This window comes from Schistosoma haematobium, chromosome 3 (assembly GCF_000699445.3).
Source record: "Schistosoma haematobium chromosome 3, whole genome shotgun sequence".
Lineage (NCBI taxonomy): Eukaryota > Metazoa > Platyhelminthes > Trematoda > Strigeidida > Schistosomatidae > Schistosoma > Schistosoma haematobium.
Window position 1 is genome coordinate 36,359,398 of NC_067198.1, and position 72,089 is coordinate 36,431,486.

At 31.9% G+C, this 72,089-nt stretch overlaps 2 protein-coding genes across 2 annotated transcripts; one reads left to right on the forward strand and one right to left on the reverse strand.

Moving 5' to 3' along the window:
- Positions 1–12,109: 12,109 nt before the first annotated feature.
- Positions 12,110–23,521, forward strand: MS3_00010657 (uncharacterized protein; the record flags this gene model as incomplete). Its single annotated transcript, XM_051219049.1, has 6 exons — positions 12,110–12,121; positions 12,794–12,914; positions 15,384–15,643; positions 16,213–16,951; positions 21,273–21,503; positions 23,337–23,521. 6 exons carry the CDS (start codon positions 12,110–12,112, stop codon positions 23,519–23,521), a joined length of 1,548 nt encoding a protein of 515 aa, XP_051069766.1.
- Positions 23,522–30,424: 6,903 nt separating this feature from the next.
- On the reverse strand, positions 30,425–41,353 carry MS3_00005675 (uncharacterized protein). The gene is made up of 4 exons (XM_051213765.1): positions 39,670–41,353; positions 34,340–34,774; positions 32,911–33,102; positions 30,425–31,751 (listed from the first exon to the last, which is right to left on the reverse strand). The coding sequence occupies exons 1-4, from the start codon at positions 41,009–41,011 to the stop codon at positions 30,781–30,783; spliced, it is 2,940 nt and encodes a 979-aa protein (XP_051069767.1). The 5' UTR covers positions 41,012–41,353; the 3' UTR covers positions 30,425–30,780.
- Between the last annotated feature and the right edge of the window lie 30,736 nt (positions 41,354–72,089).

Sequence of the window (72,089 nt, forward strand, 5' to 3'; positions counted from 1 at the left end):
ATCCGCAACCATATTAGCGATCAAATTCAGGACCTCAGGTTTCACAGAGAATGGGAAATGACTTATTCTGATTTATGCAATTACAGAACAAATTGGTCAATAAGATATTCCAAACCACGTACTAATATGAATCGAAATCTGGGGTAGGAACATTATCAAACTAACAAACTGTTTACAATGCTTTTTTTTTATTTAATTGCATTATATCAATGACCTTCACTCATCTAAGATCAAAGTACGTTGGTTTATATCTACTTAACTGACCACTGATGGAGTTTGGCTTATCAGTAAAGCACTAAATGAATATAATTTACCCAGAAAGAATCTTTGACCTGAGCTTAATTTACCAAGTTAAATTCAGAAGGTGAGGGTTTTGGGTTTCGCTTGCGTATGTATCACTTCTTCATATCCATAAACGTCAAATAACAGTTAAGTAACAGTTCTAATTAGTCTTCTACAAAAGATATCGTTTGATTGTGCAATCTATTAGCTGAATCATCTTTTTAATTCTGACAGAAGAGAAGGTATAAGTAGTAATGAAAAAATCAGTACAAAGAAAATGAAACTGTTGAAAATACCCTAACTCAACAAACGCCGACTAAAATGTTAATATATGAAACAATGCTTCGACTAAAATATCTCTATACTTATACTCAGAGAATGAGAGAAGGGGAAGAACAGGAGATCTTCACAAAAGACGCTAAACAATTAAGGGGAAAGAAGAAAATGTTTGCATAAATATCTGTCACTAGTTATTAATCATTAAAGAGGTAGACTTACAAGACTAAAGCTAAATTAGTAAATAAAGTCAGAATTTTGAAGTTTCATGGTTGGATTTATGTCAGTAGTCCTGTTTTTTGCACAGGATTAGATGGATGATGTCATAAACTTCCTGAAATTTCGATATCTAAGTTGTATTGCAATCAAAATACATTGAAATACATCCAATCTATCAGTTTCATCAGTGAAGATCAATTGCTCATGGGGTTAGAGCAAAACAATGAACGGGAATTCTAAAGTACATGAAGACAATAAAGTCCTAGACGACATACATTCACACAGGTAAATGGAACGAACTGACACAACACTTGTGTACTTATATTAGAAATCTCATTTCCATTTGAAATAGGCGCTGATAATTTTATGCAGGATGAAAGTGTAAGCTTCGAAGTTAAATTATCCAGCTCAGAGGATACATAATCATCAAAAGCTGCACGGATACGAGAATATATTTCAGCTTGGTTCTTCACGTATAAGGTGAAAGAGGTTGGCAGTTCTGTCTTTGAACATTGAGTCGGCTTTAATTACTTCACTGATTCACATGTTGATTTTAAAGTACATGAAATTTGTCTAAGTCTACGAAGATTTCTTAGTGTTTGACTCCGTAAACCAGCATAAGCTCTTGCCATCCTTGAAAGGAACCCATAATTTTGTGTACAAAAGAAGTACTTCTTTTCTTTGTCATTACCGTAACCTTAAATAATTATTACTTAATTCCATTTCATTGACTTCAAAATCGGAAATATCCCTCTTCATTTCATTATTCTTCATATTTCCATAAGTTTATCTATAATTGTTTTTAACATCACTTCATTTCATTTAGCTTCTCTAATATCTTCAACTGTTGTGACAAGAAGCATATTAATTATCATGCTCTGTTTACATTATAATCCACTGTTAGCTGATTATTTTTACAGGCCTGGTAATAAATCCTTTGAAATGATATCTTTTCGCTAAATTTCGTGTTTTTATTCAGAAATATTTACTTGTAAGATACTCTTCTCAAATAAGATTAGATTAGAAACTTGGTCATGTTTCCGAAAAATCTAATAAAATCCATCCATGATCGACGACGGAAGACGGTCGTACAATTCATAGGGTGTCAATAATAATAACAGTATAATTGAGCCCCAATACTTTCAACGAAGCAGTCATGAAAGTGGTGGAAATTTAGGGAAAAAGCGCACCAACTCGGAACAGATAAATATTGGATTAGTATTATCAGTGGAAGTAAGATAGGATGATGTTGGGACGTAGTTACTCAAGGTAAACATAACGTGAATGTAACTGACGCTAAGTCCTATCAATTAACTGTATTTTCCTCACGTATATTTGCCAATATGAGATATTGTTTTCAGTGGTTGATTAGCTAAAGTCATTTCAATAAAGTCATTTTTATTCTTACCTCTAAAGAGTTAACCTAACTGAAGGAACCTTAAATTAATATATACTACTATCACATGATGAGTAGTATATAACATTTGTTAAATTTTATTCCCATATTGAATCGTTAATCAGTCATTTGTATGTACACCAATCATCTCCAGTGTCCAATTTTTTAATTAAATTTGATTAGGAGAAAATTTTCACAATACCACCACCACCGAAACAAAAAATATGTCAACGATCGTACATTCACAAAAATGTATGACTGTTGGACACCAAAACAGAGAATTGTTTCGATGACTAGCTCAATCATATACATAAAGAGAGAGGGAAAGAAATACAAAGATGTTGAACAAAAGTATATGTCAAAAAAATGCAATCCACACAACTTGTCAACAAAGTAAAACGAAAAGCATTTAAAGAAAGTATATAGGGAAATATATCTCAGTAACAACCTTAAGAATTGTGGGCGGGAGATTTCATCTTGCTTTTTCTGCTTGAAGTTTACAAAATGAATTAAAAGTCAAGAATACTACCCTTTCATACTTTCGTAGTCATATATATATATATATATATATATATATATATATATATATATATATATATATAAACAATTGTGCAAAGTAAACTACAGTCGTAAATATAGTCGTCAAAACACTGGAACATTGTTGTAGTTTTTGTTTTCAAAATTTCACTTCCATGTGGTGTAATTCATATATGAATGTGAGTATAGAAATTATTTTTATTAATTTCCAAGTTAATGTTTGTGAATTAATTTCCTTAATGGATAGCTTTAATTTGTTTGAATATTATGCTTTTAATTATATCCTTCATTATATCATATTAATGTGTCGCTCAATTTGTGGATTAGTTGAAGTTAGACGTTAATACCATTGGATGCTGGCTCAGTGGTCTAGCGGTTAAGCGCTCGCGTGCGAGACTGATAGGTCCTAGGTTCGGATCCCACGGGGTCGGAATCGTGGGCGCTCACTGCTGAGGAGTCCCATACTAGGGCGAAACGGCCATTCAGTGCTTCCAGGCCTTCCATGGTGGTCTAGCTTCGACTAACTCATGATCTCAACCGCTTATACTATTTACTTATTTAAACACATAAACATTGGTACAAGGAGGCGCTAAAAGTATATGCTTCACATAAATCAAGTGATTTATGGGATACTTCCCGTATGCCCAAACCGAAGCAGGTGATTTTCTTAGGGGGGCACACCCCGAGCCTTCAACTTAAAGGTCTGACGCACAAGGCAGTGGAGCAACGTCAGGATATTCAGTCCTATGGTAGCCGGTGATCAACAATCGGTTCATACGCCATTTGTTTCTTTAGGATTCTGGAGCTAATGTACCCCATTAGTTTGAAATCAGGGATTTTAAACTTCCCCAGGTTAATCCTCTCAATTTTGTACACAACAGCTGAAGCACTGAAATCAGACATCGAAGCAACCACAAGCATGCTTTATCTTCTATTCAAAAAGATTTGGGAGGAGGAACAAGTGCCGATGGACTGGAAAGAAGGACACCTCGTCAAGATTCCAAAGAAAGGAGATCTGAGCAAATGTGAAAACTACAGAGGCATTACACTACTGTCAATACCAGGGAAAGTCTTCAACAGATTGTTGCTGAACCGGATGAAGGATGCAGTAGACGCCTAACTTCGAGATCAACAAGCTGGATTCCGTAAGGATCGGTCGTGCACAGACCAAATTGCAACACTACGGATCATCGTCGAACAATCAGTTGAGTGGAACTCATCACTATACATCAACTTCATCGATTATGAAAAGGCATTCGACAGTGTAGATAGGAGGACATTATGGAAACTTCTTCGACACTACGGAGTTCCTGAGAAGATTGTCAATATTATCCGGAACTCGACGATGGACTACAGTGCAAAGTCGTGCATGGACGACAGCTGACAGATGCATTCCAAGTAAGGACCGGAGGCAGACAAGACTGTCTACCCTCTCCCTTCCTCTTTCTTCTGGTGGTCGACTGGATTATGAAGACCTCAACATCTGAAGGAAAACACGGAATACAATGGACAGCTCAGAACCAATTAGCCGATTTGGACTTCGCAGATGACCTAGCCCTCCTATCACGTACACACGAACAGATGCAGATGAAGACAGCCAGTGTAGCAGCAGTCTCTGCATCAGTAGGCCTCAGCATACACAAAGGGAAAACTAAGGTCCTCAAATTCAAAGCGGAGAACAGCAATCCAATCACACTTGATGGTGAAACTCTGGAAGATGTAGAGTCCTTCACATACCTGGGAAGCATCATCGATGAACAAGGAGGATCCGATGCAGACGTAAAGGCGAGGATCGGCAAAGCAAGGGTCGCATTCCTACAATTGAAGAACATATGGAACTCAAAACAACTTTCAACCAATATCAAAGTGAGAATCTTCAATACGAACGTCAAGGCAGTTCTACTGTATGGAGCTGAAACTTGGAGAACTACAACGACCACAATCAAGAAAGTACAAGTATTTATAAATAGCTGTCTTCGCAAGATACTCAACATCCATTGGCCGGATACCATCAGCAACGGCCTTCAATGGGAGAGAACAAATCAGCTTCCAGCTGAAGAAGAAATTAGGAAAAGACGATGGAAATGGATAGGACATACACTACGCAAATCGTCAAACTGCATCACGAGGCAAGCCCTAACTTGGAATCCTGAAGGGAAGCGAAAAAGAGGAAGGCCAAAGAACACATTGCGTCGGATAATAGAAGCAGATATGAAAACGATAAATTACAACTGGAAGGAGCTGGAAAGGATTGCCCAGGACAGGGTTGGATGGAGAATGCTGGTGAGCGGCCTATGCTCCTTCACGAGGAGTAACAGGCGTAAGTAAGTAAGTAAACCCTCGCCACGAGAAGGCAGTGAGTAGGACTTCCCTGGTAGTGGTTGTATGCACGTGGCCACTTAAGAGCATTTCGAGAGGGAGGGATGACTCTATTCACTTTGGTTGTACCAGGACATTTGGGGGCCTTATTAACTACAATTGAACTAACAATTTTGTTCATGAAACTTGTTTATAAATTTTAAATGAGTCAATTATAACAAAGAAAGAACCATTTGTTAATTTACTGAGCATAATAGATGAACTTTAGATGGAAAAACAACCAAAAAAATACAGTTCACAGACAAAGTTCTCCCTTCAACAATGGAGATCTTCATCATGGACAATAATGGGTTTCCTTTAATATTTAAAAATTAGATTCAAATGATCATGTCAGTCAGTCAGCTACAACGTAGGACCAGGCACATTGACGCATCGGTCCAAGTTGTCATACCTCATTAGCACAACAAGATGAACACCGAATTCATAGAAGTAGTCGCTTCATTGGTATTAATGTATAAAAGAAAGATTGTGTAATAGGATATAGTACAGGAAGAATAAAGGAAGGTATAAAGCTATTTTAATCTCACTGTTTAAGGAAAGACACAGAGTGTATATACCGACACCATGTCACCCACAGTCTCCAACCATTGGTTACAATAGTTACGCGGACCCCAACCAAGTAATCTGTATCTACCGACATGGCTCAGGCCAGAAATCAGTGACTTCAAGGACTTCAATGATCACGTGCACTTAGAATATTCAATCAAAATGATAATAACGACTTAGACTGAATTATATTATCATTAAACGAATCATTAAGAATGAAAACAATAACTATATATCAAATAATGAGTAGTAGTTTCTACTTTCAATCAATATTGATTGGTTATCATCAGTATCAGTGAAAATTGTTTCACCTTATGTAGGTTAAGTGTATGATATTATGAAGAAGAAAAAAACGAAACCACATTGAACCAATGTTATAAGATTGAAGTCAATTCATTCAAAGATGATATGATATATAGTGTGTGTTTAATTAGACTAGAGAATATTGTCTTAATATTACTGTCAAAATGGTTATAATCTGAAATAGGAATTATTATTTTGTTTAAAAATTTTCATAAACATCTTATTAAGTTTTTGTAAGTGACAATAAATACATTATGAACTGATTGAAATTAAACATGTAACCCATTGAATCCTGATTGAATGGTCTAAAGGTTAAACGTTTACATGCGAAACTGAAAATTTTGAATTCGGTCTTTGATGGTGAGGTCATGCATTTGCATTGCTGAGGAATTCCATACTACGATGAAAACAGATGATTAGTACTTTTTGGTTTTCAGTGATTGTTTAGTTAAGATCAGTCCTCGACGAAACACAATTTTTTCTTGTCAGTAGGTGTATTAGATACAGTTATCTGATTTCATAATTCCTATTAATCCATAGAAAACATGAAATTGACCAAAAAGTTCTCTTTTCAGTTAGTTTATTTTTATGCTGTACAGAATCGCTTTGAAGGTTTAGTTCTGTGATGAAATGTGAATAATAACCATGATTAATCATAACAACGTAATAAAATTGTTGAGTGTATTTTTAAGCCGTTAAGTTGTATGCCATTTATCAGTATGGGATTGTGGAGATTGTTGAGTTTTTGATCGGGATCATGAATCCATCAATGTTAGACCATCATAGAAAAACTGAAAGCACTGGATGGCAGTTTCGTCCTAGTATGGGGCTCCATATCAGTGTGCATCCGCATTTCCGCACGTGGGATCCAAACCCAAATCCGGTTTTGCGAGCAAACACTTAGCCTCTAAACCACTGAGCCAGGATCCAACGGTGTTAATGTCTAACTTCAACCAATCCAGGAAATTGCGCGACCATCTTCCATTATTTTAGGTAGATACCTGTCTCTATCCGACACAAATTAACTCCACTGGTCACGGCTTCTCACGAGAACTCTGAGAATTACCTATCGAAGCTAGTCACTAGTGAGTATATGGTAATTATCAATATGGGGTTGTGGAGATGCTTGAGTTTTTGCCATTTGTTATATACATCAAATATATGCAATGATATTAAAATAGTTATCAGTTTCGCAAACTGGCACTTCCCAAACTTTATTAAATAGTGCAAATTGACATGAAACCATTACAAATATAATGTCTGATGAATTTGTTCCACTTACGGAACGCTAAATGGTGTTTTACCTTCGAACAAATGAGCGATTTTTTTAAAATAAAATAATTCATAAGGTGTATCGAAAACTAAACAGAATTACAGTATTTGAAGGACTAGTTAGAAAGTAAACTAACTAATTGTTTCGACTTCATTCTAAACCTTTCATACACATAGTTCCCTTTATCATCTTGAAGAGAGTAAGAATAAATAATTTAGTAGAATAGCATGATTTCGTTCTGTTTTAGTTGGTCTTCGTCAGCTGCTTACAACCTGGGATATTTAAAAATTATAACTTCAATATAGATTTAAACTACTTTCATGAACCAGTCTAATTGAAAATTACTTTGAATACACCTTATAGCATAACATGGGTGTAAACAAATTTGGTAAACTTGATAAAATATTATAAACATATACCTTATGTAAAAGAGGATTCTACATCATTGATTCTATCTAATGTCTAAAGGGCTAAAAACAAGTGGTTACGTAATGAGTAAACGGAGATAATAAGTAATTAAAATAAGATTACTAATCTGAAAAACAGTCGAAACATTAAAAAAAATTCACAATAATGTAATTAATTCAAAGATAGAGTTGAACAAAATTTTATGATGCAATGATGGAATATTTGTCACTAAGGTAAGTAAAGATTAACAACCATCTCCTTTTGAATACATAAATCAGGTTTCTAACACCAGAAAGCAATGGCCTCCGCAAACTTCAGTAGACTAGAGCTTGGTTATTTATAAATCACCTTGGAAGATTGCAAAGTGTTGACTTGACGTCCTGTAACTAAAATATGTTTAGTAATTGGGCTGTTTAAAGTAGTTCTTTCTCTAGTTATAAGACTTTTTGGAACATAATTAAGAAGTCTAGGAGTCAAAAAGAGTTAACAACAGCTCTGTAACAGATATTTTATACTAGTGAGCGTCACAGTGTTAAACGCCGGTCATATACGCCATTTACTATTCAAGCATCCTTTAAATGACAATTCAATATGTCCTATACATTAATAAAAAGATAATGAGATACTAACATAAGAACGAACAATTTTATTGAACAAATCCCACCATTCTGAGTAAAACATTTCTCTGTTGGTAATGAGTATGCGAATCGTTTAATTTGAAATCAAAGTTAACAATGTATCATACCGTAAACTAGAATGATAGCAGAAAGATGAGCTTCATTTGGTGCAGCTACATTCAGTGTACTGCTCAATTTGTTTTCTGTTTCTTCGTGGGCGGTTACTGAGAAAATTTCATGAACATTTAACAGGGCATCGTCTTTTTGTGAGCTGGATAAGCCATTGTTTGCTTATGCTGTTTCGGGAATAATGGGGTTTGAATCCATTACCGGGTATGTTTCTGAAATGGACATTACTTGACCACTGAGCGGATGTTGAATAACTGCTGTTTCGTTTAAATTACTGTTTGTCGAGGATTCATGGAGGCTGCAATCATTTTCCAGCTCTGAGCGCAATTGAGAAATTAATTCATCCACTTCCGTCGCATCTCCAAAGCATGGGTGATTCCACAGCTGTGTGTGTAATTTGACTAAGAACTCCAACTATCGCTCAAATAGCAACTGTAATCGATCGGAAGGGAGAGTCATTTTCTGAATCAGCACCGGTAATGAAAATTACTGTATGACTAATCATTAAAGAGGAAGAATGTATTTGCAAAATCTCAGCAAAAGAATTTGAATTAAATCCAACGTTTCGCCTGGCAATCTGATCCAAGCTTTTTCAAGGAAATGATTATATTTAAAAATCATGTCTAGCAACAAAAATCAAGACACATGTTTCATCCTATTTGAAAACTCACCAATTCGATTCATTTGTACTTTAGTGTTATTGTTTACAATGATACTTAAACCTAATGAGTATTATCTACCAAACTATTAGGTCTTTATAATTACCTACGTACTTCCCTGGAATATAAACATCATGAAAAGTCATAATAAGTAGCTAAAATTTTAGAAAAAGATTTTTACTTTTTCATTAATTAACATTTTCAAAAGTTTTTTCTTCGCCTTATTTTTAACTGGGTTTTATTATTATTTTTTGGTTTGAAAATCTTTTATTACCAACTGTTCAGTTATGTTGTTTTCAATAGATACAACATAAATGTGACATTTTTCATGAAAAAGTAAAGTTTGATGACTAGTTAGTGTGCTATTTCCCCTCCCCCCACCTCTAATTACCAGGTACATTTCTCTACTAGATAAGAATGAAAAGCTTAAACTATTCTGATTTTTTTCTTTTCTTTTTTAAGTTTTTTTTACGAAAAAAAACAACAAAACAACATCATCCTTGTCATGAGCATCATTGTCAATTTCATCATGGTATATGTCATTATTATCTATTGAAGTCAACTAAATAATTGAATATTGATCTATAGAATGTATTTAAACAAACCAACATGAACAACAACAGCAACAACAAAAATGTCGCCAAACAATAAAAACTGCCTAATGTACTTCATTATGTGATACAAATTTGTTCTTTTTTTTATTTAAAAAAAAGGGTATAAGTAAATTAGTGAAGAAAAACTGAAAATAATTTAGCCACGTTGTTTTACTTATATCTCCCTTAATGAAAGGAGCGAAATAAATTTTGAAAAGAAAAAAAAAGGAGGTGAAATGACTTGAATTTGTCTTTGTTTTGTTGGGGTTTTTTTTGTTTAAAATTTATCAAGTGACAATCATAGACATGCATACAAACACATAATATAATGCGTACTAAATGAACTTTGAATGGTGACAACAAATGGATCAAAAGATATATTAAGTTATATATTTAGTAACATCAAAACAACAATCACAGCAGCAACAACTGATGTTTCTTCCTCAAAACGTTTTTTTGTTGTTGCAGGAATTGAGACTAATATCTATTTATGTGTATTTCACTACAATAATTGATAATGTTAAATTATAAATTTAATAAATATATCATTAATGACAGATGTTGAACATAAATATTATTCAGTATAAAACCGCATATTGTCACTATGATGCCCAGAAAATATAGTCTAAACAACAACAAAAATTATGATATTGACTAAAATACATGTAGATAATTGTTATATCTTGTGACCGCCGATTAGAGAGGAGCGACTTATCGATCGGAACAATGACGCGTAAACCCGTATGAGCAGCTTTGAGTTCTGATTGACCCTGCTTTTCGCCTAGTCCAGCCAGTTAAGTCCAGAACATAAATCTCAGCCTCTGCGATATGAATCATTATATTTCAGACATACTCTGTTTATATACCAATCAAGCAGACCACATTGTACCATAAAATAGAAAATAACATTTGTACAGTATTTGGCCAACAGGAAAATGACACGTGAAATAAGTATTGACCAGTAGGAAAATGATACCATCTCTAGTCCAAGGATAGGATTAGACTTAACAGAATAACTTTTGGGATATTTTTCTGAATATTCCAACAATAATAGACAAAATGATTATTGCCATTAAAGAGACAGTGATATCTATGTCTTCATTTTTAAGTGTTAACATTTTTAGTTAACAAAAGATATGAGAAATATGGCCTATCCAATGATTTTACTACTTCTCAAAAGATGTATTTTTTCTTTGTGTTAAAACACGTGGATCATGAAGTTTCAAATCCAGGTTTCGTGGTTGTTATCATGTGTGAAGGCATCGATTTTAATCAGACGTGGGGTAATTGATGTTCAGTACCAAAAAGAAAATAAGTGTCAACCATTGGGTGGTTTTAGTTGTTCTTTAAATGTTCACAGCATTGATTATTCAGTTGTTGATAAATAGTGCTAAATTTTGACCGGTCTTTGGTCATTCGCTGACTGCGTTGATATAGCCCTTTTATCATAAGTTTTTTATAGAATGGAATGATCATTCTTAGCAGTGGCATTCTGGAAGCACATTTTGTCCTGTTAAAAAGCTACCATACAGTATTCTGGACTGATCATATTTTTGAATAGTGTATTGGAGTGGTAACCAGCATACAATTTTAGTTTAGCTTCGAGGCTCTCAAGCTGAACTCAGTTGTATTTCAATGTTGTTGTTCAAGTTGATACTTTAACCCAGTGAATAATATCCATTAGCTCTACCTATTCCTAATAGATTACAATTCTAATGTGAACAACGACAACGCTTAGATACATGTGCATCCAATCGACAGGTCACATGTAAGATGAAACCTTCGTGTCAGAGTCAGCTGCTAACCACAGTGCATCTAATCTATTTCAGTATGTTAAGATAAATGCAACTAACTTTAGTACATCGTCGTAACTCATTTATCCCCTATTATTTAGTTGATTAGATTAATAATAACAATAATGCTTGAATAATTAATACTTAATGAAATTTAAAGAAAATGGAAGCATTAAGAATTTGTTGGTTAGATCTTTTCATAATCATTGGACAGATAATTTTTATCCAAAATTGAAAATGGGAAATTCAACTTTAATTTAAACAGTTGAGATCATCAGTCAATTGGAGCTAGACCACCATGGAAAACGTGGAAGCACTGGACGGCAGTTTCGTCCTAGTGTGGGACTCCTCAGTAATGCGCGTCTATGAAAGGTTGCACATGATCACATCATTGGGTTCCGCCCCAATTATCTACATGTTAGAAGTTCGCCCGCGAGACCGTAGGTCCTGGATTCGAATTCCGCGTGTGGGGTTACGGATGCGCACTGCCAAGGAGTCTCATATTAGGACGAAACGACCGTCCAGTAATTCTAAGTTTTTAATGGTGGTCTAGCTTCAATTGACTCACGATCTCAACTATTAATTTACATAATAATTGTCGATTTTATTTTTTAAAATGTGTAATAAATACTTCTAGCTTGTAGCGAGAGTGTTTATTCATTTTCTAAATAACTTTATGTTTAGATGGTTAATGTTTCAATGTTAAACCAGGTATCATAATATAATTTTATGTAAGTAGTTGGAAAACCTCATTTCTCTATAGTATGAGTGATTGAATTAGGTGTGTATCTAGCTAACATTTGATCGAATAATATACATCATACATACATCATATCTGTTAGAATGGACTAATAACATGAGATTATGTTCTAACACAGTATGAATTTAGTGAGGTATCATTTGAGTTTTTAATTCATTTAGTTGCTTAGTACAAAATTCATTCTAATTTATTGTGATATTTCATTCAATATAATACTGATTTTATTCCAGTATAACATTCTTTGTATTAGTTTAGTATAAACTTCATTCAGTATAATATAAAACATGGAATTTGTAGTCATTCTCTGTAACATTCATTTTTGTATCTTCTCTATGTAGGATATTTATTAATCAATCATCAGATTTGAGTAAGATCACTAAAGAAATGGGTTTATTTGATCAAAAAGGGTTATCTTTTAATGCTTCTATCATTAATTTTGACTTCAACTTTAAGTCTTTCAAGATCACAGCATTTCTCAATGTTCTATGTCCAGTTTGTACAGTTATAACAACGTTCGAACATTACTTAGCAATTAACTTTGTTCACATAATCAATTAACTCCTTTTAATCGATTAGATCAGATCAATTTTTTTCTCATTATTTTATTTCTTCATTCTTTTCAGGCATTAGGTTTTATGGAAAATCGAAATCATCAATGTATTCTATGTAAATGTAATAGTTTTACACCATGTACAACTAGTCTTCGATATTGTTCTAAATGTAACCATTCATGGACATTTCATGGTAAGTTGAAATGACAAGTTTTTTTAGATTGTTTTTTTTTATTACACAGGTCAACCTACTGTGATTTAATTTGAATGAGTCTTAACCACTCATCAAACAACTAGTCATGATGATAGAGGTTGAAGGCTTCCAGTTTAAAGCAGTTAGCTGTGAAGTACTTGAGAAGAGATTAGGCACAGATAACATATAATAACGTTAAATGGTCAATAATAAACGCATAAATAGGTCAAGTGTTTGCAAAAAAGATCAGATGTCCTGAGTTTGATTCCTGATGGGAGGCTATGGATATTGACTGCCAAGACGTCTTTTACCAGGAAAAAACTGGTTTCTAGTGTTTCTCGACCTTCAATAGTCCATGAACTAAGCTCAATTAATAATGTTAACTAAGAAAAATTACAATGTTACGAAATTATTGGAGACTGTATTTTTTTCCTTACAAAAGTGAATAAGTTTATTTACTGTCGATAAATCTGAAGATAGAATTTTTAGAATGCCATTTTAGGACGGTAAATCTACGACACACACACACACGAACAGCTTGATGAAATCATCGATGTCAATGCTTATGATAAAATATCAAACATTTAAGACATTTATTTCCAAGAATCTATCAGTGCAATTAAGTAACTATACTCAGTGCTTATCAATTCATTCTATCACTCTTATCTAATTGCATTTTGGACACAGAAAATACTAGCCATAATGTTTGCTAATTAATCAGTTATTTATCATGAATTGAATAGTTTAATCTTACCTATAAAAATTTTTGCTCTGGTTGTTAGAAGGGGCATCGGCCTCGTGGCTTCCGAAGGAACTCGGCCTTCACCATGAAGCGTCATAATTCTTCTAAATGAAGACCTTCTAACTCCCAGGGCAGAGTTAAAATGGTTTGAATTATTTTTTCTGGTAAGCGTTTTTTAGCGAGTTAGTTTTCTACGGGATGGGGACGCTAACCCCGTGCCCAACCCTCCTCCTTTACCCGGGCTTGGGACCGGTAGTAACTCTAGAAGAGCTACAGGCGGAGTTGAATAGTTTAATCACTGATCTGATACCCTGGTAGAAAGAATATGAACACAGTAAATAAATACAAATCTTATACAACCAAGCATATTGTTATATCCCGATAAGAATAATGAGTGGTAATTCTTGGGATCCATTTATGGACCAATACTATGAATATATTTTTATCGTATAATTGTTATGTAACTAAACTGTTCATATTCATGTCCCTCTTATTATGAGTTTTATTTTGACCTGATGAACTATTATTATACGATTTACCATTCTTGAATTATTCCCTGTCTGTTAATCACTACCTCCCTCATTCACACTCAGTTTTGGCTATATCTTGTACAAATGTTATTTCATATTTTATGGTACGTTGTGGTCTGTCTGGTTGATATATTAACCGAGTATGTTTGGAATAAATGATTCATATTTCAGAGGCTGGGATTGGTGTTCTGGACTTAATTGGCTGGGCTAGACAGGGAGTGAGACCAATCAGGACTCTAGGCTGCTCGCACGTGTTTATGCGCTACTGGTTCGATCGATAATTCACTGCTCTCTATTTGGCGGTGTCGTTGCGTTATACAGTAACAGGGCACATAGATTCACAAATCATAACACATATAACAGTAAACTATAAATAAAGTTAGCATAAACTCTGAATATTTTTGAAATCCTATTATCATCTTTCCATGTGTATTTGTGATTGTGAAGTTGCTTAAGATTACAGTTAATTTATGATATACTGGTAAACTTATTTAAAAACACTGGAAATGATAGTTATACATTTAGTAGAGATTCGATTATTTTCATCCATAGTAAGTTATACCAAGCTCCTAGTCTTCTAAGTCAGCACTCCAATTGGCTAATTAAGCTGACTGACTTAAAACAGAAGTCATATAAATGCATTGAATTGTTTAACATTCAGTATAACTTGTGTAATTATTTGAGTTTTTCTTTTGTTAATACAAATGGAATACATTTGAATAATGTCGTATGGCAAGTTCAGAACAGGATGGAAATTGTAGTCATGATTTTCAGTTCTAGGGACCATTCATTTTTTATATAACTTGTAAACAAAAGGGATATAGAGGCAAACTTCACAGTATTCATATATTTTTATGGTATCCTTAATATAGCCAACAACAACAACACAAAAAAATCTCATACCTGGTGAGCAAGTTATTGGCTATCTGAACTCACTATCTCAGTAGATGGAATATCGATGTTTGAATCAAATGATATTAAGTTCGAGTTTGAGTGAGATCATCAACACTGGGATATAGGTATATCCATTTGGTAAGTAACAAATAGAATAAAATGCATGACTTCTAGTAAATATAATTCATTGTTACTTACTTACTTACTTACGCCTGTTACTCCTAATGGAGCATAGGCCACCGACCAGGATTCTCCAACCCATTCATTGTTACCTGTTGTTATTTTTTTATTATTTTGTAACAGCAATAGAAAATTTTGCAATGTATATCAATCATTTCAATGAGCAATTCATATCAACATCATCAACTAGTGTATTACACATTTTTATGATTCTATGCCAATTAACAAATTTAATTCTTTGTGGTTGTCAATTAATTCCAATTCGAATGAAGTTTTTATTGGATCATTTCAATAAAATTTATTTAACAAAATATCAATTTGAACAAATTTTGAAAATATTTGGTTGGTCTTTAATAGACTATACACGTGGTTACATGATAAATGTAAGTTATTGTTTAGTATATATATACATATATTGTGGTGCGTGTTACTTATATTGATATAAGTAGTATATAGCGCGAGTCAGGAATGTAATGTCAGGGAGCAGAAGATTGGGAAGATCAAGAAAGGAAGAACGGGTATAGAAAGCTATTAGTATAGGAATGCAAGAACAATGAAGTCCGAGACAACTATTGAACATTTTGCAAATTAGGTATTATAGTATGGTTTTTTCTATTTTACCAAGTAACTCTGTAATGTACTAAATACAATTCGGTTGTCCTCACCTGCGTTCTCCTTCATCACAATATATTTTTAATATCCTAATGAGTAGAAAAATTAGATTTTCTGACGTTTGATGACTTAGTTTAAGCCACTTCTTCAGAGAATACATTACTATTGATGTTTAAGACTGCAATTGATCATCATCAGTCTGATAATCAAGAAGTGTCTTACACTAAGTCATGAAACGTTAGAAAATCTAATTTTTCTACTCATTGGAATATTACAAATAGATTATTAATTAATTAATTGTTTGCTTATCAGCTGTTGTTGTTGTTTCGTTTCTCTATAGAATCCTAAACAATCAATATTGAATATGTGTACACCTGATGAAGAGTATATAATTTTGAAACAAATTAGAAATTTACCAAATTTGAAATTATTAGCTGATAATTTATTAAAAACTATTCAACTTGATCTTATTCAAGAGATAAATATAACAAATATGAATATTATACAAGATAAAGATTTATGCAAAGTTCCAGTGTCTTCTGTATCATTCTTGAATAATAATAATGACAATAATAATAATAATTCATCATTTCAATTGTTACCTCATGAGATTATGTCAAACAAGATATCATCGAATTCCAGAATATTCAATTCCTACTTTTTGTCAAGTCAAAGTTTACTTAATCACAGTAATGATTCAACATTTATTCAATGTTTAAATGATACATTTGACAATTTAATTATTATTAATAATAATAATGGTCATGATAAGTTTTCATCGGTAGTCAGTTCAATTCCTGGTGAGAATGCTCGCTCAGTTAGTCAGATTCCTGATGGTGATAATGATGATGATGATGATCAGATCAACTTGCCACAACATAATCAATTTAAAAGACAAGAAATATTGAATATGAAAAATGAAGTATTCAGTGTAAATCCTGAACTTATACTGAATTGGATTAGTAAATTTCCATTGAATATGTTAAGCTATCAAAATCAAACTGAAAGATTAATTAGTCAAATAAAAAATCTTAAGAATATTATTCCTACTTATTGGACAGATAGTCTTAGCAAAGAAGGTAATTTAAGATTTTTAACTTTTTTTGGAAAAACGTTTTTTGGTAGCGAAGGGAACTGTCAGTAACCTTTTCATCGATTGCCTTCAGTGCAAAAGCCGTTTATTTGTACGAATCTATGTCAGTTTAGTGTAGTCGAAAGGAAATTCAGATTTTAAGTTTCTTGCAATCAAACACTCATCAGTAAAGAGTAACTGAGTGATATGTTAAACTGTTCAACTGAGTGATCTGTGTTCAAGTCTCACAGAGTGGATAGGTTCCCTCACAATTCCAGGTACACCTTGACGAGTGATAACTATCACAAAACTAAGTTCACAGTTTCCTATTGACTATGTTCAACCATTTAATATCAAGACAAAGTGAACGTGATGTTGAATTGCTTAGAATGATGATGATCATATTATAATTTGTTCTATGAAATCTGATCAAAATTAAGGACAAGATAAATGTATTATTGGTTACTATTGAGTAACCAATCATTATAGACAACTATATTCTATATTTATTTCATACTTTTTTCATATGGTATTGGTTAATTTAAACCTTTCCTTGAATATTTAACTTAGTTATCTGAATTAGTTATTACAATCTTATTTATATTGGATAATGGTCTATATATTTCAACACTAACTTTGTATATTAGGTATAGCGTTGTTTTAAACATTAGTACAATAACGAAGTGACCAGTCCTTATTGATCTTCAGAGTAGTTTATTCCGGACTCTCTTAAAGTTAATTCATTCTAGACCTTCACTATTTGGTTGTTTATTTCTTATTGTAAAATTTTCTGACATTTTTCTCCATGTAACCATGTTCTATAAATTTTATTATTCAACTAAACGCTCTCATTAGATACTGAACTCACATATTTAGACTTAATGAGGTACTCAAAAGTGTTGAGTTCCATTTTCATGACACTGTGTAATGGACCAAGGGAAATTAAATAACAAAAAAGAAAATCAAAAATGGAATATTAGTACACACTGAAGCAGTTTTAAGATTTAATTGCCCGAGATCTAACTCCAGTTAGATGGTATGATTGATTGCTGTCGAAATATGCATCCTGACTATCCTCGTATATGATCATCGACTTAAATCGCGTTGGTGAATAACGGGATTAAATAAGTCAAATACGAGAATTGATCTCGAATACGCATATTTTGTACACTCATTGATCTGGGAAGACAATCGTAGAATCTCAGCAAATGAAGCGCCGAAGAGAAAGAAAAGTGAAACGAAAGGACGCTCAGTAGAGAAGACGTGTGAGCCAACTCCATTTAGTCAAACGTCAATCAATACTTATAATCACACAAAAACAAGCTACAGACATGTGATGGATAGGATAAGAAATATACACACATATATGCGCTCATATGAAAACGGTCAAGATTGATAAGCGAATGATTAACAAGGTCAAAATATGACTCAAGTAGAATGACTAGATTGGCCTGTCCGAAAGCTAGAATAAGGTATATAGGCTTAACATAGTAACCAACACTACAAGGAGTTAATAACGTGACAATGGTTCAAAGTTGTTAATTAGTAAAATGATCCAGGTTATCAAAAATTTCATCATTTCAAATTTATCATTTCTGAATACTACAATTTTGGCCATATATTAAACAAATCATAGTAGACTGGTTTAACTATAAAGAAGTACCAATAGAGCTATTGGTGAACTTGGAGAATGTTAATGAGAATGAGAAATTAGTTTAGAAGGATAAAGTATTTTAGCGGTGGTCGGTGAATCAAAGCATTATATTCTCATTGTAAAAGTGACATCACAGTTTTAAACAAAATATTTTACAATCAATAATGAAAGATTTATATAGTGGACAAGATTTTAAAGATTACAACATTAACATAACCTTTATTAGCTCATTAAGTTTCTTTCTAAATAATTTCCACAATGATGATTAACAAGGAATCAGTTCTGAAGTAACCTGACAAACTTATGAAGTATTCTTTGATTTCTTATAGTTTACGAGTTGTTATCAATGGATCTTTAAAATTATTATCGAGTTCATTAACATAATTTTTTTCCAGTAATTCAGCAAAGTCTTGTAGATAAACGTGTTGTGACTTTAAGTCCGGCTAGTTATCATGTAATTTATTCGTCAATCGAAATACGACTTATTCACTCTTGTACTGTACTAAACCATTCGTCCGGCCTGATCAGCTTAGCGTCCTTATTGGCCCTTTGTTCGCCTAGCCCATCCATTTGAATCCAGAACACCAATAACAGCTTCTGTTATGAGAATCATTTATTTCAGACATACTTGGTTTTTATACCAGCCAAACAGACCTCATCGCACCATAAAATAGGAAATAACATTTATACACAATAAAGCCAAAAAGTGGCCGTGAACATGGGAGACAGTAATTAATAAACTGAGTATTACTTAAGAACGGTAAATCGTATAATAATAATCTATAGATCAAAATGAAGCTTATCATAAGAGGAATATAAATATACATAATCTAGTTACTGAACAGTTATACAATAAGAATATATATATATATATATATATATACATATATATATATATATATATATATATATATATATATATATATATATATATATATATATATATATATATATATAACAGTTTATCAACAAGCAAAAACGGGACCATGAGCAAGCAATATGGAAACCGTTGCATTTAAACAAGGATTAAGTGAGGATACAAAAACTGAGAACAACTGCTATAGGGGCTGAAATAAACAAATTCATATAATAAGTACAATAAATGTGATATGTATTTGTAAACATTTAAGAAGATTGCACGACAAACTTGGGTCACAGCATACACATAAAAATTGTTAGGTGTACAACTATTTACTGAATAATAATAAGTAGTATAAAACACAATACACAAAGAGTTGCAGCGAAGAGAATAAGAACGGAGAGCGTCAGCCAACTTAACACAAGGTATTGTATGTTTTCTTTTGGTTATTTGCGTCTTCTTTTTCTGCCTGATTCAAGGATTTACATTACATTTGATTGAACCATCATTAGTACTCTGGATTTACTATGATATATATGAAGAATTTGGCACAATATATCTTTAAAGCAATTAGTCCCTGTGATAAATTTCTATAAACTATGTGAAGCCTTAGCCATGCGAAAATTCAAACCTCCTTTGTGTATTCAAAAACAGTTTGTCCTCACCTTAAACCTACCCTGGTAATATTGACTTATTATCCAGAGTGATTAGGTTTCAAATTGTGTTCACATTATTATTATTACACTTATTATTATCCTTGTCTACTCTTACCCCATTTCCAGTCTAGTTGACCTTTTATTTTTATATATAAATGGTCTTAACAATTATATGTGTGGTCAGATTGTTCGAAATGTATTGCGCTAATATATCACATAATTCTGATAATCTTCGTCTTCTTATTACATTATCGAAAGAATATATCTTGTTTTTGATTGACATCATGAACCGATTGATGTTAGACCACCGTTGGAAACCTGGAAGTACTGGACGGCCATTTCGTCCTATTTTGAGACTCTCCAGAAGAATATTCCATTATTTATGCTCATATTCATTTAATATTACTGGATAAATGATCTACACTATTGATTTTAAAGAGAGCAAGAACAAAGATTGGTGCAGAATAATATGATTTCATTTTATTTCGTTAGGTTCTCATCAACTGCTTACAACCTAAATTATTTGAAATTCAATTTATTACAGATATTGACATATTTATACGTAAGAGGGTGATTAAGGATCAATAAATGTATAATGGTGTAGCGAAGATTCCGATAGAGTTAATGGGGTCCGGAACATTGAAATAGTGATTAGAACTCATGAAAATAGATTAATGGTAATAAAGAAAATATGAATTGATTTCAGTCAGTTATGTATAATGTAATTTAAAAGAGTTGGAGTAATGACTCAATAAATAAATGGAGGAATAAATGAATAAAAAAGGGGGTTATTGTTACCAGGGTAAAAAAAGATTTATTACTGTCTCTTTTTGCATATATAGATCTGGTTTTAAACGTTTGATTGCTATTGCCTCAGCAAATTTCAAAAGGTTGGTGTTCGATTGTTTGTTAACCGCCTTGAAGGACTTCAGTATATCAACTTCATGTCTTGTGTCAAGGAGATGTCTTACGATGGCACTGCTGGATGCTTTTAATCCATTTAATCTTAAACTTTTCGGAATATGTTCTTTGAATTGGACGTAGGCTCTCCTTTCTGTTCTACCAATGTAACTGCTTTGGCAGATACATGTAAATTTGGTTTTAATTGATAAACTTCTATATTTTAAGTTCATTAATAACTTTTATTTAAAATTATTAGCTCGAAATATTTATTCAGATCAATTTCAACAATCTAATGGTGTTTCAAGTCAAGAAATTATACAGAATATACAAGTAATAACTACTGAATATGCTTATGATCATTATTCTTTGAAATATCCATATACTCCAATTACAATAAATCAAACTTTAATAAGGAGTAAGAAATTTGAACAAAGAAATAAGAAGCGTGTTATGTGTCCAAATTGTAGGAAAACATTCTGTGATAAAGGTAAATTTAATTGTTGTTTTTCTTCTATTGTATAATTGATTTGTTGATTAAACAATGGTAAGTGGTTTTAGTTAGACAAATATAGAAAACTAGGAACCTTTGGATTTTTGTTTTTGTCTTAATGTAGGATCTTTCAGCAGTAATTATCCTGATCTCATCAAGAACGAAACGTAAGAACCTCAAATCAATTGGTTGATATCCAATAGCTTATATTTTTAATTCTACTCTGTTAACTACATTACACTATTCGCATCCTTTACCACTACTGTTATTTATCATACACCATGGTTAATTCAAAAAATGGATTGAGCAAAATGATAGTCGTCATATTACAGGAAACTAGTGAATTACAATATGAATATCAATCTTGTGATTCAGTTACTATCTGACTGAAGAGTCCGAAATCGGACGAAACATATGGAGTATTTTCAATTTCATTGTTATTCAATACCAGTGAAATAATCTTTTATCGCGAACTGACAGTAACTAAAACAGAATGTAAAGCATATTTTGACAGACTGTAAACATTTTTTAATGGGTTATATGCACTGTTTATGCATTATATATTAATATCTTTAAATGGAAGTAAAATCTGACGGTTATGGTCTTTTATACATAAAACTGTTTCATCATTCTAAATTACAAGCTAGTTTAAACAATCCATGATGATATCAGAAATTTGTTCTTTGTGAATATGCTGATCAAGTGTTTATTAAACGTTTTAAATCAAGGATTGTCACATGTGTAATTAATATTAATGTTAAGACGATGATCAAATAAAAAATATTTTTAGTATGGGGATTTGTGGAGATTGTAGTATTTTAACAGATGAATTCATGAGTCAACCTAAGCTAGACCAGCAGTGAAAGCCTGGAATCACTGGACGACCATTTTGTTCTAGTATGGAACGCCTCAGCAGCGCGCATTGACGATCCCGCACACTGAACTCTAACCTAGGACCTTCGATCTTATGCTCGGACGCTTGACCTCTAGTCCACTGGACTGGGATCCAACCGTGGTAATATCTAACTTCAATCGATTCATGATCTTGAGCAACCCTTCATCCATTGTCTGAGATGGATAACCGTCTCATACCCAACACGGATTGGGCTCCATTGATCACGGCTTCTCACTAGAACTTCAAGAAATCCATGTTGAAACTAGTCAACAGTGATCATAACCGGGGAAAACAGAAACTGTAGGTTGATCACTAGTCAATCAAATAAAGACCTAAATTTCAGCACATCATTTCAGGTTGCCATACCACATTAGCGTTTTCTGGCAAGTTAGTTTTCTACGGTATGGGGTCGCTAACCCCGTGCCTAACCCTCCTCCTTTATCCGGACTTGGGACCGGCAGTAGCCCCAGGGACTCCAGGCGGAGTTATACCACATCAGTACAAAAACACAATTGTCGATCCAAATCCCATAGTCGTATGGGTAGTAAAAGTATGAGCAGAATTCGTAATGATTAGGGTTTGATGATGTTATTCAAGGAGTATAGTCCAGTGAAACCAATTTGGAAAGAGAAAAAAGGCAGAAGAATTCAGAAGATTAGAATTTGGGAGAACATAAAGAGTAGATGAACCTGCGCTATTGCAAACGATTTCGAGCCATGTCATTCAAGGTCTCTAACCATCAGTTTGTATCGTCTCGCGAGTCTCGATCAAATAGTTTACATCTTAGTGATTAGATGCTGTAAAGATTAAAAATACTTGTAAAGTTTCAGCTACCTAAAAATCAGCCAATAGTAATACTTACGTACTAAAAAAATTGTTCATCTTTTTCAAGACGTTTTACTGTTGTTATATTTTTTCTCTTCATATTTTAATAGGAGCACTTAAAATTCATCATAGTGCAGTTCATTTGAAAGAAATGCATAAATGTACTATAAATGGATGTAATATGTGGTTTAGTTCAAGACGAAGCCGTAATCGTCATTCAGCTAATCCTAATCCACGTTTACACATATTACATATGAATAAAAATAATGAAAATCATAATAATGTTGTAAATTAAATTATGTATGTCTTGATCTTCTTTTTTTTCCTTTTAACTTAAGAATTCCAAGTTACAGTTTGCTTTATGAATGAGAACACAAGTGGGGGGCAATCAAACACAAAATTACAGAACACCTTACTAATATCTGAGAACTATACACTAAATACTTCATTTGCAAAATATCAATCAATTGTCTCATACTTGACTGTTCCTTTTACATATATCCGTCAGTCGTCTCAGAGTTCATTGTTCCTACATTTTCATACTAATTGCTTTCTGTTCCTATTCTTTCCTTCTCAACCTTCTACTGCCAGACATTCTAATCCTGACTATCGTTATATAATACTCATGTCGATAATAAGTAGCATACACTACATGTTCACAGTATGAATATAATAAAATAATGAATTTTCTTTCATTTTTTATTTATAATAAATATTATTATATAATTGACAGATCGGTTTTTGTACTTAATTTGATCAAATTAAAAGTGAATTGTAATACAGTTGTTTGTGCTATAATCTATAAGGGTATAAGTAAGCTCCGATCATCGTAGAGCCTATCATATGTGTATATCTATTCATATTATCTGACTTAATATCAGCTTAAAGATGAAAAGCAAATTAACACGATAAGTAATAAAAGAAATCTAAGGATGAGAGGTATAATTTGAAAAAGACAAACACATTCAAAGAATAAACAATTTGAAGTAAATGAATACTTATTATGGCTCTGTGACTAGTTTCTATACAGATCTTTTTTAAACCAAACTATCTTCAACTGTAAAGTGAAGTGAAGTGAAGTCAACCTGTGGATTTGAATCAAGAAATTCACGTCTATTAAAAGTTGACTGAAATCTATGGTAGTGTTAGGTCCCGATAAGCATAATGAATAGTAACTTTTAGGATCCATTTATGGACCAATACTATGCGTATATTTTTATCGTATAATTGTTAAATAACTAAACTATACATATTCATGTCCCTCTTATCATGAGCTTTATTTTGACCTATGAACCATTATTATACGTTTTACCATTCTTGAATTATTCCTTGTCTATTAATTACAACCTCCCACATTCACAGCCACATTTGGCCAAATCTTGTATAAATGTTGTTTGCTATTTTATTGATAAGATATGATCTGTCTGGTTGATATATAAACCGAGTATGTTTGAAATAAACGATTCATATCACAGAGGCTGAAATTTGTATTCTGGACTTAACTGACTTGGTTAGGCGGGAAGCAGGACCAATAAGGACTGTAAGCTGCTCGTACGTGTCTTATGCATCATTGGTCAAATCGATAATTCACTGTTCTCCAATTGGCGGTATCATTACGTTATACATTAACAGGGCACATAGGCTACAAGTTATAACACGTAGATATAAATCATATCTCATTGAATCAAATAACTTAATGAGATTGTTAAAAGGTATAGAAAAATTGTAACTTGTATTTCTAATAAATTTTATTTAGTAATTTGTACTACTCTCATGTATATTCGTTGTGTTTAGTGAATTGATCTTCTGCTATACCATATTCTCTGTTAATATTAATTAGTATGGTAACAGTGAATATATCTGATATTTGTTAAAGGAACCAAATAAAACAGTATGATCAGTACATGAATTTTCAAATATAGATTTCATTAAGTAGAAAGAGAAACTATTTTACTTCTTTAAATTCATTTGGTATTGTTTGGCTTGTATCTTCCTATTGAGGTTTAAGACTGCAATTGATCAGTCTGTTATTGGCATATGTGCATACTGTGCGTATGCTTTGATGTTGCCTTAATTCACAAGCTTTTTGTAAGCAATGATGGATAGTGGTTAGCAGTGGAATCCAGGACGCGCATTTTGTCGTGGTTGGGACTCGTCAGCTGGATTTACCTGCATCTTTTATCTTTTCTATTTCGAGGATACAATAGACAATGAACAATTCCAACTTGAATAAATATTCATCAAATATGGTTGTCCTCTCAGGTTCATTGAAAAAGGAAACCGAAATCAAACTGCAACCTGAAAGATTATCTATAGTCTAAAAAAACTCTCTTCATAAACATTGACTTTAAAGGGAATATAATAACAAAGTGTTTGAGAAACTACATTGCTAAATCTTTGAGAAAAACATTTTGTCCTGTTTGAGCCTTGTATCACCTTCTACAGATTAGCTAACACTCATGAATGTGCCAAAGTTAGAACTCGGCTTTGGTCCGGAGCAGTGGGGATTTATAAGTTTACTTTCTTTTGTGGAGCAGGTTGCACTATGCATACAAAGCGGATAATTTCCAAACACATCTTAGAACATCACTTGAGGTGGATTTCAAAAGAAGAGTGGAAAATAATTATCAGTTCAATATAGGAACATATCAACTGTGCACATGTTGGCCAACTGTAATCGTCCTTCAAATAATCTAACGAGTCAAACGAATGGAACCAAAGGGAGGTTAAATAAAAATACTTTTGAGCTATAGAGGCTTTGTCTACTCAACACTTCAAGCCTGAACTCTATGTTCATAATTAACTAGTAAAGTTTCTAGTTTTTCTCTGGTTCTAACAACCCTTACAGGATGTTTTTTTAATTTTTATTATTATGCTTTACCTCATTAATCAGTGATTAGTGTTTATTACCCTCATAAAACCCTTTCTAATTATTATTCACTTGTCACTATCATCCCTATAACTTTCATTTGTTCTTCATATCCGTTCAGTGGATAAATATTTCTCCTATTTCCGACCGGTAAACTGTTTTCTTTTTTTCCTCTTCTTAACTTTAGATTATTCCTCAAGTTTATTTCGGTACTTCGAATCGCTAAACGCTTTATGATGCCGTTTCCTCCCATAATTCTTCCACTCATAGACTTAGTAAATCACTATGAATACAATTGAACACCTTCAATAAGGGATATAATCGAAATGACAATCTTCTTCTCTGAATAGACGCTTTCTTCTTCAACATTGTCAATAACGAAAATAATGAGACTGGAGTTGAATCAATGGTCTAATCGGTTGATGATTAAAAGTTTCAAACCTCAGTTTTATTTTTTGAATGTTTTTGAATTGTCCAGTATATGACACAGTTCGAATCAACTTTTTATTCTTTCTTCCAACCGTACATCATGAAATTATTGCATTTCAAAATAAATAATGAAATACATTGGAATTTCAGATTAGTTGAGTGATTTTTTTAAACCACTGTTTTAGAATAGTTCTAATATCCAGCCAGTGACGAAAATGGTAATAGTTTCATACCTTTTTCACGATATCATCAAACTAATTAGAATATAAAAAAATACTCAACATCACTAACTACATGTACCACAAATCCTTCGAAATGAGTTAGGGTGATTTAATTTTGCTCAACTATTTTGCGTACTTGTAAGTAGTACAAATATCACTTTTAAATAAAGTCCCGGGATGGTAAATCTAGTTTTGATTTTAGTTTACAGACTATACATTATGTTTTTTGTTTTGATTACTGATTGTTAGCTGACCTGCCAACAATGTTTTGATTTTAGCTGTTATTTTTATCAGGCAATGATCAATTTTCAGATTCAGAGTATTCTTCTGAATGTTTTCTACTCTGTATTCAGTATTAGTGAATGAATTCATTCTTAAATGTTTATTATCAATAGAGAGGAGATATTTACTTATTTAAATGTCATTAGATATACACCGCTAAGTTTGTTTTCCACATATGGATGGAGAAAATTATATTTTGGTTTCGTTCAAGCTAAAAATGATTGGAAGTATATGGAGCACGAATACAAAATAATAAATCTCTTATATAATCACTAAAGGTAGTATCTAACAATTACTAACAATCATTTCCAACAAATTGGCTATAGTTTCTTACCGATGTTGTATTACACTTTTCTATATGGAAATCAGCTTGTTTCTGGAAATTCAGTACTGTGGTTGGGAATTATTAACTGACTGATCTAAACACATTTTAGTTTATTTAGACTTTCATTCAGACGACTTGTAAATAATCACATGGAAATTTGAACCTTCAAAAACTAACATAGTGATCTTAAGGTAATGCTCTAACTATGTGACTTGTACAGTTTCAATTCAATCCCTGATAGAGACATAGAGATGCACACTTGGTAATAATTTTATACTAGGACAAAATAACAGTGTTATTTAGATTGAAGCACAATCTAAGCTAACGTCAAATCAAACAGTCGGGCGTTAGGTTAGATTATATACTTGTAGAATCACGACTTATCATCCATAAATAACTTTTTGAAATAAAGCAGAAGATTGAAAGAAGTTTTTCTCGTTCAATAAAGCCTATAGTACTTCTCAGTCTTTAATTAGTTGTTTTTTCCTAACTGCATATATATTTCCAGTATCTTGTGTATAGTTCAGTCACTTCGATTCTGTTCCTCAACAATTATCCATACATTGAATTAGTAATCATTGAAATACAAGAGATTGTACAAGTTCAGTGTTTTTATTGCCACAATAGGTTAACAGTTGTTCATGAATAACAATATCGGCGAGACCATAATTTACAGACGAACCGATCAGATTTGGTATAATACATCTTGGATTTTTAACGCAAAATTAATTCACCTATTATTGGCTAAGTAGCATTTTTGGATTTTAGCTTATGTCAGTTCGTGATGAAAATCTTAAATCTAATTCGTAACTCTAACCATCAATTGTAAATCATAATCTTTGCTCTTCACATAAGTTTATAATCCTCATTTAGCTCTAGTAAGTTTATAGTTATGAGAGATTGAATATGTATCCAAATTGTATGAATGTATAGTTGATAGTCTGAATTAAAATGAATAATGTGATAAAGAGTGACGGTTATCTGAAAGAATTAAACGATGAACCTATCAATAGCATAAGCGAACTAAAATCTAAAAATAGAACAATTGGTAATCATAGTAACAAGAACTTATTGAATTTATTATTGATGATGATCATCAGTTAAGAATGTCAATACTTTACTCTTACACAAAGTTATTCAAAGTACTTACATAATCGGTGAGACTATAATTTATGGGCGACCTTTGAGCGACGCCAAAGTGACCTTGATAGTGTCCACCTAATAACTAGGATCAAATGAGGATTATAAAGTAGTTTGAAGAGTAAGGATTATGATTTATAGTTGTTTGTTAGGATCGGAAATTAGATTTAGGATTTTCATCACGAACTGTCATAAGCTGTAATGCCAAAACTGTATTTAGCCAAATGAATGAGTGAATTTCTCGCCATCTTATACGTGATTGGTTCGTCCATAAATTATAATCTCGCCATATAATCTAATGATAACATCTCTTCATGTGAAACTAAGTGAAGTGTGTTTAAAATGAATAGAGAGGATCAGTCTCTTTAAGATTGGATATAAATGCAGATGACAAAGTCTGGATCAAAAGTTTCCATATGATTATATGCAACGACGCGTATACAGCCTCTGTCAGGGAAGTCCTACTCAATGCCTTCTCGTGGCGTGGGTGTTGTTTACGAAATTGAGAGGACGAAAAGCGAATGTCCGGCGCTTTAACTGGATTCCAAACCAATGGTGCACATGGGCTCCAGTATCCTGCGGGAACAAATGGCGTATGAACCAATCGTTGGTCACCGGCTACCATGGGACTGCATCTCCACACGATGCTGAACTGCCTTGTGGGTCAGACCTTTAGACCAAAGGCTCAGGGAGTGGCCCCCTAAGATAACCACCTGCTTCGGTTTGGGCACCCGGGCAGTATTACAGCCCTCACACATATCGAATGATATTTGTGTGGCGCATATGTATTTGGTGCCTCCTTGTACCAATATCTATGTGTTAAAATAATAATAAACAAGATGGTATTCACTCATTTTAAAACAAAGTTATTGGTTTAATGTAAATAAAAAGGTTGAAAACTCATTCAATAAATGATTAATAAAGGAAATATTTGATCAACTATTCCCTTCTACATATATCATTAGATCATATTGATTTAAATTTAACAAAAAGTTCCGATTACATGGGTGTTCAAAAAATCTTTAATATTATTATCATGATTTGTTTTCAAAGCTTCAACTTGGCATTCTGTAATAAACGTGGAACAACTTCATCGAGTATTAAAAACACAAAGCTAATATTCATTATTTAGAAAGAGTTTGTACTACTGTATTATTTTTCTGCTCACTATAATTAAGACACTTAATCCACTATGTAAATTTCTGTGTGAGTATGATTGAGCACATTTCTGCACATCAATTTTTAATCTATTCTCCCATGGGTTGTAATACACAGATAATCAACAATTTATCCATACTTGATTAACACTCAAAAATATATATGGATTTTTAACTTACACACACACACACTCTTGGTTTCCCTGTGTGCTTGCTTCGTGTATGCTTGCAGATTTTACTAACCTTTAACAACAAACTATCTCTATAATTGGTGTTCAGGCTTTAAAATAATCTCCAGTAAATCCATAATTCTACTAGGAGATTTAGCCTGCATTAAATACTCAGTTAACGGGATACTATTTATTGGAGTCAGATATAGAGGGCACTATTTCTCTACAAACTTGGTGAGCCGCATTTAGAACACGCACTATTTCTCTACAAGTTATACAATTTACCTACTTATAAGTAAGTAGAATACACATGCGAAATTTTATAGTTTACATCACAAGACGAAACAACTGTCCTTGTCTTCACAGGTCGTCTAACATGTAACAGTACGTGATGCAAACTATAAAATTCAGCTATCTCTTTGAACTTCTGGATATATATATATATATATATATATATATATATATATATATATATATATATATATATATATATATATATATATATACAAAAGTCTTCTCCATCGTCCTTCTCTTTCCCACAGAGAGGAATAAGACAAACTGTAACTAAATTACATTATATTCATATAAATTAAATTAAAGATGATTGAAGAGAAGAAGTCATGTAAATTTATTTACAAATCATGGAAATTAATAGAAAAGAAAAGCGTTGGACAAATAATATTCGATATATTATTGTAACATTTGTCATATTTTTGTGACTAGAATAAGTCGAGCTGGGGGTTGGCAATAGTTGAATAATAATAATAATAATAATAATAATAATAATAATAATAATAATAATAATAATATATGTGTAGACTGTTCCAAGTCAAACTCTTATTGATTCCATCATGAGTTGTATAAGGAGATCATTGTTTTTTTAAATAGATGTATTCAGAGACTATTTTTGGGGGGGATCGATTTCATGCTTCTAAAACATAATCTGTTTGATTTCATTTATTTAACTATCGATATTATCAATATGATGACATGGTGATTGAGCTAATGAAGCAGCTGAAAAGTCTGATGTTGGCAATTTATAATTTGAATGTTTTTTAGTTGGATAATGTTCATCCAACAATATCTCACCAACTTCATCTGCATCAGTTAGTACTTTTAATTCATTAATTCTGTTGGTACTAGTTGAAGATGTTAATGTTAATTGAGATTTTATATTTTGTTGTTGTTCATCTGTATTATCAACATTAATAATCTCATCATTATCATTTTCACTGTTATTACTAACTTCCAGATTATGTTCTGAATTATTTTCATTATCATTTTCATCAGCATATGAACTAATTCCATCTGGAAGTAAGACACCTTCTTCATCTTCATCATCCTCTCCCTCGTTATCATCGTCGTCATCATCATCATCGTTATCACCGTCAAATTCACTATTATTACTTGATATATAACCTTGTCTACTGTCCTTATGTTTACTATTACCACTGGAATCAATACTTTTAACATATTGTGATTTATCCCAAAGATCATTGTTATTGATTTCAACATCAGAATGTGTTTCAGTTTTACAATATTTCCAAGAGTTTAAATGTTGTTTGTGATGACGATGTTGTTGATTATTGTGATGTGATTGACGACAATTTAAACGAGAAGAATGAGATGATTGAAGTTGACTATCATTTGATGTATGACTTAATGAATCCATTGATAATTTTGGCCAATTAACATATTCATTTAAATGAGATCTATCACGTCTACGTCGACCTATTGAATAAATACTTTTAGTTGATGATTTACACTTTGTAGTTGAATTTTTCATGTGTACAGAATCATTGAATTCATTTGTCCATTCATTATAGGATGTAGAATTTGCACTAATTGTTGACGATGTCGTTGTAATAACTGGTAATAATGGAGGATTCAACACTGAATTAGGCAATGGATTACGTCTACCTATTACCTTGCCTAAATAGAAATATTTAAAAGAAACGGAAATGATTTCTTTTTATGCAACAGTATTAAAATTTAAAAGTAAAAATTTCAAAAAAACATTTTCAGAATATTGAACAACATATTACTAATTATCTTGTAAGTAGTTAAAAAGATACAGCTATCATAGCTGGATCTGAGAGGTAATCTGAATAGAGGAAGAATTTCAATCAGTGATTTTTTTTAAACTTTTATACTAGGAGTCGAACATTAGATCACTAACCTGACAGTCACTAATGAAAAGTCCTATCATAACTCAATTTAAAATTTCAATTTTTGGTTCATTCCAGACTAATTGCCTTAGTTTTCAGTGGATTTTTTTCACTCCTAGGACAGCTGCTTTAAAAAGATCTTCGGAAAGCTTCAAACCAAAGTCTCATACTGGTAACCACTTATTAGGAGAGTATATCTATAGGTTGTAATCGGTGATTTCAAATAACATAATCCAGTAACACAATTAAAGAATTATTCGATCTACAATTAACCTCACTAAATAGACACCAGTATCATTCTTATTTTCAGTCCTTATTACTAATTGAATTCTATCGAAAACTAGTTAAAGTGACTTGATATGGTGATATAATTGTTGATCTATGGAATTTAATCAGTACTATTGACTAGACTAGAATAACACTGATTGGTTACATAACATCTCATACATGATACATCACTTGATTGATAGAGTGATAAATTATGATGAAGGGAACTAGAACCTTGAATTTTAACAACATTTGTTTTAGAATCCATTAAGCAGGAAATGCAGCAAAAGATATCTCATAGTGAAATTAGTAGCAAACGAAAAATAGTAAAACATATATACTTCTTTATTGTTTATTATAAGGGTTTGATATAGATATTTTATTTCCATAGTTAACAGAGTGGAGCGATCCTATCTAGATAATGATTGAAAAACCAGAAAGCACTAAACCGCTGTTTCGTTTTAGTATAGGACTCCTCAGCAATGTATATACACAACCTCACCAATTGGAATCAAACCCAGGAACTTTAGTCTTGTGAGTGAACATTTAACCTCGATACTACTAAGATAGCATCCGTTCTTTATTGTGTCGGTCATTTATATCATTTAAACTAAGAATATAATAACAGTAAAACTGTAAAATTAAATTTTACTTACCACTACCATCATCAACGATTGTTGCATTTTCTGGAAGTTTTTTACTGGAATGTGCCATATGTAAACGTGGATTTGGATTAGCTGAATGACGATTACGACTTCGTCTAGAACTAAACCACATACTACAACCTTTAATTGTACATTTATGCATTTCTTTTAAATGAACTGCGCTATAATGAATTTTAAGCGCTCCTATTAAAATTGTAAATTAGTTAAAATAAAAAAAAGAAAAATTTATTGTTTCGTATTTTCAATTCAATATGATTTATTCATCAGGTAAAGGGATGTAGATTCGGCTTTGAACAATACTGTTTATGTTAAGGCTAATAATTGATATCCTACTACACAAAATGATGTATGTGTTGTGAAAGTCAAACTTACTATCTAATAGTTGAAGGTCGAGTGATTTAGCTTTATTAAACTACTACTACTCTATGAAATTTCATGTTACAAATGATGTTATAAACGAAATTACATGAGATGGAATTAAACAGGATAAACATTCTAATACTGTAAAATATAAGGCTTTATTATTATCCCGTCTAATTTGGTTTTATAATTTATACGATTGATTGATTTCGCTTACCGAGAGATCTGAAGATCCTTATTTCAACCACCGGTAAGGTTATGAATTTACACTGCTAAGAAGTCTCATACCAGGACATCACAACTGTCTAGTGCCTCTTAGTTTCCAATGGTTGTCCAATTAAGGACAGTTTATGGTGTAAACCATAAAATTCAGCCATCTCCATAAAGTTCTTATGTCGTTAACTTACATTTCATCATTAGGTCAATTCCGTTTGTTTATATCGACCATTATGAACTACAGTATTCTAATAAGATAAACATGTTCATTTTTTTCTTTCTTTTATTAAGAATCAGAAATATGTAGAAGGATTGTTGCTACTTAGCAAATATATCTTTCACTTATCTATTGAAGTTAATTAAACATTTCTACCTTCATCATTAAAAGTACATACGAATAACCGTTTAAATATTCACTATTTTCCTCTAGTATGGACAATCTAACTAAAGTTCTGTCTTTGAAATAAGATCAGTTCCAAGAATTTATCATCTCTTACTGACTAATATCTCTTATGATATTAATATTGATTAGATTATTATGTATATTTCTTCCATTTTAACATACTATGTAAGTGATTTTGGTGAAGTTTTATTCACTGAGTTGGATGGTTTGGTCATGGAACTTTCATCGTTCTTCTAAACGATTACATCAGCATAAACTTCAAGTAGAAGTCCAGCTCAAAGAACAAAACTCTACCAAAATTATCTACTTGAACTACAAATCTTCTTCACCATCTCACTATGGTAAATGATTCTAAATCGTAGAATAAAAGTATATATGATTAGTAGTAGTATGTAACATAATGAATTAATCATTCATAATCATTTATGAAAAATGTATTACCTTTATCACAAAATGATTTTTTACATGTTGTGCATAGAACACGTTTTTTATTTCGGGCAAAATTATAACCATTACTTTCATTACAATGTTCATTTAATGAATTCATATTGGAAATTGTATAATTCGAATTCATTTGATTCACTGACATTGTTGTTGTTCCTATTGAAGTTGTTATTGTTGATAATGATGTATGATTTCGTCGAGTTTTCACAAAATCTTGTCGATGATTTTCATATTTTCTTTTTGTTATTTTATATGGATGATGAGGATTATGATGATGATGAGTTGATCCTGGTATTGTATCATTCGATGATGTATTCTGATGACGTTTAGTTTGATATAAATGATTTTCATTAAAATATTTTGATTTCAATGAATTAGTAGGTAAATTTTGAGCAGTTGAATTGAAAAGCATCAATTCTGAATTGATTTGTTCTAAAATAAACAAATGAAAATGAAAAAAAATAACAGAATAACATTCAACATAATTTCATAGGTTATTAATGAATAAGCAAAGATGAATAGGGGCTAGCATTAGAATCTAGGACGCACACTTCATCCTATCTGGGACTTGTCAGCTGGATATACCTGCATCACAGAGTTGATGTTCACCTAATACTGTTCGCTTCAAATATCATCGTCTTATCCACTTATCCACTGAGTCGTGGTAGCCACTTCCTTGTGTTAACTTTAAATTCACTTGGTACTGTTCACCTGAATATACCCATTGATGTTTACAACTGCGTATAATGCTTGTAAATTAAGGCAATACGCTCAGTATGCACATATGCCAATAAGAGACTGATCAATTTCAATCCTAAACATCAATGGGAAGATTCAAGTAAACAATACCAAGTGAATTCACCAATGAATACTTATAAAAAATGAATTTTCAAGTGATTTCATTGTGAAATTCAAAGTTATAAAGTCCAATCACATTATATTTCAGACAGTTATATGGGAGAACGTTGGATTATCATCTCGTCGTCTGTTAAATCAACCATAATTATAATAGTACGAAGTAATTAAAGTAGATATCAACATTTTAGATCATTGATCAGTGAGATAGAAATTTTGTTATTCAAAATGTTGACTCATACTACTATTACTACTATTGTGGTGTCTGCTACTTGTGTCGACAGACACAAGTAGTATGTAACACCAATCGGAAGTGGAAAGCCTGATAGAAGAAGGTTAAGAAGATCTAGTTGAAGAGGATAGAAAGGAATTGTGAACTGGAAGAATTATACAGAATGTGAAGGACAAATGATGGGAATTTGCAAATGAAGTATTCAATGTATGGTCCTCATATTTTACCAAGAGATTCTGTAATTGTTTTTTAAAATTGTGTGAACAACTTGAATTCATTTATGTCAATTAATTAATTTAACCGCTGACTACTTATAGTATTTGACTGTAGATATTTATTAATAAATACAAAATTAAGTGTATATTTCTACCAGAATAAGGCAAAACATGGTTAGGGCTGAAAAAAATTTTTAAAGTAGAACAGGTTGCTACAGATCTGTTAACTTCCATTTGTCGAGTCAAAAGAATGAGAAAATGAATAAAACATGACAAAAACTATTTAATTTCAATAGTTGAGATCATGAGTCAGTTGAAGCTAGACCATTATGGAAAACCCGTAAGCACTGGATGGCTGCTTCGTCTTACTGTGGGACTCCTCAGCAGTGCGCATCCACGACCCCGCCTCGCAGGATTCGAACCCAGAACCGGCCTTGTGTGTGAACACTTAACCTCTAGACTACTGAACCGGCATCCAAAGTTGTTAATGTCTAACTTCAACTAATCGACGGAAGTGAGCAACACATCCACCATTGTCCAATATTCATTTTATTTGTGGGCTATTTTATTTTGTATTCTTAACTTACGGACTTACTTAAATTAGAGAAGTACTGAAAATCACATGGTATTGAATGACTACTTCATTCTAGTATGGGACTGCTTAACAGTGAATATTCACGTTCCCAATGAGGATCAAACCCATGGTCTAGGGGACTTAAGGCAAGTTATTAAATTTGAGACCATAGAACTGTAACCCAAGAGCTTACGTGATAACTTCAGTCGACTGGTAATATTATTAGACCAATGTCTTTTGTCATTGGTTGTATTTATCACACTCCAATTAACTTTAAACTTCAATGACTACGGTTTCTCATTAAATTGTACTTCATCAATTACCTCACAAAGTTCGCCTCCAGTAACAGCATAGAGATTTTTTGATGTGAGACATCCTGTTCTACAACAAAACTGTTTTTCAATGTTTCCCTTTCTAACTATAGTCAATCTCCACATTCTCCTCCCTCATACTAAGAAATATCCTATTCTATACGGTATAATTCAATTAAATAGTAATTTTTTTATAAATTAATAAACCATAAGAAAGAAGGTGCAGTATATCGAAGAATGTATGATTCATGGAGCCATATAAACGATAAATGATCAAAAAGAAACTAATAATTCCCATCTATTTTTATTTGAATGAAACACCTTAAAACTAAACTTTTCATAACCTCTTCAATAATCTTAACCTGCTTATTAAATTATTAATTAAAACAATTCGTTATCTCAGTATTTCCCTTCCTTCCCCCTCCCATTTTTTAATAACTAATCGAATATTAATAGACGCCATTATGGAATTTTGTGATTTGTATCCATGTCGATTATTATAATTATCCATAGTTGTTTTATTGTTTATTTTCATTGTAGTTGAATAAAGAAAAATGGTGATGTAAAAAAACAATTACAGATTTCAATCAATACATTTACTAACTAACTGACCTAGCCTTCTTAATTATTTTGTTATTTTGATTGCTGTGTACAGTCTTCGTGAGATTTCTTATCATTCTTATGATAATTAGCTAGTAATTATGGACGATATAGTAATAATAATAATACTTATTATTGTTATTGTTATTATATCAAAACAATCTTTTTTGCCTCATCAGCGCAGATATTTATCCACCTCTGGCTTCTTATAAACCCACTTGTTATTAGGTTATTTTAATGATATATATTTATATGTTGCATTGACATTATTATTATGGCCCCAGAAGATCAATTTGTTGATACTGGAAAGATAGAGGTTTATGCGATCTTATTGAAAGAATTTTTTTTAGAGATTTTCGTTGTGTTTTTGTTTTAAATATGCATATGAAGTATAAAAGGGAGAAAGAGAAAAAGTGATAGTGAATGTGTGCGTAAGTGTATGTTAGGAAATTATACCTACTGACCTAATTCCAATTTTTTTTTTCGTAGCAGGACAACAAGTACATGTGTATGTATATATGCATTTCTTTTTGTCCATATATTGCACTGATTTTTTGAGTATATTAAAACTGTTCCAAGACTACATGTTTTGTAAACAACTGATGAGTCTTGTAAATAAAGAAGAAACTTTAATTTGGCGATTATAATATTAAATATCTTGAGGAGAATACAATTTAAATCATTGTTTACTTTGAGTTAGGTAAGTTTATTAAATAATCTAAGAAATTTTATCTAGATATGTAACATCTTGAAACATTCGAAACTACTGTCTAACTAGGCAAATTACATGGACACATCTATTCGTAGTAGATTATTATTATTAATGGCTTTATTCAATATTATAGTTTTGGTACAATATAGAATTCTCAGCACAAGGTATTTCAACAAGTTTCTTGCACACAAAAAAACAGAATCAAAGACAAAAAAGGGAACAAAAGGTTTAAAAAAACCGAAAAGCTCTACAACTTTTCAAACTAGAGATATGTTAAGAATGAAGGTTGTTGACTAGGCTCACTCTAACAACCTATCCGTCACAGAGTATATTTACTAGGTAAGGTATTATAGAACTTTTATACTTTTGCTTGGGTGCATGAATTACAATGTAATGACATCACGTTCTACCAGAAGATATACAAGGAGAAAGATAAGAGTGAAGGAGGTGGTTAGTATCTGATAAAATAACACCTACCAGTAGTTTACATGACTTTAGATGTCTATCCACAACCATATTAATTATGACCTCGAAAGATTCACCACACATCTTGCTAACTGCCTTCAGCACTCTCCGCAATACAGCAAAGTCTTTTCTCAAAAGCCCGGGAAAGAATAATGGAGAACAGTAAAGAATAATAGGTAATATGCAAGAATTGACAAATTGTAAGAGGAAATGACGAGTAATCCCAAGAGCATGCAATCTCTTTATGTGGTAAGTCAGACAGTAAACCTTCTTCGATAACAATAAAATGTGAGAAGACCAAGAGTGATCAGAGGAAAAGGTGACACCAAGATAATTGACCTTCGACACTGGGTTTATCAGTCTCCAGTGGCACAAGCATTATGGGATCTCAAAATAGTGTTTATATTCCGTTCATGTCTCATGCTAAAGTTAACAGCTTGACATTTAGACGGATTAAGTATAAGATCATTACCAACAGACCAACAATCAATACGAGACAAAAACTCATTCATTTCTATGGGATGTAAAGAGGAAGAGATAGGCATACATACAACGAGATCACCAGCATATTTCACAAAAGTGTTTTATGTGGAAGATGGCAGATCATGCACTTCACTTGGAAACAGTTTAATCAAACAATTCATTCACAAAGGGAATTATTTACTCATTTCTTCAGTGACCTATCAGAAACATAATGTTTTATTATTAAAATGAAGAAACGATGAACAACTATAAATCATTTCAATGCTGAATCGAATTCGTTCACTGTAATTCGTTCCTTTAATAGATTTCTTAAAATCGATCGTAATTCCTAGAAATAATTGATCATCAAGGAATTTTGATAAATTTTAAATATAGGATGAAATAATTTTTTCCATTTTCCAGTAAATTTGAAGTCTGAATGGGGTTTTTGGAGATTGTAGTAAGTTTAATAGTTGAATTCATTAGTCAATTTAAGTTAGATCACCATTGAAAACCTGGAATCACTGAATGGTCGTTTCGTCTTAGTATGGGACCTCTCAACAGTGTGCATCCACGACCCCTCATATAGGAATCTAACTCTGTGTCTGCGGTCACGCACACGAACGCTTAATCTATAGACCACTGAGCCAGCGTTCATGCGTGAGATCGAAGGTCCTGGGTTCGAGTCCTACATGCGGAATCGTGGATGCACACTGTTGGGAGGTCCCATACTAGGATGAAACGATATCCATTGATTCCAGGTTGTCAATGGTGATCTAGCTTAAATCGACTCATGAATTCAACTATTTGAACTAAAAGTCATTAAAACAATTTTATTTAAATCGCTACTGTAAAATAAATATGTATATCTTTCTAATCTAAACAGACATAAATAAGTTACCTTGATCCATTGTAGATAAATTATGTAAGGTATTTGGTAACCAATTATTCACTCCAAATAAACTAGTATCAACTGAATGATGTGGGATTGTTTGTTCATTCGAAATACTTTGATTTTGACCTAATGGAATTTGATTATTATTATTATTATTTAATTTAAATGGCATCTGAACATCATTCCATATATTTATATTCATCAAGCTATTTGGAGAAGAACTGTTGTTAAGATTACAAGATGTCGGAAAACCTGTTGTTGTCGTTGTTGCTACCGCCGTTGACATTGAAGTTGTTGTTGTAGTCGTTGTGAAAGCTCCTAGTGACATTACAGTATTGTTTAGAGTAATATTTGAAAGTGTTCCTAATGCTCCGGCCATTACTGCTGCCGCCGCCGCTGCTGCTGCTGTTGATGATGATGATGTTGAAGATGATGATATGATTGAAGATGTATGTTTTGAATGAAATGTCGATGCAGCAACTAATGCATTAGCTAATTGTGATGTAACTGGAAATGTTGATGAATTAAATGGTGGAAAATTCATTAAATTATGATTTGATAAAATATCTTGATTTGATGATGCTGTTAATGATAATTTATTATGATCCATAGGTTTTCTCTCTTCTATTGAACAATGAATATCGGATTTATCACATAGTTTATTTAGAAATAATTGTTCATTTAATTTTATATCTAATAATTTTGTATCTAGGAAAGATTTTGAATTTTTTATTGTTGAATTATTTATAAATGGATTTAAACTATTGAATATATTCGAAGGTAATGGAAATCCATCAACGGCAGCTACGGCAGCTGCTGCCATTGCAGCAACAAATGGATTATTATTATTATAACTATTATTACTATTATTATTATCATCATTATTGTTTATATTAGTATTTAATGAATTACTATTGTTTCCAATTAACAAATCAAAGTTTTGTTCATTTCCATTATATTTCATTCGTTTACAGTTATTTTTACCTGTTATTCGATAGGTTTGATCGAATTCAATGTCATTTCTAGTTATTTCTAAGTATTCATGAGAATTATTAGTTTTATTCTTTTTTATACTATTAATACTACTATCATTACTATTGTATGGAGTATTATTTATACTGTTTGGTGAATTGAGTACACTACCAGTAGAATTACGTTGTTTATTCTCGTTAGCTGGTGAAACCGACGATGAGGAACTGTTGGAAAATGATGAAATTGTCAATGTTCTAGTACTATTTGGTGATACTTCAGTAATTGTTGGAGATAATAGTCCTGAAGTGATATCTTGTGATTTCTTATTTTCATATTTTATGTCCGACTTTAATTTATAAGTTGGATCAGGGGACATATGACTGTTATTAACATTGATACTATCGATATTACTAATATTGTTATTAGTACTAGTAGCAGTAGTAGCAGTATTAGTAATATTGTTACTAGTAGTAATTGCAGTAACACTACTATTACCCGATTGTGATAATGGACTTGTAAAAGTTGATTGTGAAAAATTTCGATTCACAATTGAATTTAAATTTAACAGTCCACTTGGAATTTTTTGATTATATCCTTGTGACAACATTAAATATGCTAGTTGACAAGTTTCAGGAAAACGTAGAAATTGTTGAATAATTAAATTTTCTTCATCTAAATTACACATTTCCCAATGATCTTTTAATGTACCATTTGGATTCTAAAATATAAAAGTGGACAAAAGAGAATTTTTAAAAGTAATTAGTTGTTAAGACTAATTATCAATAAATGCTTAACATTTAGGGTTACTTACTTACTTACTTACGCCTGTTACTTCTCGTGAAGGAGCATAGGCCGCTCACCAGCATTCTCCATCTAACACTGTCCTGGGCAATCCTTTCCAGCTCCTTCCATTTCCTATTCATCCTTTTCATATCTGCTTCTATTATCCGACGTAATGTGTTCTTTGGCCTTCCTCTTTTCCGTTTCCATTCAGGATTCCAGGTTAGGGCTTGCCTAGTGATGCAGTTTGATGATTTGCGTAATGTATATCCTATCCATTTCCATCGTCTTTTCTTAATTTCCTCTTCAGCTGGAAGCTGGTTTGTTCTCTCCCAGAGAAGGCTGTTGCTGATGGTATCCGGCCAATGGATGTTGAGTATCTTGCGTAGATAACCATTTATAAATACTTGTACCTTCTTGATGATAGTTGTAGTAGTTCTCCAAGTTTCAACTTTGTACAGTAGAACTGCCTTGATATTTGTATTGAAGATTCTCACCTTGATATTGGTTGAAAGTTGTTTTTGGTTCCATATATCCTTCAATTGTAGGAATGCGGCCCTTGTTTTGCCAATCCTCGCTTTTAATTCTGCATCTGAGCCTCCTTGTTCATCGATGATGCTTCCCGTAGAAAACTAACTCGCTAAAAAAACGCTAACCAGAAAAACATTTATTATGTATTTATGTAAATAATATATGATAAGAAATATCATTCCACCCATAGTATTCTTGATTCTTCTGAAATAGTCGATCCTTCTCTATGAGTAACTATTCGTATCGATTTATTATTGGTGAGTAAAATTCAAAACTTAACTGATGATTAGAATGATGAGAGAATTGTGGAGACTAAATTTATCTAAACATTCATTAAAAATCAGAATGGACTGAACAATTAATAAGAACTTTCGTCTAAATTTGAACGAATAGTTTCACAATATTTGGGCGCCGAGTTAATTTGAAACATTAAAAAAAGAAGAATATATTTGTAAAATCTCAGAGAATGAATTTGAAGTAAATCCAACGTTTCGCCTGGCAATCTGGTCCAATTGTTTCAACTTAACATCATATTCCAAAGAAGTAAGGATCCTATATAGTTAGAAAACAACTTATATATATATATATATATATATATATACATATATATATATATATATATATATATTAGATATATTAGATATATAAAGAGTATTAATTTTAATAAATAAAGAAATAAACTTACAGTTAACATATAACCACGGCTATAATCTTGAAATGTCCAACCGAATGTTAATAATAATTTGACAACATCAGCATGTGCTAATTGACCAGATAATAAACGATCCAATAAAATTTTAATTCTCATCGGTATTGCTTGACAACCAAACAATGACATACTTAATAATTCTAAAGTTGCATTTAATATTATATTATTTGGTGAATTATTCAATTCGAAGTATACTGGTAAATTTGTCAATTTTGGAAGAACTAATTAGAAAAAGAAGGAGAAGAACACAAAAAGAATATTATGGTATACGACTGGAAGAGAATTTCAATGATCAATGTGTTAGAATTGTGTATAGGTTTGATATAACTTCATGTAAAGCAACAAGATAAACATTCATGATAGATGGAATTTTATTTTATATACAAACAAAAAATATCACAATGAATCATTGGTTAGAGGAGCTTAAGGGTAGTGTTATGCAATGATTCAGTGAGGCATATATTAAGTCACGAAACGTCAAAGGTACTCATTACATAACATTATCATTTAGCTTCTCTAAACAATAAAAGAAAAGTGTACTTTATCTAACAATACACCTTTCATAAGAATATTTCGGTTTTTTTCTCATAATAAACCTTATATAGAATGATTAGTTTAAAGAACAATTTCTTAATGTTCTAGTACGTAGCCATGGATCTCGTTAGTTATTCACCGTAATAATGAGTGAAGATTTCAAAATAACATAACTGTGTAAGTGAAGATTTCATAGATCGGATTGTATAATCTATGTCAGTTTAATGTAGTCGAAAGGAAATTCAGATTTTAAGTTTCTTGCAACCAAACACTCATCAGTAAAGAGTAACTGAGTGATATTTTAAACTGTTCAACTGGGTGATGTGTGTTCAAATCTCACAGAGTGGACAGGTTTCCTCACAATTCCAGACAGAACTTAACGAGTGTTCACAGTTTCCTACTGACTATGTTCAACTATTTAATTTCAAGACAAAGTGAACGTGATGTTGAATTGCTTAGAATGATGATGATCATATTATAATTTGTTCTATGAAATCTGATCAAAATTAAGGACAAGATAAATGTATTATTGGTTACTATTGAGTAACCAATCGTTATAGACAACCATATTCTATATTTATTTCATACTATTTTCATATCGTTCAGTTCGTTCATGATTTAACATGATATCATTAAATAGAATTGTTGACATCTACATGATACGACTTTTAGGGAGAAATTATTTTTACTTAACATTATAAGAAGAAAATGGACATAACTAATAAAAATATTTTGAATGTATAACGGAATGCCTCGATATTGCCACCATCCATCTCGACTTATAATGATTGTGACTTAAGGTAATATCGAGGCAATACACACAATATGCACATATGCCAATGAAAGACTGATCAATTGCAGTCCTAAACATCAATGGGAAGATTCAAACAAACGACACGAAATGAATTTAAATTTCAGCCCATCAGGATTAAGTATCTAAGTGAGTAACACAACGGCGTTTGAAGTGGATGATACTGGGTATGAGTCCCAGAGTAAGGATCAATCCTGGTATGCAAGTACATTCAGCTGACGAGTACCAAATAGGACAAAACGCGCGTCATAGATTCCATTGTTAACCACATTCCATATTTGTTGATAACCCTTTGTTTTTGTTCTTTTTTATAGCTCGATTTCTAATTTGTTTTCAATTATATATTTATTGTTCATAATAATAGTGTCTAGAGTAAGTCGGTAATTAACTTGTTACTAAACTGGTGACCATTAACTGGAAAAATTAGTTGTATGTGTTATAAGTGGAAATTTTTCCACACCTGGTTAACTGATTGTCCAATTCAGTCTACTAACATATAAAATATGTGTGTACAGTTTTTGCTTGTATATATATATATATGGATTACCTTCTATTTATTGACAATTACCTTGTAGATGAAATCGCTATACATTAGTCTTATAAAATAGAACTAATAATGTTGATATGATCCAATAAGAAATAATCAATACAAAAAAATAAATAATTCTTTTATTTCATATTCTTTTCTTTTCATTCATTAGTAAATCATCATCAGTCTCCGCAAAAATTGACAAAACATTAACGTCATCATCATCATCAACAACAACATTGTTATCCGATCAATCCTTTTTTTACACACCTTCCATTCAATGTACAATACTGAAAAAAGGTGTTGTGTTTTACTGTTGTCCCGAAATTTTTATTACCGTAATAATAATAATAATAATTAGTGGCAGTAGTAGTAGTATCAGTAGTATTAGTAGTAGTAACAGTAATAGTAATAGTAGTAATAGTAATAGTAGTAATGTTGTTACTGCTAATTTACCTTACTATAATTTCTTATTTAGCTATTTCAAACTTTTGTCTTTTCATGGTTTCTTTAAAATTTAGTTAAATAGAATAGAATTTTATGTGTTTATGATATAAATACCTAACTACTAATGAGTCAATAGAAAGAATTCTATATTCAATATAATATCCTTATTAATCGTAGATAACAATGGAAATTTCATTCTTTTCTTTTGTCATCATCCTATCTATCTTAATACAATTTAAGGTAATAAGAATAAGAAGAAGACATAAAATTGAACGAGAATTGTGACATTACATACAGAATTTCTTTTCCTTCTTTTTAAATGTACATAAAAGTATTTGTACATTGAATAGAAAGGAGAGGGGGGGGGCAGAAAACAGATTTTAATGTTCCAATTTTGTTTTCTCTGTCTTTAAAAAGATTGTAAAGAAACTAGTGAAAAACATGGATTGATCGATTAGAAGAAACAGTTTACTTTTTGAAGTTATAATTTGATAAAAAATGAATATATTTATTAGTTTCAATAGTTGAGATCATGAGTCAGTTGAAGCTAGATCATTATGGAAAACCTGGAAGTATTCAATGACCATTTCGTTCTATTGTTGGACTCGTCAGCAGTGCATATTCATGATCCCAGAACCGGCCTTGCGTGAGAACACTTAACCTCTAGACTACTGAATCGGTACACAATGGTGTTAATGTCTAACTTCAGCTAATCGACAGAATTAAGAGATACATCAATTATTGTCTATAGTCAGTTACTATCTCACAACAAACCGGGTTGAATTCCACTGGTCACTAAGATTCTTTGTGAACTGATAGGGATGAATTTTTTAAACGGAAAAATTCATTTTCTAAGTGAAGATGAATGGCGGTTAGCAGTGGAATCCAGGGGGCTTGTTTCATCCTATTTGGGACTTGTAAGCTGGATGTACCTGCATTTCGGTGTTGATGTTCACTCCGGGACTCGAAATCAGTACTGTTCGCTTCAGACATCGTGAGCATTGTAAACATCAACTCTGGTATGCAGGTACGTCCAGTTGACAAGTCCCAAATAGGATGAAATGCACATCCTAGATTCTACTGATAGCCACCATCTTGCGACTCAAGGGAATTCTCACAGGGTGCACATATACCAATTTGAGACAGATCAACTGCAGTCTTAAACAACATTGGGAAGATAGAAGCAAACAATATCAAATGAATTTAAAAGATAATACTTCTTTTAAAATATTGATAATAATTTGCAACTTAGATGATTACTTCCGATAGTTTTCTTTATGAAAACCTTACATAACTATCTTAAGAAAAACATCATCACTGTATATTTCAAGAGTTGAGAATATGGTGCTTGTAATTCATTAGTGGACATTATTTTTATGTGATTTTCAAGATTTTATTTGTAAATCATCCTTAATATATTTACTAGTCTTTTGAATGTAATTAATTAGAATCAAATAACAAGTGATCCTGATACATCGTACTAGTTTGTACTTGTCAGGAATGAATATTTGTAACTCTGATAACTAATTTGTAAACAATGATGGATAGTGGCTAGCAGTGGAATCCAGGACGCACGTTTCGTCCTATTTGGGACTCGTCAGCTGAATGTACCTGCATCTGAGTTGATGTTCACTCTGGGACTCGAACCCAGTACCATTCGCTTCAAACGTCATCGCGTTAACTAAGATTTCCTGTTAGGTTCCAATATTTATTACACAGTTTAAGAGCTAGAGATACACGGGTAATCAAAGAGAAAACTATAGAATAATCTATATAATTATATTAAACAACTATGAGACTTGTTAATTCAAACATGATACATGAATATAATTAACTGAATAGATGACTTACCATGTAGAGTCCATGAATGATGACAATTTGTACATTGACGTATATTACTTAAAATAGGCTGGAATATTTTGCATTCACAATTGGTTGATCCACATTTATTCGTTGAACATAAATTGAAATTCTTTTATTAAATTAAATTAAATTAAAGGAGGGAAAAACAAAACAATGATATGAATAATAAGTAATTTCTTTACTTCATTTCTCTAATTATAAAGTATTTAATCTTAATATGTTCAATATCAAAATAAGAATGATTTTTTGTGAGAATGAGAGTTTGTGGAAATTGTAGTAATTTAATGGTTGAATCCATGAGTCGATTTAACACAAAGCACTCTGGTAAATCTGGAAGTACTGGACGGTCGTTTCATCCTAGTATGGAATTTCTCTGCAGTGCACGACCACTGAGCCAGGATCTAATGGTGTTAATGTTTAACTTTAACTAATCCATGATATTATACGACCGTCCAACATTGATAATTGAACACATTCATTGAGTCCATCATTAAGATTTCTTTATTTCCGATTATTTTTTTTTAAAAGTGCCTAATATTGATCGAATAACTTTTGTTTACTTTTAAATTCAATCAGTATTGTATTTGTTTTTAAATCCTAATATTTTTTTCAGCAAAGATGGATAGTGGCTAGCAGTGGAATCCAGAACGTGCATTTCATCCCATTTGGGACTCGTCAGGGTTGATCCCCACTCCGGGACTCGTTCGCTTCAAACACCATCTCATTATCCACTTAGCTACTGATTCCTGGCAGCCACATGTCATCTTATTTTAATTAAATGTAAACTTAAAATAATCAAATCTCATCAACTCATGAGTTGATATTAAATCATTACGGTAGATATCTAATATTTATCATTTTATTGAATAATCATCTTTTTACATGTGTGGTGTGGGTTACTTATATCCACATTCTATCCACGGTGGTCAGGCACAGAATGTATTTCAGTAGAAGATCGATGAAGAAAGAGTGGAAATGGAACGCAACCGGTATGAAAATGCATGAACAATGAAATCTGAGACAATGAACTGATATTTGCAAAAGGAACAGTCAAATTTGAGATGATTTGATATTTTGCAAATTAACTATTCACTATATAGTTCTCAGATTTTATTGAGATGCACTGTAATTTCATGTCGAATACATTCAATTATCCTCAGTCGTGTTCCTGTTCACTACACGTACCTGAAGTTAGAAATGTTATTTATTTCATTTGGACAAGAATACATTCTCTATTTAATAAATAATCAAAATAATGTCAGCAAGAGTATTCAATACTTTGACCCATGTACTTCTTTTGGCATAGTAACTAAATAAACATTTGTTTATTTACCTATAAATAATTATATAATATGTTCAATATAATGGAAAATTGTTTGTTTGTTTTTGTTTTGTTTATTTGTTTAAATGACCTAAACAAAATATAATAAATAATTCACTTGTTCAAAATATGATTATAGAAATATATACATTCATATATGTTTAAGTATTTCATATTCCCCTTCTCTCTCTCTCTGTCTCTCTGTCTCGCTCGCTATTTGATACCAGTGTGTACTTACGTCTAATCAACTTTTATTGTCGGATGATTTTTGACAAACAGAAAACAAGATACTAAATTCATATTATAGAAAACTTAAAAGAAAAAAAACGTTTAAATTGTAAGTTACGGTAAGACAGGAGAAGATAATTTTAAGTATAGAATTCAACAATGTTAGTAAATAGATAGATATTCAACACTTGTCTCACAGTAGGTCCAGTGCTTCCACGTTTTCTATGGTGGTCTAGCTTCAATTGACCCATGATTTCAACTTGTTACATTTGTTAAAAAATTTAATTGAACTTAATTGATTTAAGATAAATGATATAAAACTTCACCAGGAACCATTCTAGGATGACTATCAGTCTCCAATCCGGATAAAAGAGGAATGTTGGAGATGGGATTAACATACCAAACTCATCAAAATGAATTTGCTAAAAATGATGATCAGAGAATATCATTCAAACCAATTGAACTCTGCTCTAGGGATTGAAGAACTATAAACCGTTACAAGGCTGATATCCCGTCTGACAGTTAAGAGCGTATTGTTCTTTATTTGCTACCTAGTGAGTTTACAAAACGTGATCTGTGGTCTTCGGTCTTCTTAATCTTCTGCCACTAGGCATTTCATTTTCAATTGATGACACATACTACTTATATCTGTCGAGATCAGTAGCACACATCATAATACTACTATTTCTTTTCATTATTGATGATGTTTTAATCCATATTATGACAGTAATCTTTTTGGATGATGAACAATCAGTATTGTTAGAGTTCTTAAATCTAGCGAATTATCTGTACTGTATTACTTGATTGGATTTTAACTAATTTAGAAATAGACCTAAATGCCGATCAACAGTTATTGGAGATATACAACATCCATTTTTGTTGGACTCTCTTAAATACAAATATCAGATACTATATGACTGAAATTACATCTATTTGAAGAATATAACTAACTATTAAACTAATGTTTAGAATACTTGTTTGGTCGTTTTCAGTTATTGAGCTTTACGTTTTAACAGATCAGTTTTCATCTTCTGATCTCCAATAATATTTTATTGTAATTCATGAATTAAAGAGGATAATGAAAAGTAGTATAAATATTATTTGAATTCTTCTGGTGACGTGTTCACTAATCTAAAGATGATTTAACTACTAAATTTTTATTGTAGTTTTGGAAAATGTAGTTGATATATACTTTATGAAGCATCCACCAGTTAGGTGTATATATTCATTTATTCAGTTTTGATATTATCCAACTGTTGAAAATGTGGTAATTTGCGGTTAAGTTTACAACGAAGGTGTTAGGTTCAAATCCCAGATGTGGGACCGTGCATGCATATTGCTGAGGAGTTTCATACTGGGACGAAACAACCATCCAGTACTTCCAGGTTTTCAATGGTGATCTAGCTTAGATGGACTCATGAATCCAACTATTAAAATTATTACAATCTCCTTAAAATCTCATTCTAATAATAATCTAGATTTATTTGCCTATTCAGTTGAAGTTTATGTATCTATCATAAATACTATTTACAACATAATAATAATGTCCAGTTGCTAAGAGAACATAATAATCTCTATCTCTGTATTTTACTAGTCCATCAATTGTTTAGATTTTGAGAATTATTGTTCTATTGGTTTTAAATATAATACAATATCTACTGACTATCATAAATTGTCTAAGAATACAAATTTATTATTTACACTTGTACATTAAAGTAGTATAATGCAATCTAATATGTATTTATGATGTTAGAAAAAGTTTGATATAATTTTTAATTTTATAGACAAAGTCAAAAACCTATAAAGTTATCTTCATGGTAAAAGGTATTGGGAATATGATCCCTTGATCATACAAATGAAACATAGGAACACACATTCACCAAAGAGATAACTTCATATATGTGAATATATTGACTATCATTGGCCTAGATACAAAATATATCTATAATTAAGTGTGAAAAACAGAATATGAATGTCTAACATAATATTCACATCAATGTCACGTGTATATTTTAAGTTATAGATATTTATTGTTTATAGACAAAATGAACTGTTTCTCTATGCTTTGGAAAAAGGTAGAAAGGTTACACTTTTTAGAGGGAAAAAAACACAACACTATTTCATACAGTTGTGTATTTGTGGTCCCGCTGGTGTTGTCATTGTTTCTATACATAGTTACTATATGTGAAACATTCGATCGTGATATTTACTTTATTATCATTAAATTGAAACTTCTTTTTTTTTATTATAATTCAACTACACGCCTTCAACATACAGCTGTAATTCTCATTAAAATACTTAAAATAATAGTGAACTTCTTTAATGAAATACTTTAAAAAAATGTGTTTGATCGGAAAGGGATTATGTATACAAGGTGTATGGAGTAACCAAGAATGAGAGAGAGAGTGTGTGTGTGTGAGAGAATGTAGATAAGGAACCAGGAATAAAAGTTTGCTATTCGTTGAGAAATTTTTCCTAAGCGTGTTCAAACGACTAGATTGATCAATCAAACCTTACTTTTTAGTTAGAAATAATAATAAAAAAACACAATTATTCATTTCTGTCAAGTTTAGATTTCATTTTGAAATTGTGATAGCCACATGGGAATAAAATTTCAATTATTGATCACTGATCATGAATATTATTATTATTATTATTTGTAGTAATAGTAGTAGTAGTAGTAGTAGTAGGAGGAGGAGGAGGAGGAGGAGGAGGAGGAGGAGAAAGAAGAAGAGGGGGGAGAGCATTGGACAGATTAATGATGTCAACGAAAATTCCAATTTAAGTTGTAAAGATATGTTGTTAGTTAAGACGAAAGAATATGAAGGAGAAGAAAAAAGAGGTACAAATACATTCATTGAGCAAAGAATTTAAAACATTCTATTATTCATAAATCTGAATCTAGTTAAATGGTGTATAATTCCTTAAAATAATTAATTCAATAGAAATCTTGTTACTTTTAATGAATCTATCTCATTTCAAAGTATTATGAATGTATATTAGTCAAGCATATATTTGTCATATTTGTGAAGATAGTCATGATACTGTTTGCATTTCCTTCTTTTTTGTTGTTAATTCTCATAATTTGTACATTTACTACAAATGACTGGAAAAGTTGTTTAATACTGCATGACCTTGAATGTTTCCTTTTCCCTTTTGAATACCTTATAGCATAACATATTGATAATCGCTCGTAAATACATTACTAAACACACACACATACACACGTCTCCTGTTCTGAATTGCCTGTTGTTACAATAACTAAACTCTAAAATATTGAATATCTACATTTATAGACTACAGGTATACTTTCACTAAACATGCCATCTGGATATACCGCTGAAATTATAACAACTCTCTTTGGAATTATTAATCGCCCATAACTGTCGATTATTATACTAAATGCAGCTCGAACACACCGAGACCTAAGTAACATCCCGTAACTTTTCCTTATGTTTGTAAACCATATTTAATATATTAATACATTTTAATTTTTAGATGTAATAACTTCATTGCCATTTTTGAGTTCATGTAATTTTTGATCCACCACATATTATTTCACGTTAAATCTCAAATAGGATACTTTTATTATCTTCATTTGTTCTATTTATTTCATTTATTCATTATGTTCGTGTATATCATTTAAGTACAAATATCTAATACAAGTTTATTGTCAATTATTGTTTCATCTTCAAATTGTCTTTCATAAATCAATATCCGTTGATCAGTATACTACACAAAAATAATCAATAAATCATATGTCCAATGATGATTCTCCTTTTTTTTCTTCTTAATCATAAAATCCTATTTTTAAAATGTTCCCAATAATTATGTGTGTTCATATCATCTTCAACACTTTTTTCTAATGTAATCTAACTATTAAAAATAGTTCATCATTATAATCAGAGTGGATTTTTGTGGATATTATAATAATTTAATAGTTGAATTCATAAATTTAAGAGGTTAAGCGCTTGTGCCCGAAACTGAGGAGTCCCATACTAGGACGAAACGGCCGTTTAGTGTTTTTAAGTTTTCCATGGTGGTTTAGTTTCGATTGACTCATGAATTCAACTATCAAATTAATAATCATTACTTTATATAATCAGTTCTAGTGAATTGTTGATAAAGGTTAAGATCTTGTAGTGAATAGTTAATAATTTTTTTAAAAAAAAACTATTAAGTAGATATTCAACCAATTCAAAGTATTGCCTAATCATCTTCAGATAGTCTAGTTTTCTAGTAATGAGCCATGTTGGTAGATGCAAACTACTTGGTTGGGGTCCGCACGTCTATCATAACAAATGGTTGGATACTCTGGGTGACATAGCTTAGAATCGATCACAATGGTGTCGATGTATACACTCTTTGTCTTTCTTTAAACCATGAGATTAAAACTACTTTATACTTTACTTTCTACGAGCTAATTCTTTCTCCCTGTACCATATCCTTATATGAAATATTTTTTACTACCAATGAACTAACTACTTCTATGAAGTTGGTGTTCATCTTGTTATGCTAACGAGATAATGGCAACTTGGACCAATGTATTATATGTATCTGTTCCTATGTTGTAACTGATTGACTGACTAGATATTGGTAAATGTACATATTTCCAGCTTATCTATGTCAAATAAATTTACTTGTTGTCCAAAGATATCTTATTGTAGTTTGAACTTGTAATTCATTATCAAAAGAAAAAAAGATCAATAATCCATTGAAGTGAACCACTTCTTGAAAACGAAACGTCATAAATAAATAAATCTAATGTCCCTTCTATATATATATATACATACACATGTTCACACATGTATATTATTTATCTTAAGTAACAAAGCAAACATGGTCAAATCATCAGAATTAATTGTGTAGGTGGATTTCATTGATTGTTTGTTTTTCTAAGTTTTTTTTTCTATTAGAAAAACTAAACTGTCTCCAAACTATTCATCTTAATATTCATATTGAGTTTTCCATACTAAAATTAGAAAGGATCTTTTTTGTACGTTTTATGGAGATCATGTTGTGTTGTTTTTCTTTCACATTCTTTCTATTCAACAAGAAGACAATTATTTTTTATACGCCTCATCTAGAAATTATTTCAATTTTACCATTAAAAAGAAAAAAAAACTTTTTTTCAGATTGTTTCGCAATCACGAATGACATCATCATCATCATCATCATCATCATATTCTCTTTTTCAGTAACCAGGAGGTGTTTGCACGATAAACTGGGATGATGTTAATAAAGATAATGATAATCTCAAGATTCATTAAACTTTGTACTATGAAGATAGACAAGGAAAATGACAATAATAGTTGGAAAGAACAACACATAAATAAAAGTAGATGAATGTGGTATGTAAAGAAAAACCAGCAGCATTACATGTGATATGTGACAGGATATAACATCGGTAATAGTGTTAGATGGCTAAAGGTCATTTATCATTTATTGGAAGTGGCTTAGGTACAGCTGGAATATTAAGTAACTGTGCCTATTATAAAACAGCTTTAGTAAATAGTAGGGTTAGTGAATGAACTTATAAGCCACTCTCCTATTACCCTTAAAGAAACACATTGGAATATGTCCTTATATCTATATGGAAGTGAATATTGACTACAATCTTTGTATTGTCCCTTACAAGAGAATGTGGACTGGCAGACAAGCACATACGTGACCAGGTAATGGGTTAGGATTTGTAAACTTTTCTTGTTTCTGTACAGCAAGGTATATAGATCTTAACCAATATTTATTTTGAACACAGATTGAGGAAAATAATAACATCATAGTAGAAAAGTTTTATTCACTAAATTGTCTTAAATTCAATCTTGGGTACACACTGTCGAGATATCAGAAACTAGAAATAAACAGTTCCTATAATCAACTAACTGATGTTGGTTCATGTTGAAAATGACTTCAATGAATATAACATTCTCTACAAATTCATTCAAATGAGGTCATTGATGAATGAATACAACTTTATAACTTAAATGTCTCTTGTTTCAATCTAAAGTTTAATACAATTTTGAAACGGTAAGCTCAATTGTTAAGTGTATCATGAGTTGACATTTGAATTGATAAATAATCAGTTTAAATTTCATTATGAATAATGCACATTAAAATGCAAGTATGTTCAGTTGACAAGTCTCAAATAAGATCAAACGAGTCGATTGTATTCTACAATTGAATGTTTACTCATAAAATGCTTATATTTGAGTAACAGAACAGTATCATCATAACTATCCTAATCACTTTCAAACTTGCTGTCAATTTAACACCAACTTGCTTAGTATTTATGCCTGTTGCCCCTCATGGAACACAAGCTGCCGACTAGGATTCTTCAAGCTGATTCAATCTGTATCATTACTATCAAAATTAAAATGATATCACAGTTACAATAAATGTTGTTAGGTGAAAAAAAAACTAATATTAACTATTTCAATAGAATGTTTCAAAAAATATAAATAAACATACAACATATGAAATGTGCTTTGAGCAACTTACAGTATTCCACAACGATAAGCTATCTGAATTCTCCAGTTTGTTGCGCATATCCATCATAATTAATATTTATATGTAAAGAGGATTTCACGACTTTATTCGATAGAAAGATAAATAGAAGTATGCAGATCTTTTTAGATCTGTAAAATTAGATGTAAACTTGAGAATATAATACAATGCGAATGCACTATATATGTTATACAAGTAGAATAAGTGTAAAAATGAATCAATGTTGCCAGTGTATCTTGTTGTTATTGTTCACAAAAAAAAAAATGAATTTCTTGGAAAAATCACCCAACAAAATTTGTTTATTGTCACCGCACCTATAACAAATGTACACATATAAGAGTGTACATAAACATCCATGTACGTATGCATGCACGCACACTTACATCCATATATGAACATACAGAAAATCACTCAAGTAGTATGTTTATGTATTGTGTATACACATAAACAGCACTTCATTCGTTTCACTTGTTATATTAATAATTATTATGTGACCATTCAGTGCACATTTCTTAGTGGACATAGATATTCTGTATCACTTTTTTTTATTAAAAGGGAACAAAATCTTTCTATAACTGTCTATATAACCAACATATGTATATACCTAAAAATAAAGACAAAACGGTGAAAAAAGACTTTGCCTATATTTTTAGTATTCGTCACTCGATAATCTATCTATAAAATACTAAAGACAGAAAGACAGACGTATAATAAAACCGCTATCATTGAATTTCACTAACATTGTGTGGTATATACTATACACATGGATGTGATAGATGCTTATTTCAATATGCACATAACACTAACTAAGGGGATCAAAAAAAGTAGTAGTAATAATAAATAGTTTTAAAGAATAACAGGGGTTATCTACTTCTTGTAAAAATCATTATTATTATTATTATTTCTCTTTTGTTTTTATTTTAATCTCTATCCATTGTGTCGTGTGTGATGAATCTTTCTGTATGTTTCAATTTTTGGTTGGTTGGTTAGTTGGTTAGTTGATTGTAATATTTTCTATAAAGCATTAGCTACAAATTATTTCTAACCAAAATCGAATTCTCAAGCCCACCTGGAGAGTGTGATTAGATTAGACAAACTAAATAAGACGAAAATCTAATAACAAACAAACAAACAAACATACTTAGATTAGGACACAATTTTGTATTTGTCGATTTGTATGTAGGTATACATTGGTTTATCAAATTATATCGGTGTGACATTAGTTGGTATGACTGAAGAATGAAGAGATTTATTTATGATACAATAATTATGGTCTAACTATAAAATAGTCTCTTTTCCTATTTATCCACCAATAAGAATTGAATGCATAGAATAAAATTTAATGTTGAATGTCCTAACTCACTATTTTTCTTCAATACTTATCTAACTATCTATGTACACATATATGGTGTGTGTATACTAATGAAGGACTTTGGCGTCATAAGTGTCGATTGAAGAAAAATAGAGAAAGTATATAAGAGATAGGACAAATGTCTTTTATTTTCTAGTTAGTTAGTTCGTTAGTTCATCTGTTGCGTCTCCGCAAATTTTTCTAGAATATTATCTTAATAACCAATAATAAATGAATAATATCACATTTAAATTGTAGACAGATCTATTCTATTATAATATTTACATTATGTATGATTAGAAATAGGACAGGTTTGTGTATCAAATATAAGTAGGTAGGTGAACAAATGAATGAATCAATGAGTAAATTTATAGTCATGGATATTCCGTAATCTAAACTTATTGGTTATCATCTATAAAAGATCATTAGGATCATATTCTATTGTGAATGAAATAGAGCGTTCTCCAATACACTCTGCCCTGGGCTTTTTTTTCTAGTTCTATCCAATTTTCGTTCATTCTCCTCATGTCTGTCTCTATTTCTCGGCGTAATGTATTCTTTGGTTTTCCTTTTCTTCTTTGGCCTTGAGGATTTGATATGTGGGCTTGCCTTGTGATTCAGTCGGGTGTTTTCCTCAATTTGTGTATTATTCACTTCCAGCGCTTCTACCTCCACTGAAACCTAGTTTGTTCTCCCCCACAGTAGGTTGTTACAGATAGTGTCTGGCCAACGGATCCGAAGTATTTTGCGTAGACAACTGTTAATAAACACTTGTATCTTCTGTATGATGGCTTTCGTAGTTCTCAAGGCTTCTACCCCATACAGTAGAACTGTCTTGACATTTGTATTGAAAATTATGACCTTGGTGTTGGTTGACAGTTGTTCTGAGCTCCAGATGTTCTTCAATTGTAGATATGTTGCTCTTGCTTTGCCGATTCGTGCCTATACATGAGTTCTTAATTACTGAATATAATTTGTTTGACCATAAAATGATGTCATCGGAAGAGTGGAGTGAAAATCAAACAAAATATTGAATAAATATTTCATTTTATGGTTTGTGATTACAAACTAACATCAATTAAAAAACCATTGATTACCAAGAAGTATTGGGTAACTGTTTCGTCCTAGTATAGGACTCCTAACCAGTGTAGATTTATGACAACGCAAGTGACATGGGGTTAATTCACATTTTCAAAGTCAGTTAACTGATGGTACAGTGTAATCTACAATTTGTGTTTACTGTGGACCGCTATCTCACATTCGGCAAACCTGAATATATTTGTTTATGTTTCTATTAGAAATCCACATAGAATTTCTAATCACTAGTATGCCATCATTAAATTATATTATTAAGAAGAAAGATAGATTAGACATAACTTAAATACTTCAGTATAAATGTTAGTTATCAGTATAGGATTGTGAAGATTGTTGAGTTTTAATTGAGATCATAAACCGATCAATGTTAAGCCACCACTGAAAAACTGGAAGCACTAAACGGCTGTTTCGTCTAAGTATGTGACTCCCCAGCAATGCTCATTCACAATCCCACTTACGGGATTTGAACCTGTGATATTCGGTCTCGCGCGCAATATCGTGGATTGGTTGAAGTCATACATTAACACCGTTGAATGGTGATCCAGCGGACAAGCGGTTAACTGTTCGAGCGTGTTGGACCGAAGAGCCCGGTCTCGAGTCCCGCGCATGGGATCGTGGATGCGCACTACTGACAAGTTCAATACTAGGAAGGAGCGGCCGTCCAGTGCTTCTATGTTTTCAGTGGTGGTCTAACATTGACCGCTTTCATAACCTTACTAAATGTTAGTATAACATTGTAAAACTGAGGAACCTGAAAATCCGTATTTAATTGTTATGGTTTTCTACCGGGTTAACTACTACAATTAATTCCCCTTTCATCAGTAAAATAAGGTTCGTGAATTTGTATTTCATTTTTACAAAGAATAGATATAAAGCAAAATGTGCTATGAGCATCAAGGTTTCATTTTGAATTTCACAGTACTCAGCATCGCCTTATATTTTAATGCATGAGCACATACAATCTGGATTCATCATTATTTAGTTTGATTAAGTGGGCAGCTGTGACCAGTGGAATGCAACCATGCTTGTTATATAATGATGATCACGAGATATTGTGAAAAGGCTGGAGTCAGGCTTGTACACCGGTGAATAAAGGCTCAGTGTTTCATAGATTCAGTGTTCATATTCAAGATCGAGTGTTCTAGGTTTGATTCTTTGCGATAGAGTCGTGGATACTCACTTCTGAGAAGTCCCCTACTAGAATGAGACGTCAGTCTAATGCTTTCTCGTTTTCAATGGTGGCCTAGTTTAGATCAGTTCATTTTCTAAACCATAAAAACCTTTCATTAACACATTTATGACTGATGTAAAGTAGCAGAAAATAAAGAGAAATAATCCATACCTGTATGTTATCTGAAAAAGTCAAAGCTATTTATCAGCAATATTGTCAGTTTAGGTAACAATAGCGAATGGATTATTTTTGGCTTTTATTCAGTAAGAAAGTCACGTATGATGAACTGCTCACACATACAAAGAGGATAACCCTTTCTGCTCTATAGTAGCTATTATCGATTTCGCTACACAGTACAGCAACAGTAAATAGTTAGTTTTTCTATAAAAAAAGAAAGAATTCATGATATCTGAAAAACGTTGTGGATTAATTATGGATCTGAGTTAAAGAAGCGGGTTTTACAAAGAACTTAGATAAGGGTTGGATTTTTTTTAAAAATCTATCGAAAAAAAATACTCAATTGTTTTCATGATCAAACTTAATTAAGATTCATTTGTAAACAATAAACGATTTGATTAGTGGAATCTGATAAGCATTAAAAAAAGCTTGATATGCATGTCATTAATTGCAATTCAGCGATCAATCAATTGAAAATAATAAGCGAACATATGGGAAAGTTAATAAAATCATGTTAATTTAATGCTAAATAATAATAAGTTATATACTTTATATAACGAACTGATCTTACCTAGGTAACCAGAAGTAATTAGGACACATTGGTGACTGTTTCGTCTTAGTATAGATCACTTCAGGAGTACGCATCCACGAGTTCAACAGGGACTGACCTCAAAAACTTCAGGCCTTATAGTGAGAAACTGGGATTTAGACTATTGACTTACCTTGCAACAATTTATACTTCTAGCTTTAACCAGTTTAATATCACATGAAGTCTCAGTTGCTCACTACTGAAGAGTCAAATACTAAAATGAAAAAACTATTCATTGCACCATGGTTTTCATGTACTACCCAATCAAGTTATTGTATCTTGTTGCGCTGATGATTTGGACGCTTCATAACCAAATTACGAGCTTCACGGTCTGAGGCCTTATAACTGAATTACTCAGTTTTTAACTAACCTCCTGTAGAAGTGAGATTGATCATTGAGCAGTGATAAATGTTATACGTGTCTAGCAATGTTGTGTCGGTGAATTTGTCTTAATCAAGAGAAGTATGCATATATAAATCATTTTCCTTAGCAGTTAGTTATCAATTGTTTACATCAGCAATAATTTACAAATCATTTAGCATCTAAGACAATGTTTCATCATACTCTAAAATCCGGTGGACAAATTGAATAGAATCATTTCTTATTTCTTTGTGAGGTAGACAAAGAAGGAAAATACTCTCATCATTATAATGATAGTTCTATTTGAATTTTACTATCGTCAACCTTATAATAAATAGTTAATTTTTTGTAAGAGTTGTAAATAGTGTAATTAGACAACTAGTAGTAATAGTGAATTAGTTAAAAACAAATTTAAGACATAAAATTTGTTTTATTGATTTAATTCATGAGTCGATCTAAGCTAGATCACTATTGAAAACCTGAAAGCACTTGATGGCCATTTCTTCCTATTGTGGGACTCCTCAGCAGTACGCATCCACGACCCCTCACACGGGACTCGAACCCAAGACCTTCAGTTTTGCGCGCGAAGAAATTGTGATAATATTTTTGTACACCCATAAGTCTAAGTTTTTCCCAAATAAGAAATAATTTTCAGATCTTGTCTTCTCGATTGAAATTTTGAAAATAAACGACAAAATCCTGTACACCCACTATGACTTAGCCAGGTATTCAGTTAGGACATTGAACCTGTTATAAACATATTTCAGCCCAGATTGTCAAATCACAACAGCATAACATAATAGAATTATCAAGATTAATACCAGAGTATTAACTCCTCCTGTAGCTCTTATAGGGTTACTGCCGGTCCCAAGCCCGGTTAAAGGAGGAGGGTTGGGTATGGGGTTAGCGTCCCCATCCCGTAGAAAACTAACTCGCTAAAAAACGCTTACCATAAAAAATAATTCGAACCATTTTAACTCTGCCCTGGGAGTTAGAGGGCTTTCATTTAGAAGAATTATGACGCCTCATGGTGAAACCCGAGTTCCTTCGGAAGCCACGAGGCTGATGCCCCTTCTAACATCCAGAGCAAAAATTTTTATAGGTACATGGAACGTTCGAACAATGTGGGAAACCGGGAAGACCAGTCAAATAGCAATGGAAATGAAGAGATACAACTTAGCAGTACTGGGACGCAAATCGTCAAGCTGCATCACGAGGCAAGCCCTAACTTGGAATCCTGAAGGGAAGCGATAAAGAGGAAGGCCAAAGAACACATTGCGTCGGATAATAGAAGCAGATATGAAAACGATAAATTACAACTGGACGGAGCTAGAAAGGATTGCCCAGGACAGTGTTGGATGGAGAATGCTGGTGAGCGGCCTATGCTCCTTCACGAGGAGTAACAGGCGTAAGTAAGTAATGGTAAAATACCAGAGTATTAGTAGTAGTAATATCACCGTTGTCAAAAGAGTGAATTCTCATAACAAAGAGTAAATACTACTTTTAAAATTCAGCATTTAAGTATAGTTAAATCAATTCATGTATCTAGATCATTGCAACTAATTCTAAACCAATCTTACCTAACATCTCTAACCACTGATTGTGCTTATCGCGCATACAGTATCTAGTTAGTCTGAACCTACCAACAGCTACTGACTTTATGAACAAACATTATGTTTTGATTTGACTCTCCTTAGTTTATTTATCTGCTCCAAAATTAATATTGATTAGTTTATATTTTCTTTTGAACTTCTTTTATTCAACTAATATTTTATCCAATTCCTGAAGTATAGTTTACACTAAAACTGTTTCTATAGTAAACATGTGCTTTTAATTTGGTCCAATCCAAAGAAAACACAACCTTATACAGTTAACTTTTACAAAATGATCATATTTGAAGACAACATAACTAAAGTGAAGTAACTGAAATGTTCATCATTTATCACAATGACAAAAAAACCCTAGTTATTTCTCTTCTTTTAGAAAAAAAAAGAAGAAAGGAGAAGAAGGAGTGAACGTTATGACATAAATTCATACAATTTCGTTTATTCGGTTTAACTGACTGATTATATATTTGAACACATGTTTTCATGTGTACACCTATACATTGAAGAAGTTATCTTCATAATAAAGATACAAGTGTAACAATTATCCCCTTATGGATTAATTTCACCTTTCTATTTCATACACACACACACACACGCACACAACATATCAAACAATAGTTTGAGACCATTCAGGTTATTCCAACGTCACAATCTAAATCATTAAATGATTTATATGTAAAGAGTATGTCAAATATCTTTGTATATTCTATTATGCAACTATTGACTGGGATTACGGAATAGTTGTCAAATTTTGATTATTCTAGATGAACAAAATGTAAGAAGTGAAAAACAAACAAACAAAACCCAGATAAAACCATCTGTATACATTAGTGAGGTAACTATGGAGTGAAAAAATATATTACGTTGAGAATAGTTATAAACTAAACAGTTAATTGATCAATAGTACCATTAACTGAACGATAGTATTCGATCAAATAATTAAATGCTCTGATAATTTTGAATGAGAATGGTTTGTATTTCGAACTGATCATAATTAGATATTAGTTGAGAGCCGAGAAGTACTAGACAATTGTTTCATCTTAATATGGGATTAATCAAAAGTGTACATCCACGACTCAATCTAGTGTTGAATTTAGAGCTTGTAGGTCTCTCAGTGGGTGTTTAACCTTTTGGCTACTAAACTGATATCTAATTGTTTACATTTCTAAGTTTAATCAATTCGAAGTAATACTCAACTATCTTTAAGTACCATAAATGGGTAGCTGCCTCGTCCCCGAGGTGGTTAAAATTTAGTAGTCAATGTTTCTCATTAGAACTCTGGGAATTACCCCTAAAAAAAACCACCAGTGACCAAGTATCTTAAAGGTTGGAAGGACGATGTGAAATCTGAGAGTCTTGAATGTGATTTCTAATGGAGAAATGGATGCTCATTACTAAAGAGTCCTATACTAGTTCTGAACCTCTCTAGTACTTCCTGTTCTGACTAAGTGCAGTTCAGTATTCTCTACAGGCCCCTTACCCTAACTATGTCATTGTGATTGACTTATAAACACATTAATGGATGAAAGGAAGAAGCAAATGAAATATGAAGATTGTTTTCATAGGTTAAGAAAATATTGAAAGAACAAATGAGTACATTTTAATAACTATTTCATTCTAATCTAAGACCTTTCAACTTTGAATATGGACGAAAACTATCTTTGAGTCGAAAAACCACTGAATTGATGGGTTATCTTGGAAAGAAATTGTAGTTGATGAATTTCAACTTTCGTGACTGAGGCAGATACTTAAGTAATCACAGTGCTATATCACGAATCGACTGAATTTAGAAATGTAAAGTAACGCATTCCAACACAATAGTCTACAGCCAACTTTCTAGACTGGAGGCAAAAGTTTCAAACTTCTCTCCCTGTTGGAGTGGTAGTTGCGCACTTTGCTAAAGAATCCAAAAATTATACTAAGACAAAACTGTTATACCACTCTCATCGGTTTCTAATGATTTTTCAGTGAATGTCAACTTACGATAAATACTATCTTTAAACTAAACTAACCCTTATAAAACACTAAATTTGTCTATTAATTATTATTATGAGTTAGAAATGAAAACTATTGAGGCATGGCTCATTGGTCTAAAGGTTAAGCGTTAGCGCGCATAAATGAAAATCCCGGGTCTGACTCTCACCTGCGGGATCGTGTATATGTGTTGCTGAGGGGTCCCATGCTAAGATGGAACAGCTGTTCAAGGCCTCCATGTTTTCAATGGTTGTTTAACTTTGATTGACTCGGGATTTCGGTGATTTTCAACGATCTCTACAATCTTATACTTACAGTTACTACTGTCATTGCTACTAGCACTGATCAGTTCGTCTTAGGATATGTGTATCGTGATAGCGAGTCCTAAATAGAATGGAATGTATGTCCTGGTTTCTACCATTAGATTTATTCCATCCTTACTAAAACTTTATGACTAGATAAAATTACCAAGTAATTCCTTTTGGGTTGAGTGTATGACAATAGAAACTGATCAGTTCCAGTTCTTAACAACGGCAACGCAAAAATTAAATTCTTACAAATAAATTCATATTCGTTTTAACAAGTTACCATCTAAATGCATTAATGTTTGGAATGATATGTATTTGATTCGAATTTTAAAGTGAATGTCACTGAGGTTTAGATAAATCCGGCTGACAACTACCGGAAAGGGTAAGACACATTTCCCGGTCTCCACTGTTGACTACAATTCATTTTCATTAAGTATATATATATATATATATATATATATATATATATATATTAGATGGGGTATTGTAAAACGCTTGTATTTCACTTTGACTGTATGAATTCAATTGTACTTTCTTCTCGTTTTACCAAGGGATTAACAGTTAGAAAGATATATTAACCATTAATATGCTTCGACTTAAGTTTTCCAGCATTTTGCATTGGGATACTTTTTTGAAGCATTTTGTAAAACTTCATGATTAATGATTCAGTTAATAAACACTTTTTAGTTAGTTAAATAAATAATAAAAAAAACAAGATAACTGAAAATTTCGTAACTCAGAGATTTAAGTCTATTACTCTCATCAGTTAAAACAATCAGCTACAAAGTAGGACCAGACACATATATGCATCGGTTCAAGTTGCCATGCTTCATTAGTACAACAAGATTAACACCGAGTTCATAGAAGTAGTTAATTCAATGGTGGTAATATATAAAATAAAGATTGTGTATAAGGATATGACATAGGGAGAAAGAATTAATTCGTAGAAAGATATAAAGCAATTTAAATGTCACAGTTTAAGGGAAGACAAATAGTGTATACACCGACACCATTGTGATCGATTCTGAGCTATGTCACCCAGAGTCTCCAACCATTAGTTACGATAGTCACATGGACCCCAACCAATTAGTTTGTATCTACCACCATGGCTAAGATTAGAAGTTAATGACTTCAAGGACTGATGATACACTATTTATCATTAAATGTTACATGTTTATAATCTGATGTGTTATAATATTCGGTTAACTATTTTAAACAATCCCTATTTTGATTTATTAGTAAAATCATTAAAAAGAATTACATTCATCATAGAGTTTTCTTCTCATAGTTGATGATAGAATCATAGAAATAAAGCATATTTTCATTTAATGTCTATTCATCATCAATTAGATCAGTTCAGATTGACCTGAACTGAACTTCATAAGTTATGTTAATCAACATCAAGTTAGTATAGTTAACTATGTAAAGTATTAATTTTATTTTATGACCTCAAATCTATAGGAGGAAAAAGAAGAAGAAACTAACTACCTCATGCATAATAATAGTGATAATATGACATTTTGTATGTGCTTTTATCGCCAATAGAAATGTAAAATAGACAATAATAATAATACAAATAGAAATAGAATTTAATTAAGGGAGAAATCTTGTCAAAATGTTGATGACTTTTACCTGACTCTTAAAATTCTGTGAATATTTCATTGTATTTTATATATACACCTTTCTTGATTCTTTCAGTTTTTATTCATTTATAGAAATATTCAATATATTGTAAGAATCACGTAGATGACCTAGAATTGTCAAGTAGATGACATTCAATTTCTTGATTGTTGAAACATTGTATACAATTAAAATTTTATTATTTAAATTAAATAGTGTTTGGTCCCAAGTTAGTATGATTATTTTGAATCTTACTTACTTACTTACTTACTTACTTACTTACTTACTTACTTACTTACTTACTTACTTACTTACTTACTTACTTACTTACTTACTTACTTACTCACTCACTTACTTACTTACTTACTTACTTACTTACTTACTTACTTACGTCTGTTACTCCTCGTGAAGGAGCATAGGTCGCTCACCAGCATTCTCCATCCAACCCTGTCTTGGACAATCCTTTCCAGCTCCTTCCAGTTGTTATTCATCCTTTTCATATCTGCTTCTATTATCCGACGTAATGTGTTCTTTAGCCTTTCTCTTTTCCGCTTCCTTTCAGGATTCCAAGTTAGGGCTTGCCTCGTGATGCAGTTTGATGATTTGCATTACGAATCTTATGATTATTATTACTGGTAGTAGTAATAGTAATATTAGTGGTAGTAATAATAATAATAATAGTAGTAGTAGTAGTAATAGTAGTTGTAGTAATAGTAGTGGTAGTAGTAGTAGTAATATTAGTGGTAGTAATAGTAGTTGTAGTAATAGTAGTAGTAGTAGTAGTAGTAGTAGTAGTAGTAGTAGTAGTAGTAGTAGTAGTAGTAGTAGCAGTAAGTAGTTTGTATAAACACTTTCCACGTTAACTGTCTTAGGAATATTTCATATTTTCACTTCTAAAAAAAGAATACTCTTAGGGATCGTTTTAATAACTACTATTTTGAGATTTTATCGTGAATCAAACACTGTATTTCCTTAATATATTGGTTGAACATTGATAAGAAAGAGGAAAACTGTAAGTCTTTGGTCTTTTTTTATTCTGCTTGTATAATAACTTATTTGAATTTAATTCTTAGTCTCTAGTTTCCTATATATCATCAAGTGATCCAGTGGGATAATTTGAATGGAGTTATATAGCTTGAAGGTAATTGTTTAATCACTTTTAAAAAGATTGGGTTATCAGCGGATACTACAAAATGATACTTGTACTAGAGTAGAAAATCGTGAACCAATGCATTTCGAACTTAGCGACTGAGTGGTTTCATGACTGAAGAGAAATCTGTAGGTCTTCTCTTTAAACCTTTACAGAACAAGGAGTGTGTGTTACTAAACAGTCTTAAGCTCAATTAAAACACTCGTTTAGTGATAAGTGATTTTCAATATTTCTGATCCAAACGATATCAGTATTTGAAGAATGTAAGTTTCGATCCTCATTAATTCAGTTACTAGCTTTCGTATATGTAGATACAGACTTATGTTTATACTATTAATTCAGTCATTTTAAAGCTGGATTACATAATCATGATATAATTCTGCTAATATTTTCCCCTTTTTGGCATAATTAAATGATATGAAATTATGGATAGGTAAGTTTAATTAATGAATATTGTGAATTGACTGAAAATGACATTGTGAACCATTGGTTGTTGACTAAATTCTTATCAAATCATTTGCCAGTTACAGGTTTCGGTACTTGGATTTGAGGCACACTATACGTATAAGAACTAGTGAAAATACCGATATACTCTAACCGAGATATTTGAAACAGGTTTCAAAAACGTGGCTTACTGGATGAGAGTCGAGCGCTCAAGCCACTGGGCAGTCGATCCAACTAAACAATCTCAAAACTACATGATAATACTGGAACTTGAAAGCTCTATGTTCGTTAACTGACACGATTATCGGATGTATACAGTTGAAGAGTCCTAGAACTAAAACAAAACAGCTATTTGTTGGTAATTCATTCCCAAAAAACTCCTCCTCTAGTCCTTTGAGCGTTACTGTCGGTTCCAAGTCCGGATAGAGGAGGGTTGATCAAGTGTTTAGCAACCCCATCCCGTAGAAGAAACATTGTTAAGAAACAGTTAGCCAGAAAAGTAGTTTAAATCATTTAGCCTCTATCTTTGAAGTTGAAGGATCTTCATTCAGTTGAGTTGTGACGCGTCTTGTTGAAAGCCGGGATTCTTCGGAAGTCACGAGACCCATGTTCATTCTGATAACCAGTGGAACAATTAATATCGGCACATGGAATGTTCGGACACAGTGAGAGACTGAGAGGGCTAATCAAATAGCTACAGAAATGAAGAGATACAACTTGATGGCCCTCAGAATAAGAAAGACCAATTGGACTCAGACTGGATAGAAAAGACTAGATTCGGCAGAGATGCTGTTGTACTCTGGTCATGAAGAAGGAAATGCTTCGCATACATATGGAGTTGCACTGATGCTACCCAAAGAAGCACGAAAAGCACGAGAAAAATGGGAATCTCATGGATCCAGAATTTTCGAAAGAATAAGTAAGGGATTACAGTGAATATTATTCAATGTTATACACCTGAAAATAATATCAGTGATGGTAAAGGTCGGTTTTGTGAGAGGCTGCATTCGATCATAGAGAACTGCTCATGAAGTGACCTAACCAACCCGGTAAGAAACTTAAACACTGGGTATGAAAATATCGTGTGAAGACAATCAGTGATTGTTATTAAACCGAATTATTCTAATTTCATGGTTAATTATTCTGCAGGTTTACTCATTATAAAATGATCTCAATTAAAACACTATTGAAAACCAGGGAGTACTTGACATCTGTTTCATCATAGTGAATGACTTCTTATAAAGAGATCGTGACTAGCGGAGTTTAAACATATCTGAAGTAGAAAAGTTGATATCACTGCATCGGATGATCGGTTTACTATATCTGAAGTTGAGTGAGGTCAGATATGTACTGTTTATGATGACTCAGAGGTACTAATGGTTAAGTGTACCTATAAGACCTGAAGGACCCGGGTTTGATCTTTGACGGGATCATGGATACACACTGCTGATACTAGAATATAACGGTTTTCTAGTGCTCCCCGGTTTACAATGGTATTCAAGCTGAAATCAATCCGTGATGAATGTAACCTATAAAAGGAATGGATCTCCACGAAAACCCTTCAACTACATTAATTAGTTGTTAATTTTACTGTAAAATACTTTTAAATAGATTTTATTATTATCAATTATGTCTATAATGATTTGTTTGAAATAATTAGCTTACTGAATAAGGTGTTGCCATATTGCCATTTATTCACTGGGAAGAACGCAAGTCAAATAATGCTGTTGTATAGAAGATAAGTTAACAAAATAAGCTGATGTAATGAATTGATTATCGTAACGTATTAATTACATCTTCGATTGTAACTTTTACTCTAGTTCAGTGATCGAGTTTCTTATCCATAGTGATTGGATCGAGTAATTTTTGCTGAAATATTTATTTCTTCAATTTCTATCATGTTAGGAAGGTTGACTGAAGAGATGTAAAACGAAAAATTATAAACCTAAGGTCTATAATACAAGTCATACAACTGACTGTAATGATATGTAATAGCTGTGAAATGCTTTTGACTGATAATTAACATTTCCACAATTATTCTTTTTTCATAAATACAAGAATTGGTTAATATCAATACTTCCTTACTGCAATCGAGTTCGAAAGTACTAATACTTAAAAAACTAACTACTACTCACTAAGTTGTAATGAGTTATTATCCCTAGTCAGATATCTAGTGAATTCTACAGTAACACATCCCGTTCAATCTGACTATAAAAAGTAACCCAGATTCTAATTTACTTTTTTTCAGTAGGGCGTCACTCGAGTGCATTTAACTTCACATCAAGACCTTTCTTTGTCTGCATATTCTATTGCATCTCTAAGGAGATATTTTTATTTACTGTACAGAGAAATAAATTGGTAATTAAACTTTTTAGATTGATATCATGAGTGGATCAATGTTATAACACAATTGAAAACCTGGATATACTGGACGGTATTTTCGTCCTAGTTTGGACTCCTCAGCAGTGCGCATCCACGATCCCACACTCGGGGCTCTTATTGATGAAGATAAAGTTACAAAAACGAATTAGTATTACTTACTAATTAAATTTTCCAATTCTTTTTTTTCATATGTCTTCCTTTTAGTGTTATTTTGCTGTAGTATACTATTCAATTTTTAATATGTTGAAAGATGATTTGATTGCCTATCATTTGTCATACATCATTCTCAACATATACATTCTCATAATAAAGTGACTTCTGCTTCTATTTGGGTTAAAATTTGAAGGTAGAAACAAATGTCTTACCACATCATGATAATACTCAGTTATCCTTTGATTCAGCCATCGCTCTAGACTGAATTTGTAGAGATCGTTCAATCCGACCTAATTTGTAAATACTTTTCGTGAACATTCTTATCTTTCACCGTTCTTATTATTCATCGTTAAAAAAGTTATTTAAATCGTTATGTTAACTTGTTCAAACACACATAATGCACTGATTGTTGTCTAAATAGTACACGTTCCATTCACCGCGTTCCACATTCTCTCCTTCATTATTATTATTATTATTAGCTTACCCCATCTCTAATGAAGTTTTTCACATCTATTCACAAATTACTACTTTCAGGATTCATCTAGCCTACTTATCTCTATACTATCAGCATCTATCTACTACTACGAAAGTAATAAATTTGTGGATTTATTTTGAATCTGTTTGCGTGTGTAGACAAAAATTACCCATTAATAACCTATTGTGTAACTGTTCCTATCAATCTCACGTTATTTATGGAATATTTTTATGTATTGATACATTTTCATAGACTTCGTTATAGATTTTCATCATTCATTTTTAGTTCATGACAGATTCGATGAATGAAGTTTTCTGTAATGAATAAACTATTAGTATGGATGATAGTTTTCACTTAGAAACAACAGTTGTAACTGTACATCTCAGCAATCGATCACTTCTTTAAACTAAATTATTTGCATGAACAGATGATCAAACGAAGTCTGAAGATTAACATTTGTAGAAATCAATGTTTCATCTAACCGTCTATAGCTGTTTTTCTGTTGAGACAGGGAGGTTTTTAAACACTGAATGTATATTACTACTAGTGATTTAGATCATATGGAAATTGATTATTTTATCTGGTGTCATCAATGCACAAACTATTCTCTCTAGTATTCTTTTTTATCAAATAATTTCTTAAATTTCTCTTATTTAATAAAAATCATTCACATATTTCACTGACTAAAACAAACACGAGTTTAGTATTGATATACTTACTACTCACATTTTTTAATAGTAATGGTTGTAATAATTTGAGCAACAGATGGACTTGTATACGCATGGACAGAAAGTTAGTAAATATCTCTTTCCTACTTTTGGAATCTTTTTAAATAGTTGAAGGCAACTAACAGGAAGCCCTCTTTAACCCAAGTTTCGTGATATTTTGGATTTGTCACTAAAGGATATTTGATAATATTGAGGGAACCAATGCTCTCAGATGGACTCAAACAGGTGTCAATTACTGTTGTAGGCAGAGACATAAACACTGAAATATTTAGGAAGTGAATGGGTTTATATTTTAGATTTTGGTTAAAATACATTGATTAGCGTCAATCATCCAAGTAAATCAAGGGAGGTCAGCAATGGTCTTTTCGACAGAAACATCATAACATTTTCTTGAAATTATTGTGAAGAGTTGATAAATCGTAGAAACTCCATCTGAATTGTTTTGAAAGAAAGTTGGAGAGATAAATTCTTAGTTGTCTTCCAGAATTTTAGCATATTTTCACAGTGAGGCTAGAAAGTGCAATCCAGAACTCTTGTTTCAGATGCTAACACATTATCCACTCAGCTACTGGGTCCGACAGAGCAAACTGTCAGTTATCCAGGCTTAGTAGTTTTATGAAAAAATGCGTTAGCATTTGGAGTGATTGGTACTAGTCTCTTATCTCAGTGTGAATAACAGTGGGATAGATATGTATAACCAGATGACTTGTCCTAAATGAGAAGAAATATACGCTATGAATACCCCTGTTAACTTCAGTAAAAAATCTACAAAGCATTTGTCCCTAATGGGATTATCAAACATTTTGGTCAAGAATCACATATATTAACAGCGGATCAATGTAAAGCCTTACAAATGCCTTTTACACTGTTGTCATATTCAACTCGAAACCAGTTTTCGTTCCCAATTTATAACATTTTAACTGAGCTATTTAAAGTGAGACTACTTTTATCCAGTTTCAGTTTAAAGCTTAACAATATCCTAAATGTGGGATCATGGAACATATTTGAGACCTGAAATAACAAGGATAGTTTTCAATTCATGGATGTACACTATCAACTTTCATCGATTATGAGTGAATTCTGTGGCGTTTATTGAATGTTGTTGTCCATGTCTCCTCTGTATTTAATTTTTTTTCTTGCGTTGGTTTCACATTAACTTTCCGCACAATCATATGCCCCTAAATTAAACACATCCAGGTTTCTTTCTAGTTAATAAAAAAAATTTCAAACACTTTTTTTTCAATCAATCAATCATTCTATTTAGACTGATTCTCTTAAGATGGCATGAAATGAAGCACACACTATCCAACTTGTAGTTGACCAGGCATTGGGATAATAATGATAATATGTTAACAGGTGATAAGATTAAATGGATAATACTTCACTCACTGTTATGCTAGTAAAAATGTTTCTGAAAGAAAACGGCTAAGTTAAGCTGTTACTTCTTCTTCTTCTTCTTCTTCTTCTTCCAGATCTGACTGTTCTCATACACAAATCTCAACTGGTGTTATGATAAACAAAATTATGAAGAAGGCCTTTTGAACAAGGAAAAAAATTTTTTTTACTCTTTAACGATCTGCTGTTTTACATCATTTCAAAATTGACAGTTTTAA

Excerpts from the sequence above, each read along its gene's own strand:
- MS3_00005675 (XM_051213765.1), bottom strand. The coding sequence starts at position 41,011 with ATGTCCCCTGATCCAACTTATAAATTAAAGTCGGACATAAAATATGAA. Across the intron at positions 34,775-39,669 it reads TTTATCTACAATGGATCAAG|AACAAATCAATTCAGAATTG; the intron begins GTAACTTATTTA and ends TGTTTATTTTAG. Across the intron at positions 31,752-32,910 it reads AATCGTTGATGATGGTAGTG|GCAAGGTAATAGGTAGACGT; the intron begins GTAAGTAAAATT and ends ATTTCTATTTAG.